Source organism: Toxorhynchites rutilus, chromosome 3 (genome assembly GCF_029784135.1).
Source record: "Toxorhynchites rutilus septentrionalis strain SRP chromosome 3, ASM2978413v1, whole genome shotgun sequence".
NCBI classification, from domain to species: Eukaryota; Metazoa; Arthropoda; class Insecta; order Diptera; family Culicidae; genus Toxorhynchites; species Toxorhynchites rutilus.
In genome coordinates, this window is record NC_073746.1 from 107,407,854 (window position 1) to 107,464,077 (window position 56,224).

A 56,224-nucleotide genomic window follows, 5' to 3' on the forward strand; every position below is an offset into this window, starting at 1 on the left:
AAGTGTTAATAATCCTGCCCCGGACCAACGATGATTCTAATCGTCGGGTTTGGAGAGTGGGTACTATTTGCGCTGGGTATTTCCGAGGAGGAATCGATTCTCTCTTTGAGCATTAATAATTCTTTTCCGGCTAAACTGAGTGGTATGATCATCACTTTATTCGAAAGATGAAATTTCTAAGATTTATATGGTTGTTCCTTATTTATTGGTAAGTCAACGTTAGTCCTACGTTCACCTTGCGGTTATATCAATGATATAACCCACTTTTAGTTTTTTTCTATTTTCTCTAATAACCGATATAGCGCTTTTTTCTAGGTTGCGTTGGAGTCACCATGAAAAACGACTTTTTGTCTAGATTCTATTTTTCAAATTATCCGTTTGAGTTGCAAAAAATGTTTTTCCTTATTTTATTTCGATTAGTATATTTCTCTACAATAATACCATTCAATCTTTTTTCAATTTTTTTTTACTCTATTGACACATTCACACTATTTACTTTATTTTGTTAATTCTTTTTTTCGTAATGTTTTCATGATGTACTGTATTCTAATAAGTTGAATGATTTCATTTGATACCGATAATAAGGGGATTGCAAAAAATACATAGTCGACCATTTTATGGCTGGATTTATGTGTTTCAAATTTTAGACCAATTAGCCAACAGGAACGGGGTCAAATTTCTATACATGTGGGACAATCCTACGGACATACAAACATACAAACAAACAGGTCAAGCTGAATTAAACTGTTTAAACAAGTTATTGGCTACTTTGTGACCGCGGCCATCTTTGATTTGGATAATTCATGATCTAATGAGTTCTATTAGTCGAGTCATTTGATACCCATATTGATGGGTTTTGAAAAAATACACGTATCGCCATTTTGTGGTAGTGGCCATTCTGGATTTGCATTTTTCATAAATAACTGTGTTCCCCTTATCAAGCCCTTCCATTTGATACCCATATTGATGGGATTTTGAGAAAATATGTCATCCACCTTTTTGTAGCTGCCACAATCTTGGATTTCAAGTTCATACGCAGTTTTATAATAACTGTGAAAATAAAGGGGTGTTCCAAATTTCAGATCAATAGGTCAACAGGAAGGGGGTCACATTTATATTAATGTGGGACAGCGCTACATGCAAACACGTTACAAACAGGGCAAGCTAAAAAAAAATTAGCAAAAAAAAATTAAAAATATCTCTCCTGAAGGTTACTAGAACGTAAAATCGCGTCAAAATCAATGAAAAATCGCTTCTTCAACCTCTTTCCACTTTTTAGAAACGTGTTTTTTCAAAGATGCTTTCTTAAACACTTTTCACACATTGTTGTGCCTTTCTAGAAATTAATCGACTAATCGAAACGAACGCGTGATATGTTTCGGCCAAATTAATTTTTTTTTTCAAGATTTGGAAACATTTTCGATAGTATCACATGAATAAAGGGCAAAGTAGCTGAGAATGGAAGACGGGTATTCTGCATAGAAATCATATTTGATGGCATTTATATACCCATTGCTTGCGAGTGTAGAAGTACACATCAGTGTTGTAGCTAATAATGTTGAAAAATCTTTTCAGGAGAACTGAACAAAATTAAAGTTAACAGTATACATTGAGCAATTCCACGCCAGTTCTGCCAAGAAACAGTAAATTTTGACCCGACCCTCTCGGTTTTTCTTTTTTAAACTTGGTACTCATGATGGAAGCTAGCTAAAATCACAATTTTCATTATCATATATCAATTTAAATTAAGACTGATTTTTAAAAAGGGCGTATTCAAAATCATTGATCATGCTTTCAAAAAATTGTACCTCAAAAGATGCCAGATTGAAATATTGAATTCGCTTATTCGGCTCTCGAAATGGGGTCCAAGCAAGGGAAGCAACGAATGAAAATTTTGTACAACGGCCTCATCGACTTTGTACGCCACAGAAATCCAATTTCTTTTGAACTGGAATACGTAAATAAATGAATACTCTCCACACAGAATCGGGCTTGATGGAGAAAATTGGAAAATAATTCCCTAAAAAATGAGAATGCTTCAAATACTTGGTAACCAAGTGTCCAAGCTGCTCAAGAGCATAGAAAGGTATGTTCACAGGTCTAAGAAAGCTTATAGCTGATCAGGAGTTTGTCAATACTGAGGCGGATCCTCGGAAAGGAGAATGTATTTTTTAAGCAACAAAAGCTACAAAAAGGAACAACTACTGCTCACTAAAGGCCCATTAGTATCGAAGAATATATAGGAAATCAGTAAACGTGGCTGAGCCTAGGGGCACGGACGGAAGCTTGACGTAGGGCTGTGATTGTTCAACAACAACTGTTCTTTTTTTTAAATATAATTTTTTCATTGTTCAGAAATCTGTTAGTTTACCTCTTTTGAAACTCCAAATAGTGGCCCTGAAAAGGGCCGTTATATGTACTCATAACCGTCAAATGGTTTTAAAAGAAGAAAATAAGCTTCTGGCAGGAAGTTCCACTTTCTAACTTAAAATGATAATTGAATATCAGGTTGGAATGGTAGATGAAGTATATGTGGATCGATAAACAAAAAACAATTATATCGCCATTGATTACATTGAATATGAAGTTTATGGTGGAGAAACAAAAAAACAAGTTGAAAATACTGACAATTTCGTGATATTTTGATTTAAAATACGAATGAAATCATTAAGTTGCTTTATTTTTAATGGATAGCTATGGTTTTGTGATTTCTATCTATTGTCTTATTCTTATAAAAACTCTTATTCTAAGGCATCGGGAGCAGTAGATTTTTCAGTGAAATAATGTTTGCAGACTATCACAATCTAATCGTATTGGTTCTACTGCCCAATCTATCATAAAATGAATTGAGTCATTGAGAATTATGAATATGAATCATAAAGATTTTTAATATTTCACTCGCTTAAGATGTTCGTCACCCCGTCATATGCAGAAGTTATTCGCTAACTGGACTATCTTCAACTGGACTTATATATAACAGAGTGCACGTTAACTGGGCTGCAAAGCAGTTATGTATCAATAATATACGTCATCTTCAATTTGAAGTATTGCTTTTGCTGCTTTGCAGTCCAATTAGCGAGTAAAATTCGATAATTATATTGATTTTCTGGCCCAATTAACGAACGATCACTGTATGGGTGACACTTTCCTCTTTGCTTTCATTAAATCTTGCATGAAATTGGAGTGATGCATTAAATCTTGCATCTGATTACTTCAACATGTTTACATTCGAAAAAGGTCATGCTAATTTGTTTGAAAGAACGAATTATTGCACACAATTTTGTGTTGCATACAACATTTATGGGAACAAAGTTGAAAGAGAGAATGCATAATACATTATTTACCTTCGCATCCGCTCGCAAAACATACGACTTTTATTTGTTAAATTTCTCGCTTGTTTCATTATTTCCATTGTTGATGTCTCAAGTTTTAAAAAATGCTGGATAAATTTGCCGGCTAATGATATACAGGGTTTTCCATTTCGGGCTTCCGAAAGTATACAGCCATGCGCTGACAACCGTTTGACATAGCTGTCAACCAAAGTGTCATATCGTTAGTTGAATGTCTGCCATTTTACAATATGGATCGTTTTAGCATCGCACAACGTGTTAATTTTGTTTAATTATACTATAAAAATGATGAAAAACCGGCAAATGTTTTTCGAGCATTACGGACGGATTTTGGTCGTCATGGACGGCCTACAGAGCTCAAAATCGCTAATGTAGTGCGTAAATTCGAACAAACTGGATCCGTAGCGGATATTGTGAAACCTGTGCATCATCGTAATGTGCGTTCGGCCGAAAATATTACTGCTGTTGCTGCCAGTGTGGAGGATGACCCGAATGTTTCGATTCCACGGCGTGCTCAGCAATTGGGCTTGTCAAACACATCATTGTGGCGAATTTTGCATTTGGACTTGCACCTACATCCATATAAAGTCCAACTGGTACAAAAATTAGAGCGTGGTGACCATGGAATGCGTCGGGCATACGTCGATTGGGTGAACGAACAACAGCAGCAAAATGCTGAATTCTCGCATCAAATTTTCTTCAGCGATGAGGCACATTTCGAGCTCGGTGGCTATGTGAACACCCAAAATTTCCGTATATGGGGCTCAGAAAATCCACACGTGATTGTTGAGAGGCCATTGCATCCGCCAAAATTCACTGTTTGGTGCGTATTATGGTTTGATGGAGTCATCGGGCCGTATTTCTTTGAAAATGAGGACGGCGAGACGGTAACTGTGAATGGTGAGCGCTATGGCCGCATGTTAACCGATTTTTTTTTGCAGCGAATTGAAGATATGGATACGGATGACATGTGGTTTCAGCAGGACGGCGCCACGTGCCACACAACACGACCGAACATGGCCATATTGCGAACGAAATTTGAGGGACGCATAATTTCGCGTTTTGGTGATGCCAATTGGCCGTCCAGATCATGCGATTTGAACCCGCTAGACTTTTTTTTGTGGGGTTATGCGAAAGACCGTGTCTATGCTAACTCTCCGCAAACTCTTGAACATTTGAAAGACAACATTCGTGAAGTTATGACCGAGATACCGCCCCATATGTGCCGAAAAGTCATCGAAAATTACCTGTTCCGGATCAAGGTGTGCGAGGAAGCCCTAGGTGAACATTTGAATGATGTTGTATTTCACACATAATGGCATAAACCAAACTTTAATTTGAAATAAAAATTCGAATTCTAAGTGTGTTTTATTTCAATTTACTTTCGGAATTTAAAGTTGGAAAACCCTGTATATTATAACATACATCGTGTTACATAAACGTTACATTTTTCGTAGAGTGACCCCCCTATATAGAGATCCAAGACGTATTCCTACGTCAAAATTATAATTCATAAGTCTATTTTCATTTATTTATCACTAGCTGACCCGGAAAACTTAGTCCCGCCCAAAGTTTATTTTTCGTTATCAATGCTCCCAAACATTCACGTTTTTTTACTTACGATCATGGGTTCAATCGCAGAACTGGTCATTGATTCATCTTTTAATTGACCCTTTACAATTTTTTTTAATATAAATTTCCTAGGACTTCTACCAAAGCTAGTCATTGTAATATCAGACTATTTTCAGGCACAATTCTCGTTCAAGATTTTTAAATCACTTGCAAATAACATGTTTCTCAGTTACATCGAATGAATGTTTGATATAGAAAATATGATAGCATGAAGATAGCCCTAAATCGGATAATTCCTTCTACGAGTTTTGCTCTTATGAACACATTCGGCGATCCATTTTTGTTTATATAGATAGAAGAGAATATAAGAGTGCGTTCTATCACATTAAAATCCATTTCCACTTTCGAATAAAAATCCATTTTATTGGCACAAACATCAGATGGACTAATAACGCTTGTCACTATGTAATTAAAGAACATATGGGAATTGGATTTTCCGATTTTTTCATTACCCTTCAGAATTTCCCGAAAATTTTCAATTGTCACGTTCATGTCGGTGGACATGAAGACAACAGGCAGTTGCAGCGAGTGGCGAGTGGCAAACGCAATCGCAAAACGGCAGCAGGTAGCAGAAGAAAAAAGGTTTTCTTTTTACTTTGGTGGCAAATCCAGAACAAGACGGCATCGAGGGCGTTCGAAATGGTTTTTTTCAAAACCACGAGTACAAAGTTTTCTAAATTGGAACCATTTTTTTCTCGTACCCAAAAACCCTCACATCCCAAATTTGGCTCCATTTGCTTGATTAGAACTCGGGTTATGCAGAAGTTTGTGTTTCATTTCGATGGCAGCCCCCTTCCCCTTAGAGAGGGGAGAGAAATGTCGAACCACCATAGAAACATTTCGGGCCCTTTAAAACCTCCACATGCCAAATTTGGTTCCGTTTGCTTGATTGATTCTTGCGTTATGCGAGTGTCAAACTACTAAAGAAATATTTATTGCCCTTTATATTATAATTATTCATTGATTCTCGAGTCCTGCAGCATCCCCCCTGAGGGAGGGGGAGGAAACCATTAAACGTTTATCGATCCCTAAAAACTTTTTATGCCAAGTTTGATTCCATTTGTTTGATTAGTTCTCTAGTTATTCAGCCCCTCTCCCCTTCAGAGAGAGGGGAGGATTGTAAAATTACCATAGAAACAATTACTGCACCCTAAATCCTCCACATGTCAAATTTGGTTCCGTTTGCTAGATTAGTTTTTGAGTTATTCAGAAATTTATGCTTTATTTGTATGGCAGTTTCTCCACCCCTTAGAGAGGGATGAGGAGTGTCTATACACCATAGAAACGATTCGAGCCCTCTAAAACCTTCACATGTCAAATTTAGCACCATTTGTTTGATTAGTTTTCGAGTTATGCAGAAATTTGTGTTTCATTTGCATGTCAGCCCTCCCCTTAGAGAATTAGGAGGAGTGTTCAACCACCTTAGAAACATTTATTGCACCCCAAATCCTTCGCATGCGAATTTGGGTTTATTTGCTTGATTAATTCTCGAGTTAGAAAGGAATTTGTGTTTCATTTGTATGGCAGCTCCCCCTTAGAGAGGGGGTGGAGGGTCTATTTATTATAGAAACATTTATTGCACCCTAAAACCTCCACATGCTAAATTTGGGCTCGCTTGCTTCATTAATTCTCGAGTTATACTGAAATATGTGTTTCATTTGTATGGCAGCTCCTCCTTAGAGAGGGGGAGGGGGATATCTTTGCGAAAAACCAAGACTAAGATTCAAATGAACTTCACAGCTTCTCCAGCAAACAATTAAGGAACATTGGCCGGAGCAGACTACATTGAACCACAACAATGTAGCCAAAGCAGAACCATCTCTTGGCTCAGATTGTTCATGCTTGAGCTAGAACTTGAGCTTTGGTAGACTGTACAATTCGCAGTTGCTCTCCGTGATTGACCTGAACCAACCGAATTGCACAGAGAACACACAGAATGACGCTTGGGACTAGCTAATCATTCTCGTTGTGCAATTTTCGGTGATTCGAGCTTTAAATGGTCAATAACGACGCCGGCCACGTCCTTACAGTCACCAGGGGAAGGGAAGGAATGTTAGTATGATAATCGCCGCCCGAAAGCCAGAAGGGTCGTCTCTATAGCGTGGTTCCTTAGCGATTATCATGGAAGGGATAGTTGTTAGTGAAGCGAGGTAAGAATCAGGATTCACTGTGGTAAGTGTCAGAACACATTCGGTGGACATGAAGACAACAGGCAGTTGCAGCGAGTGGCGAGTGGCAAACGCAATCGCAAAACGGCAGCAGGTAGCAGAAGAAAAAAGGTTTTCTTTTTACTTTGGTGGCAAATCCAGAACAAGACGGCATCGAGGGCGTTCGAAATGGTTTTTTTCAAAACCACGAGTACAAAGTTTTCTAAATTGGAACCATTCCATAAAACAAGGCGCTTATCAGGGCCATTAAACCTTTCAAAAAAGAGTTTACGAAATACAGTGCTTTCTAAAATAATATCCAAAATAATAATAAAACACAAATTGATTTTTTCATAATTTGTTTGCCAGGATCTGATGAGTATGTGAATTTGGCAGTTGTTCTGAGCTTATTGATAGTTGGGGACTTTCCTGATTATTCAATTTTCACCAATTCTTAAATTGTTTCCAGATTGAAAGTACAGTAATTTACAATTAGTTCGACATTGGACGGCCATGTAATGCGACATATTTAGTTGAACATTTTTGTAAACATAGAGTTCGGGGTCCAAATTATGACCCCACATTGAAAGTCGACACTGTATCACTGTCATCGCAAATGTTCAGCTGACGAGAAATTCCTTAGATACCATGCGCACAGAACTACGGCCGAATGGCTATCGAGAGAGTAATTTCTGTTTTTATTTATAATTCAACATGTGACAGCCCTACTGAAGTACAGGGTGTTTCAAAATTCATTAAATTCTTCAAACATAAGGGGCCTATCAATACGGTGTCAATAGTCAATAGTAATACTACGAAACAAGCAGGTGACCACTTTGCCCCCCATGAAAAATTTGCCCCCACTACCCCTACATCATGTCTGGGGAGATTGGGGTAAGAAGGACATGTTAAGGAAAACTTCAATTGTATCTTTGAAAACTTATGTTTTCCAAAACTTAAAAGCACTTTCTTAAAGTTTAACTCGGTTCAATTCTAGTTTTCGAAATAATTGGCTTAATGTCTTATAAAAATATGTGTTTTCATATTTTGTACTAAAATTAAAACAAGCCGAAAAGAACATTTTTATCGGGGCGAGCATAATGGACATGTAGTGGGGGGAATATGGACAGGTCAATAATATACGAAGCGTAGAAGTTTATCGCTCGCGAGAGGAATAATTTCGCTCTCTCTCAGTGCTCGTCCAGTAACTAATATCGCCTCTCTGTCAACTCACAAATAGGAGTACAACCATCAGCGAATTCAATTCTGCAACTAAATCACTCAAAATACCCAATATCGAAGCCGCAAAAACCACATCCACACGCGGAAACATGTTTGATTTTCGGTTTTTGTTTCCCTACTCCACCCTTGATCAGTATTCATTGTCATAGAACGGCTTAAATATTCCAGAATAGCATGTAGAAGGGGTTCCCATCAACAGAAATTTTAAATTCACAATGTAACTATACAAAAAAATACTATATGATTCAAAAAATGAAACTGTGGTAGTGTATTGTTTTCATTTTTCTACTATCATAACAGTTCATATAGTACTTGCAATCATATCGAAACGGAAATGTTCGTATACTTCTAATCGATTTATTGCTAAATAGCTTAGAAGCACCAATATCACCGTGTTCCATGTTGTAAACATCTCCAAGAAGCATCTAACAACCAAAAGAAAGATAGGGAGTCACCGTGAAAGTGTTATTTGTAATGTGGTCCGAACCCCAAGATGGTCAAAATTATTTTGGCAGAACTCGAGCGCCACTCAAATATATCATTCCGAGTTGTGGCTAAAAAATGCAAAGTCTGGACACAAACTTTGAAACGCTCTGGTCTCCATGTTAAAAAAGTGTAGAAGTCATTACAACAAAAATATGAAGCGAAATACCACCGCAATTACGTGCCTAGAAACTCTACACGCAATTGTTTTTCAAATCATGTTGCAGCGTGATGCATGACGACACCTGCGTCAATGTCGACTTCCATAAAATCCCTGAACAGAAAACTTACGACTCCATATGAAAATTTGACGTTCCTGAGCATGAAGACAATGTTGAAATTTGCGAGGAAATTTATAATCTGGTATGCGATTTGTGGATGAGGAGCAGTTGGAGCGTTCCTACATCTCTTCTGAAAATATAAACGGTGAGATGTTAATGAAAAAGAGTCTCTAGAAGTTTCTCTTGCCATTTCTTAAGGAGTACAAATCACTAATTACTAATTAGACGTCCTTCATTGCCTTAAGTTTTCAATCCGACAGAAGTCATAATTTTGAAGAACAATTTATTTGTGTAATTTTTTATCGAATACATTTGAAGATATTCAAGATTTCGTGCTGAAAGTTACTGCAAAGACGTGAACTTAACAATTTCGATGGATGCAAACTAAAACTAAACGGCACTATCTGCCAATCAACATAGCCAACGTACAGAAGACTAAAACACTCGCAACTAAAATCTGAACAAGAGCAATTATAAAAATATGTCCACTCATCGGTCCGGATAACGACCACTTCAGCACACTCCATTTAAAACATGGTCAGCAATTACCCTCCGCTATGAAAACCACTTTTTAATGGTTCCAATCATCTGTCCCTCGTTGAACATTACCACTCAGCAGCTAACTGTCCATCTCCCGTTGGATAGGCAAAATACTCCAGATTGCATTATCTACTATTTCCGCTCGCACTCACACCCGACAATGACCAACGAGCAAGCACCCTTTTTGCCAGTGAATCCCAAACATAAGCCCCCCTGGCAAGTGAGCAGCAGCACTTATTTATGGTCTCGAGCTGGTCCTCATCTTCACCACCAAAAAACTCGGCTGACACACCCTCAACACTTGTCCCGCAATGGAACACTCGGGGCACAGAAGCACTTCCCGCACGACGAGAGCGGTCGGATACCACTTGGCGAAAGGGGAAAAAACAACCAATTTTACAAAATGGCACAATTTATGGTGAAACTTTTCCATTTCGATAGTTTTAGTTTTAATTTCTAACCTATCCCATATCCTCCACTCTCAAAGCGTGGAAATCCCCGGTCTGCCTGAAATCCCCGGCTAATCTGCTCGGCAATTCTCGGTTCTCTGTGACTCTTCTCTTGCTGCAGCAGGGGATCACATCCGAAAGGCACTCGATTCGCGCCGGTTGGGAAAAGTTCAAAATCACATTCGTACCAGCGTTACGTTTTTGGAAGGATTAGGTGGAATAGTATTTTTAGGATAGCTGCATTTTGCTGGAACATTCGCAGATTACGGTGGAATTTATTTACTAAACGTCGCATTCGACAGAACTGCACTGGACCGGAAGATGTGGGAACCTAAATTGTGGAAGTTTAGTGCGCGAACAATTATTGAACCCAATATCAGCCAGTCAGATTTTCCCAATTCAGTAACCAGCGCTAAATCTTCCCTAGGTCAGAGTGATAGTCACTGTCCTGTCCATGCTCATATGGTCTTCCACATGCCGAAAATCACACTGGGACATTAATCGGAACTGTCAGCCCCGGGGGGAAACATGGCAATCACGAGAAGTAAGTAGCAAACCGCAGGCCACAAGCAATCATTGTTTGAGGTCGGATCTATATCATGATTGACGATCCCATCTCGAAATCTGATGAAAACTTCGTCATCGGATTATTTTTGCCAAAAAGGGGTACAGAGAATGTCATGTAAAACACCACCGTCGTGATGCCGAATATAGTCTGTAAAACTTATTAGTGGGAGATTTTTTTTCAATTTTTTTATTTATTATTAAATTATTTCGATATTTTTTTGTTTCCATGGAATTAACAATTTTTTCAATTGATTTTTTTATCTACAACAATATATTTTTTTAAATAAGAAAAAAAATTATAACGTTTTTCGTACAAAAACGAGGACTCGAAATTTATGTTAGAGTATTCTGGATAATCTCAACCACTACATGTTGATGGATGACGAAAGTATGACCTGTCTCCTCCATTCTGGCCGGATTTGGAAAAAGCTCATTACTCCAAATCTACTCTCCACTTGTTTGCAGATAACAACATCATGTACAGGCAAACCTTTTTTTGTGCGGGGGACAGGGACCGCACAGAAAAAAAATCGTGCAAAGCTTCACCAGTAGCTTTAAAAAATCGTACATATTTTGAAAAAAAAAACTTTTCTTGTGCGGTAGATAGGGACCTCATAAAAAAAGTTTCCCCCAAGAAAATAACTCAAATCCACGCCGTTCATCGTTCAATTTCCTTTTGTTTACCTGCTTTTCGATGGGACACTCATTTTCGGTTGCGCGTTGTTGTGTGGTGCTGTTAGGAATCATGTCATGCAAACATTTAGAAAAATCCAATCCCTATTCCCTATTCCCTATTCCCTATTCCCTATTCCCTATTCCCTATTCCCTATTCCCTATTCCCTATTCCCTATTCCCTATTCCCTATTCCCTATTCCCTATTCCCTATTCCCTATTCCCTATTCCCTATTCCCTATTCCCTATTCCCTATTCCCTATTCCCTATTCCCTATTCCCTATTCCCTATTCCCTATTCCCTATTCCCTATTCCCTATTCCCTATTCCCTATTCCCTATTCCCTATTCCCTATTCCCTATTCCCTATTCCCTATTCCCTATTCCCTATTCCCTATTCCCTATTCTCTATTTCTATATCTATTTCCTATTGCTATTGTTTTTCCATTCCTATTCTTATTCATATTAAATAAAAGGGGCATCGATATTTTTCAGTAATTAGCGGCGACTATAACATCGTTATAAATACACACATTGCGATGATATATCATTTAAAAATTATTCCATTTCTACAGAACTTGGTGTTGAGTTTTTGAATCTCAAATACATTTTTGTATTTATGGTTCTATGTTATTTTTTTGGATTTTTGGTTTTTTTTTGTATTTTTAATGAGCAGGAAGGAAAAACAAACGATTCGTTTCTGTTTTATTTTCAAAAAAACCAATACCAAATCTATTTAGATAATTCAGCTTTAATTTGTCTCATAAAACATTCTAGTAAGACATTTTACTGTTGCAGCCTGAGCTTCTGTTGTCTGACTAAAATGTTATGTTCGCCAAAATTATAAGGAAGTCGATCGACCTTCTAGAAAAAAATATTTTTATCAAACTTTCTTATCGTAAAACGGTTATTCATATTTTTTGTTTTTTTCTCAACATTGAATTGATGTCATAAAATTTGATTTTTTATGATTATACATTTTTTGTATTGAAAAATTGAAAAGTTTGAAAAGATTAATTCAAAACAATGAAATAATCGTGAATTTCCGGAGGAAAATAAAAATTAGTTAGAACAAGCCTAAATAAAGAATCTAACAGAAATATATTGAGGGTAAATCGAAGAACTAAAGATTGCATATATAGGAAAAATGAAAGATTTCGAATGCTCATAAAACTAGCATTTTTAATCGATCGTAAAGACAATAGCATCCATTGAAAGGATTATTCATTTCTCTTGAAATAAAATATCGAAAAATTGTGAAATGCGAAGAATTATGTAAACGTGCTAAACCCCACTTTTAATTGGCCCGATTTATGCTCCTCAAATTGTGCCGACCAAAACGAGCAACCAGAGTAACAGCGGAATGCAATTTGAATACAAGCAAAACATTGCGTCGTAACCCCCACATGCATATATGCAGACCGGAATGTACGTCCCCAATACGAACTTCAAAAACAAAGAAGCCTGAGAAAATCGGCATTGCAAATGCATGCAAGGGATCTTGTGTATTGTATTTAGACAAAATACAAAATATGTTTTATAAAAATATTTCTATATATTTGTTTTTCAACAGCGTAACTATTGTTTGTCTATGTTTTGTTTTTATTTGTCATGCGTCTTCCTTTAGTCGAAGAGCTGTGAAAGCTGAAACTAATGAAGTGTTTACATGTTTCTGGGCATTGGGTGTACAAATAAGTCGCAGTCGTTTGGCTCAATAGGTTTGCCATTCCAAACATACACATCGAACAACACTAAACACAACTTTATTATAAAGATAAGGGTTGAGGCTTCAAGTATAAGTGCGTATTGAATCCTCAAAGTCAAAACAACATTTTTTCCATCACTCCAAAAATTAAAAATTTCGGTCCAACAAAGCTGTTTTTGCGGGAAATTCTTTTGCATTACTGCAAACAAAAGAAGACAGCAGTGGAGACAAATCGGATTCTTGTGGAAAGTTACGGCAAGCATGCTCCGTCGGAACCAACATGCAGAGCTTGATTTCACCGATTCAAAAGTGGTAATTTTAACCTTGACGATGAGGAACGCCCCGGTACACCCAAAAAAATTCGAACATGAGGAATTGTAGAAGCTACTCGATGAAGATCTTCAAGAAGAACTTTCAGAAATCCTGGCAGTAACACAACAAGCAATTACTCATAGCTTAAAACAACTCGGAATGATTCAAAAACAGGGCAATTGGATCTCATATGAGTTGAAGCCGAGAGACATTGAAAGGTGCTTTTTCACCTGCGAACAACTGCTTCAGCGACAGAAAAGAAAAGGTTTCCTGCATCGAATCGTCACTGGTGACGAAAAGTGGATACGGTACGACAATCCTAAGCCTAAAAAAGCCAGCCATCAACATCAACCGCAAAACCGAAGCTTATGCAAAACCAAGCTTATGCTGTGCATGTGGTGGGATCTGCTCGGAGTCATTTATTATGAGCCACTCAAACCAAATGAAACTATCACAGGAGAGCGTTACCGACAACAATTGGTGCGTTTGAGCCGACCCCTGAAGGACAAGAGGTCGCAATACGCCGATAGACACGACAAGGCAAGATTCTGCAACATGACAACGCTCGGCCCCATGTTGCATTTGGTGTCAAAATCAACCTGGAGAGCATCAAATGGGAAATCTTACCCCACCCGCCGTATTCACCAGACATCGCTCCCTCCGATTACCATTTGTTCCGGTCGATAACACATGGCCTGGCTGAGCAGCGATTTTCCTCCTATGATGATACCAAAAAATGGGTCGATGACTGGATTGCCTCAAAAGACCAATCCTTCTTTCGGCGTGGAATCCGTATGCTACCAGAAAGATGGGAGAAGGTTGTAGCTAGCGATGGACAGTACTTTGAGTAATCTGTAATTCTCTTTATTTTTTCATAATACGAGGGTCGTTCAAAAAATAAGTTTCAGTGCCTCGGAAATCGTGGAAAAATAAAGTTATGACAAAAAACAAGGTGATTTTCGTATTTTTTCGTTTTTTTCGTATTTCGTTTTATTTTGTATTTTTCTACATAATCGTCGTAACGTTCCAGGAATTTTCCATAGCGTAGCACGAATTTTTCTATTCCGAGCGCGAAGTGCGTAGCAAGTATGGAAAAGTTCATTCGCTCATTTTTCCACACCTGATTATAAATCACTCTTGTACCTGCTTGGAATAATCATGGCGAAAAGAATGCAGCAAACAATCGTGAGATTGCACGATTAATCATTTTACACTCCCCGACCATCTTCATTCGGGACTGATAGAAAACATAACAAAACAAAGAGTGGAAAATAACATTCAATGAATGAATATTCCTTTGGAAGGATCGCACGAAACAAAATAACAATTGAGTCAAAATAGATTGAATCTGCGTGTATGTATGATTTTATCTTCCCTTGTACTCTTTCCCTTGTCAGCATTCAAGTGCACATGAAATCCACCTTCCCGCTCATCAATAACTTGCGTTAATATGGTCTTTTGCGTTGGCTTAGGTCGTTTCATACTAGAAAGAAGAAAAAAATCATTGCAATAGTGCACAGGAAACAACTCGATTTCAACTATCTACCTATATTTTACTGCCGCGATCGAGGCTCAATGATTGTTATTTGAGTGAGAAAACGACTGATTTTACAGAGACACTCGCTGGCTCAAGCAAAAGTTTTCAGTTTGATTCTATCACCATCATTCCGAGAGGCAAATGAGGAAATGCAAAAATTTCTGAGAGTAGAAGAGCGGAATCGAGACAGTACTTTTCCGTTCTAATCGAGAATGAACTTTGCGAAGAGGATGGGTGAATGTTTTCTGTCTCAAATAAAGTGAGGCATAAACGGAGAATAGAAGGGTGAGTTTTATCTGTGAATGAGTGTTATTGAACGAATTTCGATGCTATTTTCCCCATACCTGGTGCGTAGCGTCCAACTTCTTGAAGTACAGTAGAACCTCGATTTTCCGCGGAATAGTCTGGCTAGCTCACCGCGAATAACGAAAATCGCGGATAACGCAATAAAGGGCTAAAACTGAGTTCCAAATTCGAAAAAAAGATATTTCAGCATGAAAACAATGTTTACAGAAATCATTAATTATCTTTCAAGAAGGTCGTGCAAGCCAGGAGTCAAATAATGTGAAAGCCATGATCAAAACTAAAGTGCATGAGCCTATCACTCACTGACATATTCCGGGAAGGCCTATGGATTTACATGGAACTCGCTGTCGCGCATAATCCGCACCGCGGATCATCCGCTCGCGGATAATCGGGGTTCCACTGTACGATGTAACTGCGTCACGAATTTCTTCAGTGTTATCGAATCGTTGACCGCCGAACGCCGGTTTCATCACCGGGAATAAGTGATAGTCGCTAGGGGCTACGTCTGGATGAGGATGCTCGAACACAGTCCATTTGACTTTTTTCAATTGCTCTTGACTTACGCGAGCAGAATGGGGCCGTGCATTATCGTGGATAAGGAACACTCCTTTCATCAATAAACCTGGCATTTTGTTATTAATCGCGGTTCTTAATCGGTCAAAAACTTCACAACAGTACGGTGATGAAACAGGCGTTCGGCGGTCAACGATTCGATAACACTGAAGAAATTCGTGACGCAGTTACATCGTACACCCAGGTTTTTTTTTACGCGGGGGATACGTACCTCGTAAAAAAAACCGCGTAAAAAAAACCGCGTTAATTGGAAAATCCGCGTAAAAAAAACCGCGTTAATTGGAAAATCCGCGTTAATTCGAAAATCCCCGTAAAAAAAACCGTGTTAATTGGAAAATCCGCGTTAATTGGAAACTCCCCGTAAAGAAAAAAAGGTCACATAAAAATCCTCTTGAGAATCGTGATGGGGTGCGGCATACGCTCTGAGGGAGCTTGAAAGGGAGAGATATGAACTGAGAGAGAGAAGTGATGTTGCTCAGGTTTACGCACAAAAATCGGAAAATCCGAGAAAAAAACCGGAAAATCCCTTTTTGCTCTATGTGGTTCGTATGTGCGTAATGTGGTTCGTGTGTGGCTCGTGTGTGTAAAGTTATTTCGGGTTCGGTTGTTTTTAGCAAGGCGCCTAGAAGTAGATCCTAAGGTGGGCTAATGTGCAAAAACCACTCTGCAGCCATCTTGGAAATCTACTGTGTTTTGTTTGTAAACAAAACACAATACGCTTGTGCAAAAGCTCGCTCGTGATCAGTCTGTCTCTTTCACGCTTCAAGCAAATAATTCCCCTTCTGCTTTCTTCCGTACTGTTTTCATATACCGCTCCCCTAACCAACTTAGTGACGAAACGGCCTCACCTAGTACCATAGACCCGTCTTGGTTTTTAGTTCCTCGGAGGTTGAATGAAAAGGAAACGTCCCGCGCGCTTATTTCATTCCTAAATGGGATTGATGCTATGCATGAATTTCATTGTGTGTGGCTCTCGACGAGCGGACTTAAATACATGTACATGAATCTTTCTTCCCCCAGCCGTTATGTGGGGTTGGATGAAACTTCGTTGCACACGAAGGTCGTACGGAGGATTTCTGTTTCGCAGTGGTGTGCTCATCAACCCATTCTTGCACAAGCTTTATGCTATCTCGAGATACTTCTTCTTGCACTTGCAGATTCATCAGCTAGCGACCCAGCTTGTATTTCTCCTGGAAATGCTTTCTCTGCAGCGCTAATTGCCTCTGTTCCAACTCTAACTGCTTCTGGTCTAATTCTTTCTGTTCTATGAGGCATTTGCGTTGCAAAATCTGTCCTCCGACTTGACGTGGTCGTTCCCATCGAAACTGGCATAGGCGGTGGTGAACAACGCGGGCAAATTGAATCTGTGTTCGCTACAGATGCATCGAACCTGGCACATAGGTGCGGCACTAATATCCGTCAATAGCACTAAGTTCCGTCATATGGTCTCAGGAAGCATGAGGGACAGATTTGATATTGCTCAGTTTTTGACGTAGGATTACGTCTTTCGGGAACATATTGGGGTACAAATTGAAAATTGAAAATCGAGCATATCGTCAAAATTGTCCAATTTCAAACGCTTATTGCTCAGTCATTTCATGATGGATTGATGAAATTTTTGCGTCAATCGATTCCAGCACACCATAACAATTTTTTACATTGAATAAAATAATATATGTCATGAAACTAACATCGAACAATTGAAAAATCTCAACCCTCATCCTAACGGAAATATCCACTTCTGATTGGTCGAAATTGACGACACATGCGGCGATTCCCTAACAGAGACATCAAAACCTAGCTGCCTGGGGGAAATCGGCATTGAAAATACATGAAAGTAGGGGGAACTTTTGTTCCTATCGAAATGTGTCCCCTAACAGAGGTATCAAAACCAAGGTTCCCTGGGGAAATCGGCATTCCAAATATATGCAAGTCGGGGGCATTTTTATATTGCATGTAAGGTGAGTGATACGATGATTCTAGCAAATAAAATTCAAATTTGGAACTTCGTGAAAGTTCATATCAATGACCGATAGTGTATTGTGAAAAGTTTAGCACAAGTGTAAGTGTAAAATTGTATATAGTAGCAGTTGTGTTAAAAATAACTCGAAATTAGAAACGAGTCATTGAAATGTTCATAAATTAAAATCAAGGTGTGATCCCAGTCGAGAACGGGTGGTTCGGTTTCAGCTGTCTGTTTTTTGTGTTCATTTCCACCCAAGGAATGTTCATACGGTAAGAAAAATTGGAAAAGTGAGGAAATATACGAAAAAGTGATTTCCCATATGCTCTACATATAATATAAGGTGTTGTTAGTCCAATTAAAATTCGCATTGGGATGAATAAAAGATTAAATAAACACCCAGAAAATAAAAATTATAAAAGAAAATTACCTTTTCCATTTCGAATATATTTTCTCTATGCAGTAGAACCCCGATTATCCGCGGAATAGTCGGGCTAGCTCACCGCGGATTACGAAAATCGCGGATAACGCAATAAAGGGCTTAAAATTAGGAGCAGACACAAAAAAAGAGATATTTAAGCATGAAAACTATGTTTCCTCAATACAGAAATCATTAAACTATCCATCTGTAAGGTCGTTTACACCAGTGATAAGATAATGTGAAGGACATGAACAAAACAAAAGAACAAGACCCTACCGCTCACTGGCAAATTCCGATAAATTCTATAGAATTACAAGTGAACTCACTTTCGCGGATAATCGAGTAACATGTTTTTACTGATGACAAAAATTGATAATTGTGTTCGGTATTGATAATTATCTTATATTACATTGGCGAGTTTTTTTTTCTTTATTTCATCCATACATAACACAGGAGACATCTCGTCCAGGGTTACAGAGGGCGGTTATCATCATGTCTCATTCGGCATCTTTTTCAGGGTCACCAAATCATTATCAAAGAGTTTAACGATGTAATTCTTCAAGCATATCCAAAATCAACAGATAGCCTAACGGAATCCTACGTCAACTATGCGGTCGTGTCTCGGACACAACATTCCTGTGACTTTTTTTACGCGGTGACCGCGTTAAAAAAACCGCGTTAATTGGAAAATCCGCGTAAAAAAAATCCGCGTTAATTGGAAAATCCGCGTAAAAAAAAACCAAACCGCGTTAATTCGAAAATCTGCGTAAAAAAAACCTCGTAAAAAAACCTGGGTGTACTTCAAACAGTTGGACGCTACGCACTTCGCGCTCGGAATAGAAAAACTCGTACCATGCTATGAAGAATATCTCGAACGTTACGGCGATTATGTAGAAAAATAGAAAATAAAACGTAGATTTCGAAAATCACTTTATTTTTGTCCTAACTTTATTTTTCCTCGATTTCTTAGGCACTGAAAACGACTCTCGTAAAACGTTGAACAAAAAACGCTGGAAACTTATTTGTACTCCCAATAATTATAATTTTGGGTAAATCGTAAAGTCTCGGAAAAGTAGGAAAAGATTCAGATCAGAATCGACTGTTTTTCTCTTAATTTGACATTGAATTGTTCAGGCACAAAAATATCAATAATTCAATTACTGATTTCGAATCGAATTCCTGCTCATTGACACTCAATGTAAACATGGGTGTATAGAAATGAAACACATTTATCTGTCACATACCAACTTTAGCTTAACACCCGCATTCACACCGTTCGAAGTGGATTGAAAAGTAGATAAGAAGCGAAATTACTGAGCACCTACCCGGACAGCAATCCAAACAAACATTGCCCACATTCCAATCCGTCCTAAATCTGGAAACAGAATCACGCAGCGAAGGACCACCTAGCTCTAGTATCAGAATGAGATTTATTATTTCGGCGCCACCGAAGGAAGCAGAATAATTGAAATTGCAATAGAAGTGAAAAAATTGCACTTTGCCAGAATCCTTTCTGTCCCTCCGTCTTTGCTGAGCCGAAAGCGGGCGGCGGAACAAGTGGGGCGGAAAAATAAACAGAAAACAAAGGAAATGTGAGATTTTTCCAGGGTGATTATCTCGGAGGAGGGCGTGTGCGGGTGGTTCAATCTTCAAAAGAAGCGATACTTCTTTGGATGGTGGTGAAATGGACTGTCTTTTCTGCTGCCGTCTCATTCCCCCCGCCCTGTTTTTTACAACAATGAGTCGATGAGTTTGGAATCCAATCAGTCCCTCTAAACTACTGCCGCCGCTACTGGTTCCTCCGACGGCAGGATGATAAAGCGGATTCTTATATTGCCAATGCGGTGTGGTGAATCGAAAGTTCTCCACGGAGATAAAAGCCGGGACTTACATAAATTGTCATCTTATTGCCATTTCTCCCGCAAACCTTTGCCCGTTTTCCCACGGGGGAAGCCTGGTTCGAGGGGTGCAGATTGTAAACAAAGCCATATTCTTCCACTTTGGGGGTTTTCCCCGATTGTGAACTGTCGGTTTTCCTGGGAAGCAACGGAAGAGTTTTTGTTCGAATGGCAACCGAACTATAATGCACAATTTGGTACAGCTGTTGCAGTTGAGACCCATTGTGGGATTTTCGAGAGTTATAATAAAGATAGTGCAGCTCGTGGTGGCATTTTGTGTCGCAAAGCTACGTGAATTGATGTACTTTTGTCGATGGCTGCATCAGTGCATGCTAGACCCACGGAACACGAATTGCTGGTTCCAGTGGTTAACAAAATATAAAATCATCTGTTGGGAAAATATATTTCAACCGGTTTTAAATTGTCTGGAATTTATTGCTCTCCCGCATCGGAAGCCAAGATACTCCACACGCACAGCCCGTTGCCAAGCTGATGAATTAAAACTCATAAATCAGCCAAAAGATTTGTGTCCCTTTTTTGAACTCTTAACCATCCCGTTCCTGCCATCCATGTGGCCACGGCCACGACTCCAGAACCTGGCGCTGGGGAATACAGCTGATAGTGAGAGAGATTCCTTTTTGCCACTCGCACTGTTCCGTTGCTTTATCATAACCATTGTCTAACAAATCTGACAGGGACAAATGTGCTGTGGTCGTATCAAAACCATGGACTACCGGCTCCATACACGTCGGCTCCGACTTCAGCTCCTGTCTGCTCCTCATTCAAAGCGGAGCGGAGCAGTAGTAAAACTGTCACGGGATTCCGTCGGAAACGCTGCTGGCTGGTAGTCATGGCTACTGGCCGACTGACGTTGACATACTTGCGGCTGGTGGGAAGTAAGGCAATTCGTTCCATTCAGAACGATTTTCTCCAGCCAGCAGGACCTGCCGCGAATTCAGGTGAGCTCACTAAAAGTGGGTATTATTCGGAGGCGACACGTGTGTGCGCTTTTGTGCGGGCGGAGAATGATGAATGCACAACGCATCTATTCATGTTACGTTTTTATTACAAATATTATGATTTCATGGGGTAGTTCTTCCAATTTTTCCAACGTTCGTAAATCTAAGAATTTTCGTTTACCAAGATACATTTCAGCTCAAGGGTAGTCGTTCAGAACTGGCTAATGGAGTTGAACTATAATCTATTTCTCAGTTTATACAACGAGTTTTCCAGGAAGCATGAGTTCAACGATGAAGAATGACAGAGATATGTGGAGTTCGTGGAGAATTCGTTTCGATGACATCACCCTGATAAATTATTGACCGACAAGTAGTTAGTTATTTTCTCTTTCTTGAGCTTTATCTTGGATAGACTGTACACTTTTATCTTGGATAGACTGTACACTTCGGAGTTGCACAAATTCTCTTTACTGCCCGTGTTTGCATAGGAAACGTAATCACCAGCACCATTAGTGTTGGGAAAACGCATTTTTGTTGTTTTTTTAAGCGTAACCATGCAAATTTCCAAAAAGGGCAATCTGTCCAGTTGAAGGATATTATCGGCAAAAAGAGGGCCTAGTAGATTTTTCGGATTAAAACTTATTTTTTCCATTTGGAAAACGCTTGCGTCTAGTTATGCGGACAATCAATCGTTTCAATGAACATTTGTCCGCATAGCTAGACGTAATCACCAGGTTGCTCTGTCCGTTGCGTTGGTATTTACATTTTCGATAATAGTCAAAACGTCTCCGTCAGTGGTTATCGGATAAAATCAAGAAGGTTTGGAAGATATTTAGTGAAATTGCTGAAAAATGTACTCTGGATTTGTTGCGAGTCTATGATAGTACTTTTTCACTGAATACTCTAGGATATGATAAGAACAGCAGGTTCGTGTTTTTTTTTTCAATTAATTGAATTTGTAAAGGCAATCTGCAATGTGGGTAATTTTAGCAGCATGATTTACCGATATCACAATCAATCGAATAAAGATAGTGGAATGACTTACACCAACGATAAGAGTAATTGCTGGGTATGTGGAATATTTCGAAGTCGAATCTGAGGAGTTATAATACTAAGAATATTTAAATTTTACTACTGATTTGATTGTTTCATTATCTACTTGAAGATTCAAGTGCATAAATTTAGGTAATTTTTACATTAAAAACACAATTTGATTTCTTTGTTCATAGCAGTGCAGTGTACAGAAAATAGTAATTATATGAGCAGTGTATCAATGGTTTGTTACATTCATCTGTTATGAAACACTAAGTAATAAGACACTATCGTGAAAGGCATGTTTGGACTCTACAAACAATGTGATTCTAATGTAGATTCAGCTTATAGCACATAATACTGATAATTGTTGATTTTCGAACGATGTATGAAAGCTGTATGGAACTACGTCTGTTATGCGGACAAACATTGGTTTTTCGGAAACGTTTTTTTCAAAATTGCTCAAATGTTTTCGAACAAAAAATGTTTGTTTGCATGTTGAGCAAACGTATCACATTGCGTGGAATGCAAAACGGCGAAAAAGTCGATTTTGTTCATTTTGTCGCTTACGTCTCCTATACAAACATAGGCAGTTTAGGTTCCCTGAACTCATGTTTATTCAAACAAATTGGATCGGCTATATATGATTTCATTTATCACAAGTAGGGTAAGTTGGGGTGATTTGGTCATATGAGTTGATTTGAACCACCCCTTTATCTCAAAAAGTAAGGCAACTTGTATTTTTTATAATGTCATCTCCTTCTATTGTTGAACCGTATGTACCTAACGTAAAGAAAACTTTGGTAAAATTTAACAGGTACACTCTGTCCAACTTCTATAAGACCAGGTGATGACCTTGCTGCTTTGTGTCATAGTAAACAAACAACGTTTCAATTTATATTCTATTGTGTATTTGTATTGGTAACTATCATACACTGCATGATTTTCATATGTATGTGTGCAAGCGTTGAGCACAAACAAATGTTTTCGTATTTTTCAACTGTCAAGCTTTTATGAGACCAGTCACGTTCTTCGTTATTTTTAGTTAGTTTGATTAATAAATCTGGAAAATGCCGAAAGGAAAAGTGCTCACGGATAGAGAAAAAAGACTAATCAATGCATTTTACCAAGAAAATGTTGGAATTAGATAAATAGCTCATCGGATTGGACGATCCCATGAAGTAGTTCTTAATCATTTGACGAATCCTCAAAGATACGGTTGAAAAGAAGAGAGCTCCACGTGAATCGAAGCTATCTGACCGGGATAACCAGGAAATAATAAGAAACGTTTCGAATACTTCAAAATCGCTTATGCAAATAAAGCAATCTTTGAACTTAAATGTTTCACGGAAGACAATTCGTCAGATTTTGGCAAAAAGTCCTTACATAAAGAGGGCTAAAGTGGTTAAAGCTCCTCATCTTACACCATCTCACATCGAAAGACGTTTGAGTTTTGCCAAAGCTCACATGATTCAACAGTTGGACATGGTATGTCAAGACAAGGAACGTTTTCAAAAGAATAAATTTTGCTATATACCATAACAAAAAGTTCTTCATTTTTTTTCACTTTCAGCTTTGCTAGGTTATCTTCAGTGACGAAAATAAGTTCAATTGGGATGGTTCTGATGGTTTCAACGGTTACTGGCGTGATTTACGGAAGGAGGAATAGTATTCTTCAACCAGGAATTTTGGTGGAGGTTCGTGCATGGTTAGGGCGAGATTATGTGCAACTGGAAAGCTCAAGATAGGTTTCACATCATTCAAGGATTACGTACATGTTCTGAAATCTTCTCTCCTACCGTTTTTGCGTGAATAACGTCACAAAAAAATCACATTCCAGTAAAACAATGCTACTATCATACCAGCAAGAAAATTAAGCAATGGATTAAGGACCAAAAACTAATTTTTTGGACTGACTGGTTCGCTCTCCAGACTTGAATCATGTTGAAAATCTTAGGGGGATCCTTGTACGTAGAATCTATACTAAAAGAAAACGGTACACCACGATTGAAGACCACAAGGTCGCAATTTTAGAAAAAAAGCAAAAATATCGCGAAATCCGTTCAGAAAAATATGGTAAATAGTATGTCAACACGAATTTTCCAAGGTTATTAGCCCAAAATGGCAAGGTTGCCAATTTTTGACATGTAAATCACGCAATAGTTTGGAATTTTTCATTGATAATACATATGAATTTTGAAATGATCTTATGGAAACTTGACAGCTAAAATTATCATATTTAAGCACAATAAATAAACAAACCATTCTTTTGAACGAAAATGAGGTTAAATAAAGGGTGTGTCACATCAAATTGCATCACGGAAAAAACGCTGTAGAAATTCGCCCAGTAGACCGATCATTTTGAAAATTTTAGACAGTAAAATAAAAACTATTAAACAACTTTTGGCATTTTCTCTTTATTCATACTTCGAGCCCAAGCCCGTATGCTCGCACCTTCCTCTTTACCCCGTCCATAAGGTTCTGTACAACGTCAGGTTGTAGTTTTTTTTGAACAGAAATCCATTTTCTCTTGAAGTCCGCCTCCGATTTGACAACTTTTGGGTTCTTCCGGAGGGCCTGCTTCATAATCGCCCAATATTTCTCTATTGGGCGAAGCTCCGGCGAAGGTGACCCCGTTGGATTCGTACCACTCCAACACGTCCTTTGAATAGTGGCACGAAGCGAGATCCGGCCAGAAGATGGTCGGGCCCTCGTGCTGCTTCAATAGTGGTAGTAAGCGCTTCTGTAGGCACTCCTTAAGGTAAACCTGCCCGTTTACCGTGCCGGTCATCACGAAGGGGGCGCTCCGCTTTCCGCAAGAGCAGATCGCTTGCCACACCATGTACTTTTTGGCAAACTTGGATAGTTTCTGCTTGCGAATCTCCTCCGGAACGCTGAATTTGTCCTCTGCGGAGAAGAACAACAGGCCCGGCAGCTGACGAAAGTCCGCTTTGACGTAGGTTTCATCGTCCATTACCAGGCAATGCGGCTTCGTCACCATTTCGGTGTACAGCTTCCGGGCTCGCGTCTTCCCCACCATGTTTTGCCTTACGTCGCGGTTAGGAGCTTTCTGAACCTTGTATGTACGCAGGCCCTCCTTGGTCCGCTGGACGAATGAACTTGACAAATTCAGTTTATTGGCGACTAACGGAGCATCCATTTTTGCCGTTCTTCACCTTCCGGCCGATGGTTAGGTTCTCGAAGTATCGTTTTAGTACTCTGCTGACCGTGGATTGGACGATTCCCAGCATCTTACCGATGTCCCGATGTGACAACTCCGGATTCTCGAAATGAGTGCACAGGATTAATTCACGACGCTCTTTTTCGTTCGACGACATTTTTCCAAATTTACGAAAAATTGACAGTGAAGCATGGCCAACGTGATCTATACACTCTTATCTGATTATAAGCGAAAGCTGAAGATATAATTCCTAAAAATTAAATTTCTACAGCGATTTTTCCGTGATGCAATTTGATGTGACACACCCTTTATACTTTATTCTAAGCATTCTACAATGCATGAATGTATCTTGTTGAAATTTCAACTATTTGTGTTGCAACGAAATATAGGGTAAATGATCTTGGTTTGTCCGATTTGGGTTGTTTTCACGCAACTAGTAAATGCAAATCGATTTTTCTTCATGTAAATCACATATATTCGATATGAATTTGGGTTTGTTGAAAAGCCCCAAGTCTCTAGTTGCTAATACTACCATAAGGCGTTGAAATTATTCAAATTTTTATGTTTTTAACGATTTTCCTCAATGAGGAATTATGATCATGGTTTGCCCAAAAAATGATCATGGTTTGTCCGGCTTTAGAAATCACTATTTTTGAATGAAAACATTCGAATTCTCAAGTAGATGTTGTCATTGCTTGAGTTTACTGTCATCATATTGAGCCATTCATTATTTAGGCTTTCTTCAGAATATTGCCCTTTCTTGGGCATTTTAGAAGTGTTCACTTCCACACACTCAACACAGAGAAACTTTATGTCTGCTGTGCGCGAAGGACACAATGAACAAACTGCAGCGCGCCAAGCGGTTGCCATAGAAATCATGTGGACAAAACAACATAATCCAATTGGACAAATCATGATCAGAATTGAGTTCATCAAAATGTGTTAATTTAATGGTTTAGCAATGTAAATCTGATACAAAAGATGTGCAAGCATGATGTTTACAATATTTGTAAGTGTTATAATCCAGAAAAGGTCTGAATACGTGCGAAATAATCATCTAGTGATCGATTAAAAGTTAGCTAGAATGAGGGGCGCATTGACACCATTAGATCGTATATTTTATAATCCTTTAAAACATGCGATTCCGTAAAAATATACTATAAAACTACAGTAAATCATGAAAAAGACAATTTTATTTATATGTTTTGAAACATTCGAGTACTTGATTTGATAAAAGTGTGCTGAATTAGAGCATTCAAAAAAGTGGACAAACCATGATCATATTTTCGACTGGACAAACCAAAATCATTTACCTTAATCAGGGTGGTCTTATAGAAGTTGGACAGAGTGTAGCATGAACATAGCAAGCATTTTGATTGTCAGAAAATGTAAGTTTTTTTTATTTTTTTTGGTTCTAAGGTTTTTTCCGCTGATTAAACAAACTTTTCGTGTATTGTGCAGTAAAGTTCGGTTCGCCTACAGAAGCAATTTGATGCAGCGAAACAGTAAGTTTGATAACAATAAATGAATTAATTGCATTTTAATTTTTGCTTGTGTTGTGGGGTGAATTGGTCCTACAGGTTTGAAGCTTTTCTTTGGTCTAATTGATTCCAGATGCCGCTGAATTACAAAAAAAAAATGATGGACAGACAACGTTGGAAGAAGGAGAAGCTTGAAAGAGCAACGCAGGTCATCAAGAACGGATTCTCTTTGACCAAGCATCGAAATTGTTTGAAAATGCTCGAACAACTGTGAATAGATTCATGCAGAATTCGTAATGGTCTCAATGCAACTTCTCTGGTCTGGAATTTGTCTTGGCAAAACTCTGGTATCGATTCCACTGTAACTGATTGTAATATTATCCTAAAATACTTTACATAAACAAAAGTATTTTTTTTTTATGAAACACACACTGGACCAAATCACCCCGCATCAAATTTTAATGTCCGAAAATCATCTCTTTTATATTATGATATATTTGGTAATTTGAAGCTTGATATAATCATTAAACATTATTGATTGAGAGAAAATAAGTGTAGCTCAGTGTACATGTGACATTTTTTATTCAGACCGTATTGGTTTAGGGATATTGCGCGATTTGCTTAGGGGGCCCAAATTCCCCCCATTCTCCCTGTAGGTTCGACATGTAATGAGCAGTGTTGCCATATTTAAATCTGTACCAGAGGGGTTAAAATTCTTTCCTATATGTACTTTTTCTTCCAAAAATCTGTACTAAAAATATGTACCATCGAAAATATTCGTTGTAGAGAAAAATCCATTTTATTAGCATAAAAAATACTAATTTATTTACTATAAATACCACATTTACATTTCATTCGTCATTCGTGTGTTTGATGATACTTATACATAGTTTTTCAGAACTTCGATTGCATAATATCACTTAATAAAAGTTTCGAGCTGCCGCACCAAGCGATACTGCGGCGTAAAAGTCATCATGTTCCTTAATGTAGCTTTGTTCAAATGTAAGAAATTTCACCCGCGGAAAAAATCTGTACAAATCTGTACTTTTTGACGAAAATCTGTACTCAGAATCTGTACCAAAAATAACGAAAAAATCTGTACCTACCCAGATAAATCTATACGTGTGGCAACACTGGTAATGAGTTAGAGGAAAAGAAGAATAAAAACTTTCTGCACCGAAACCGTTCATGACGGGTTTGGTTTGCTTGTTCGTGTATTATGAAGTGCAAACCGAAGCAGAGTTGTCTCGTTCTGTTTTGTGTCATGATTTGTAACATGTAAAAGCAAAAGAATGCCACCGTGGAAAATGATTTCTGTAAGATCATATTTGAACAAACGAAAGCGAATTATTCAGTGGAACGGTCAATCAGCAAACACTGATCCCGACCAAATCTGTTCACTTGTTCTACACGTAAATATGAAAATAGTTATGAACTTTCCCAACGACGCTTTAAATATCGATTGCGAGTCACTCGCATGTTGAAGATGTTCATTCAAAAACAGTTTATTCAAAGTAATGAAAAGAAATAAATATGTTTTTCTTCATACTGAAAATACGATAGAAATTGAAAAAAAATTATAGGAGGTTGTGGTCAAGACATGACCGCATTGTTGACGTAGAACTACGCTGTAGTTTGATTGAAGTTGATTGTTTATAACTTCGGATATTATTTTATAATGCTACGAAAATTTTGAAATAACCATTCTACCAGGTCGCCCTGAAATGTTTTTTTTTTTATTGTAGAATCATTTCACGATAATTGTTTGATGAATCATTCTTGTGCTCGCAGAACAATACATGCTCGAGATAAGCGCAGCTGTCTTCCTTAGTGAAAAAAGTTTTACTACAAGCGAAACCAAATCAAAAACAAAATTCAAGAACAACATTTACTTTTTTTTGGTGACACTTATTTGGTGACTCAATAAGCGAATTAAATTCTATCTGCACGCGAACCCAAATAAATCAATGACTTATTATAACTTATTGAATAACTTGGTATTCCCCAAATAATTTTTTGGTGCACAACCTTAACACCTGCTTCGCGATAGCGTCAGTTCAATGCATGGATACAATGTCAATGGCAACAACGAAGCCTTTATGATGATAGAAAACAAACAATGTTAACTGTTTGGAACAAGGCTGAATATTTGCCTCAGCAGAGATTTATTAGTAATACCCTAGCGTAAATAATTCCCTCCCGCTATCTCCCCTTCTTGTTTATATTTATCATTATAAATGAGGTTTCAGCGTAGCGAATATGCACTATTTTTACGTACGGGTTATGAAACACGCACGTACGCACGTATATCCATAAATCGATGACTTGAAGCAACTAAATATACACACAATTATCTCTGTTTTGCGCTCTTCTCAACAGAATCCATTTCTGTTTGTATTGCCAGTCTAGATTAGCGTAGCTGTCATCCTTTGTGAAGAGGGTTTTCCTTCCGTCATGCGAAACCAAATCACTGATAAAATTCCAGAACATTTATTTTCTTGGTGAGCTGACGATAGCCTAGCTTGATGATTCCCCACGCAATTGTGTATCTCAAAACATTAATGCAATGGCGTCAGTTTGATGCAATGATTGCAATGCCAGAGATATCAGCGAGTGAGTAATTTGGTCGCGTCCACAGCTCGGTCCGAAACGAAGACATATGATGGCGCATAACAAGGAAGAACAAGCGATGTTATTCTTTTGGTATCTAGAACGATACTGAAAGTTTGCCTTTCCTTCCTTTCCTTGTTGAATTTAAGAGACTTTAAACTTCTTCAGTTCATTCGCCTCTAGCCTTCAAAAAGGCCCTTGGGAAAGTCTACTCTTTACTCATATTACTCCTCCACCCCCATTGCCTTGAGCAAACCATTCGATCCCTCGCTGTCCAGCTCGCCCAGCAACGGTGTTGTCCAGTCGGTGTCCTCACAAAGAATGAAGTTTGTCTCAGCAAGATCCACTGTTTATACTCTAGGCAAATATTCCCCTTCGTTCTTCTTCTTTTCCTTTGTTCACGGAGACTTTACATCTTACGATTTTCCCTTCGTTGTTCGTTATTGACAGCTCTGTTCGGGAAACCACACAAATGGACAGAACAAATGTATGAAGAAATGGAATGCTTCCAATTTTCATCAATTTAAACCATATACAGACTATGGGATTGCAATGTATAGCATATCAAAATCGTAGTGAATTTCCGATTCGTTTGGTATGTAAATTGCCAGAATCCGTTCACGGCAAAAATAGTTATTAACATTAACTTTATTTCATAAAAACGTGATCTATTTTCTGATTTGACACCCTTAATGAAAGACGTAATTCTACGTCAAAATACGAGACAATCAAAAATGGTCGAAAACGGTACTGTCCCGTTCAATACGGTACCTTTGGTCAGCATACGAAGACCTGAAGCTACCGCGCATTCTCTGCTGATACGCCCCATGTCCCATAAAAGTAAAGTAGCACAGATTTTACGTTGGAATTAAAGTTCCGGATTCTGGTGTGGTGACTGATGTGATTTGACCTCCATGTCTTACTCAGACTCGCAAAAGCATCCCTTGTTGATCCGCACGCATATATTGATGTTGGTCCCGCCATCTGACACAATCTGGCTACCGAAATATAGGAAACGCTCGACCCTCTCCGCTGCTTGCCCAAATACTGTAAATCTGGAAGACGTGACCGTGTTAACATCCAAAGCTTTCGTCTTGCTGACATTAATTTTCAGGCCAGCCGCGGCAGAGCATGCGCCCAGGTAGTCAAGTTTACTCTGCATATCAGAGCGCCGCGTCGATATTAGTGCAATGTCATCAAATGTCATCAAAATCGTTGAGGTGCTCCATCCTTAATAAGCTTCCAAAGGAGTCCACGGTTCGATTCACGGTCGATTGTGCCCACCATGATTTCATCAATGACGATAAGGAATAGGAGTGGTGAAAGTAAATAACCTTGCCTAACACCAGCCGCTACCCGGGTTGGGTCAGACAAGACCTCATTGTGTAAGACGCAAAGGCCTCATGCTGCGCTGATACTAGGTTGACTAGTTCATCGGGAGCTCCCTTGCATCTCACTGCGCTCCAGAGGTTATGGTTCAGGCGGTCGAAAGCTTTATCATAACCGATGAACACCAGGTAAAGGAACTCCTGGAATTCATTGATCTGCTCAATAATGATGCGCAGCGTAGAAATGGGGTCGTTACAGGTTCTTTCAGCTCGCCTGTTGCCTTCGGAGCATCGCATCGGTCTTCTCCTCGACCCGGTTGAGGATTACCTTGCAAAGGACTTTAAGAATTACGTACAGCAGCATGATGCTATCTTTCGCAATGACTGTGTGTTGACGCAGGCAATGACTCTCTGTTGACGCGGGAAATGCGTCTCGCTGGAGACGACTCACGCTGGGGTGTTGGTAACTGGTTGTTCGCGAGCACATGGAGCAACTGCTCGAAGTGTTCGACCCAACGTTTCAGCTGATCAATGGGGTCGATTATCAACTGACCAGATATTTGCTCCGTTTAGGAATCATGATACATCGTAGAGGAGCCGGAGGTTACCGGTTGCTGCGACTGTCTCCCCTTCGTTAGCAAAAGAGTCCCGGCGACACGAGTGCTTTACTTCAAAGTCGAGGGCATGATACCGACGAAGGGCTTTATCTTTTCCTCTCCAGGTTCCACGATTTTTCAAAAAGAAAAAGTCATTGCCAGTGATATACGATAGCAATACCAAGGCATGGATGGCCTTAATGCTTTTTGAGAAATGAATTATGCAACTTGACGAAAAAAAATCCAAATAAAATAAAAAGATAGTAATTCTAGAATTATGTGTAATGGTAATGTATCATACTATTATCTGACGAATTTCATGCCAACTCGTCTCAGGAGTTGGCAGCACCATTTCAGATAGTAGTGAAACGTTGTGGGTGTAAAAACATGGGCTCTTTAAGCAACTTTGCATACTTGAAATATTCGAAAAACAATTAGACTACTTTTTGGAAAAAGCTAAATTTTTTTTTCTTAATTTTTTACAAAAAAAATATAACTTCAAAACTATGATACCTACCAATTTCTTGTCAAAGAATGAAATGTAGAAAATTGTTTCAATTTGCACCAAAAATAACCAAAAAAATTTTGGAAAAAAATTTCACTGACAAAAAAGTTATTTTAAAAATTAAAATTCATTTTTTTCAAAAACGTATTTTTTTAAAAATTTTCGAAAAAAGTTGAAAAACCCCAAAATTAAAAAAAAACTTCAGACCTGCAAAATGTTAGTCACAGAATGGAATGTAGGAAATTACTTAGATTTTCATTAAAAATTATCAAAGAATTTTTTAGAAAAATAAAATATTTTGAAAATTAAAATTCATTTTTCTCGAAAACATATGCTTTTAAAATTGAACTGAAGCAAAATAGTTGAGAGTCTGTCCGTTTACACTGCTGAAAAGCACGATATCACTTCTAGGTGGAGTAATTCAATTTTTTCATCATTTAACGAACATTTGTGATGAGATCAGACCTTGGTTGAATGATATTATTCCTCTCGCGATCGATAAACCTCTACGCTTCATGTATTACAAACCTGTCCATATTACTAAAAAAATGTTGTATTTTTCGGTCTGTTTTATTTTCAGATTTCCATGAAAAACACTTTTTTTTGTGAAATACTAGGCCAATTAGGTACTGGTCAATTGATGCAAGAAACTGCATCAAAGTTTTGGGAAACATGAATTTCCAAAGATATAATTGAAGTTCTTCTTAACATGTCAGTTTTACCCCCACCTCCCATACACGATATCACAAGTTCTACTGAACCAATTATTGTCGGATTTATATGGATACAATTTGCAGGCATCTATCTATCTCATATCCTCTAAAAACGATAGTTTTTGACTTGTCCGAAGTTCATGCGATAACCAGAAGGGCTGGAATCGTATACGCCATGCCACAACTTTTTTTTTGAACCCTCTCACTTCATCAGCTCTTAACTATTCTAGTTATGAATATTGACGTGGGACTACGTCTAACCGGAATATATGGAGGGTAAAATGAAAACCTAAACACAGAACATGCAGGAAAAAATGAAAGATTTCGAATGCTTATAGCTCGAACATTTCGTACTCGACAGGAGAGATGTTTGCATCACTTGATAGGGAATATTTCTACGCATCTATCGCAACTAACAAAATGTTGTTTTTCATTAGATAAACAATTGAATAACTGTAAAATATTAGGCGTTATCTCAACGCCCTAACTGCATCGTTTTGATTGGCCCGATTTACGGTTTCCCTAACACAACCATCAAAACCAAGCAGCCTTGGGGAAATCGGCATTGCAAATACATGAAAGTAGGGGGACTTTTGTTCTCATCGAAAAATGTTCCCTAACACAGACTTTAAAACCAAGCAGCGAAATCGGCATTGCAAGCACACGAAAGAGCCTAGAGGCGAGTGAACTGAAAAGTTTAAACCCTCTTAAAGCCAAAAAGAAGAAAAAGAACACACGAAAGTAGGGGGAGCTTTTGTTCCCACCGAAATGTGTTCCCTAATAGAGATTTCTAAACCAAGGTGCCTGGAGAAATCGGTATTTCAAATTCATGCAAGTCGGGGGTATTTTTGTTCCGACTGGAATGTGTTTCCCTAACACAGACTTCAAATCCATGAAGCGTGGGGAAAACGGCATTGCGAATTCATACAAATCGGGGGTATTTTTGTTCCGATTGAAATGTGTTTCCCTAACACAGACTTTTCTGGGGTTTCTGGGGAAATCGGCTCTGCAAATAAATGCAAACTGCGAGTACTTTTGTCCTCGCTTGCCTTTGTGCAGAATGGAATATGTCTGTCCTAACATGATCTTCTAAACTTAGGAACCTGGGAAAATCGTGCAGCCACTAGAAGCGAATGAACTTCCCAGTTTCAAGCAAATTCGAGATTCGAGAAGTATGTACACTTTTGGGATGTAAACTTCAGAGGGAAATGTAAAATAAAATAATCGTTTGATAATTTTTTTTTTGTCTTTATTGGAAAGATTTTCAGCCTTAGGCTGGTTCATCAAACGTTTGATAATTCTTCCGTACATATATTTTGTTCTAGTCATCATACCAAACGTAAAAGGTCCGTCATTAAATTTACTTGTAACGAAGAACAATCAATCACAATAAATGAATTGACTTTACACGGCATTTGTTCATTCTTTTCACTCACAGAGCAAATATATTGAACTCAATTGAATTTGGAAACTGTTTCATTCAATCAAGAATTTAATCAATACAAACGAATGATTGCTAAGCTAATGTAGTTCCACGTGAACCTTGCGGTTATATCATAGATATAACCCACTCATTTTTTTTTTCTCTGTAACGTTTTTGTTTTATTGTTAAAAGATAGATGAACAAATAATTATATAATGGATAGTAAAAATATTCTTCGTTTTATTTTTACGGAGCACGAAAAAACTTCCGAGATTTGTGTATCTACACTAGAATACCTCCTTAATAAAAAAAACTTTTGTACCAAACGTGTTATTCTATCTAGTCCCGCTACTTATGACGCACCCGTTAATAAGTTCTACATTAATTATTAAATAATTTCTCTCAAAAAAAAAATGCGAGAAAAAACACGTGTCCGGAATTAAAAGCAAAAGTGTCCGGATTTCAAATCATGATTAAAAAAGTGTCCGAATTTAAAATCACGACACGATGAAACAAATTTTAAATTTTGAACAAATATAACATGATTTTGTGGAATTCTGTGATTCATAACTTAGATGAAGGCCTTCTAATGATAAAGGAACGCTAATTTTTCATACTATGATATGTAAATATTAGGCTGTCAAAAAAGTCCTGCGGTATTTTTTTTGAATTTTCATTTGTTCATAAAATTAGTTACAATCATCTGTTTTAAGTCAAATATGCGCCGTTTTGTTCGATGACTTGTTCCCAACGAGATGCCAACTTCATAATACCCCTGTTCTAGAAGCTCGCTTCCTTATTGGCAAAAAACTCGGATAGCCAATTTTCACAGGCCTCTTTTGTGGCTAACTTCTGACTACCTAGCTCGTTCGCCATGGACAAAAACAGGTGGTAGTCACTTGGTGCAAGGTCCGGACTATACGGCGGATGCAAATGAACCTCCCATCCGAACTCCCGGAGCTTCTGGCGCGTCACCAAAGAAGTGTGTGGCCTGGCGTTGTCCTGATGGAAGACAATGCGGCCTCTGTTTATCAAAGATGGCCTCTTCTTCATGAGTGCTACCTTCAAGCGGTCCAGTTGTTGGCAGTACAGGTCCGAATTGAGCGTTTGGCCATAGGAAAGCAGCTCATAATAGATTATTCCTTGACAATCCCACCAAACACACAGCACAACCTTCCTGGCCGTTAATGAGGGCTTGGCCACCGTCTGAGCCGCTTCAGCGGGCTTCGACCACGACCGTTTGCGCTTCACGTTGTCGTAAGTGACCCACTTTTCATCGCCAGTCATCATTCGCTCCAGAAACGGGTCGATTTTGTTGCGATTCAGCAGCGATTCACATGCGTCGATACGGTCAAAGATGTTTTTTTTGCGTCAACGTGTGTACATCGAGATTCTTTGTGAATCCAAGCTTCTTCAAATGGTTCATAACGGTTTGATGACTTATCCCCAGCTCTTGGCCGATGCTACGGCTGCTACTATGCCGGTCTTTCTCGGTTAATTCAGCGATTTTGTCGCAATTTTCGACGACAGGCCTTCCGGAGCGTGGCGCATCTTCGACGACCTCTACACCAGAACGAAAACGTTGAAACCATCGTTTTGCGGTGAAATGGAAACTGTATCGGGTCCATAAACTGCACACATTTTATTGGCAGCTTGAGATGCATTTTTGCCTTTGTCATAGTAGCACTGTAAAATATGTCGGATTTTCTTTTTATTTTGCTCCATATTTGCGACACTATAACTCACGAACGACTCAACCAAACAAAACACTGTCAAAGACTATATTATAGCGCGCAAAAATACCTTTCCAACAAGCTATAGTATGACTCGATACAATGAATACAACTAGAACTACGCGCTTACAACGACACCTCGCGGAAATACCGCAGGACTTTTTTGACAGTCTAATATTTTTTAATAGTTGAAGTTATTATCGTAAGCGCTGAGGCGTCCGGATTTCGATACATTACTATATACTAGGGTGCCAATGAATGTGTGGGAAAAAATCGACCCTAAAATTTCAAAATGCTACCCTATACAAAACTTTCACCACCTCGAAAAAACATCCTATCAAGCTTTAAAAGAGGTTTGATCTCAGCTACGTTCATTATTATCGACAAATCCAAATGAGCTTCAGCTAGCTTCATTTGGCAATCCTTCAATCAATAATTACGAGAACAAAATCCAATTTTTTGCAAGTGAAATTTTTTTTTTCATAACAACTAGTGATTTTAGAAGGAAGGGGAAAAATGGTTCTTCGGACCACTCTAAAATGGAAATGTGCACCCTAATGAAAAAATAAAAAAAATACGCGTCTAATATTTTTTCGATAAAGTATCAATGTACCACTTTTCACGAAAATCTTAGAACCACTATATCGGTTTGACTTGGAATGGCTGTATATTGAGATGCTCTCTTACGGACGTTTCTTCGTATATTTTCAACTTTGCATATTGCTTTCTGACCAAACTTTGGGATGATCTAGACTTCTTTGCAGAAACATTTTTTGCTGTATTAATTTCATGAATCAAATCCAGCATATCGCCTCAATTAAGTGAAATGAAAAAAAAACGCTGAAAGCTAACGACTAGAAGACCTAACTCCTTTCATAGTTTCATGTAACGAACGGAATTAAATATAAGAGTTTACAATAGTAATGTCAGTTATGCACCAATTATTGCGACCACCTACAAGCTAGACTGGGAAGCTTCCTTAACTTCCATGACAATTGTAGCGACAAGAACAGACACGGAAGTCATCGACCTATTACCTTTTCGTTGAAAATTCATTAAATCACGCTCCCACACTTCACAGTTACATCAACCGCTACCGTGACGAATCACCAATTCATTATTCTGAATTAAAGTAACGATCAACTACTTCCTCGAACGACCAGAACCAAAGTTAAGAATGGGTTAAAATTTATCAACCATCAGATATTTTGCGTAGAGCTCGGAAGATAGAAATGAGCATCAAAAGCTCAGATTTCCGTTTGCCATTCGTGAAGAGGAGAAACTTTGTTCATCTGCTGCCGGGCCTGGCATTTCATGGAAGCGACATCCGAGAATTGTGACTGCTAAGTTCCAGCTAGCGGTGGCGCTGCCGGTGCCAGTTGATTTAGTGGAAAACTGTTTGAAACCACCAAATCGCGAAGCGAGCATCAGAAAACACAAATGGAAAGTATTTCTTCTACACTCCTGCGGATTTCATTTTGCGAGTTGGAACGACTTTTTTTCCGCGAAATATGATCGAAACGGGTGTAAAAAACGTGACCCGCAGCTTCTCTCTACATTCGTGAATCAAGCGCAAATTTGCGTCACTTTCGAGACCGGGACCATCCCTGTGAGGAATTAAAGTTTCCCTATCTGGACTGGGAAAAAGTTTCCATTTTCGTTCTTAATAGGTGGAAAAATATTTTCACAACTATTAAAACATTTACACTGGACTATTCCTAATCCACACCTGAGATCGGCTGCGGCTCGCCGAAACTGGTCAGAACAAAACTTTCGCTCTGTCATTTCTGCCTCTGTATCTCTGTTTGCATTTATAATTCCGTTATATCAAAGCCCTTCCAAGAACTATCTTGCATACAGTGCGCTTCCCAGTGGGATCACGAAATTGTGAAATACCTTCCGGAAAGTTTACCTTGAATTCACAAAATCGCACGTAGTATAAATGAAGCCACAATTTGCACCCGAAAATGAATTCCACCCAACCAAATCAGTCCCCTCCCCCTCCCCATGCATGTGCTCCAGCATTTACACAGGCAGGGCAGATCGTCTTGTGGAGTATCCTCTGTCGGAACTATCCGGGCAAAAAGCCACCTCAAAGGGGACACGACCGAATGTCTTTAGGGAGCGCGAAGAAGCACTTCGCTAAATTAATTAGAATCAAACCCAAATGGGAACCGATCGAAACAAATCAAACAAACACACAGCTGCTAATTTTGTTTTCTATTGTAGCTATTAACACATTCGCCTTCGGAGCAGTTTTCCTAGGTTCCTAGGAACGGCAACTCCCACTCAATTTTAGTGATATAACGGTTGTAATAAACCAGGTTCACATCTGGCGGAACTTCGCGTTTGTGCCTAGCGCGTGGAAGGGAGGGGGGTGGCTCGGAACGAGAAAGGAGGGTATATGTTTTCCGGTGGCGTTGTCTGGTTGTTTGCCATCATTGATAATTGAGAACGTAAACTTTCCTAATTAACCAAGGAAGCCATCCCGAAGACCTGCCTGCCGCTGGAGACGTGAGCAAATAGACACACACACAGAGCGAGAATGACTCCAACGATCTTACAACGCCCATTGAAAGGGCGGAGACTTTCTACGAACGGCGTTGAAATGAGTTGGATATGATTGGAGTTAAGAAGTAGAGTTATTTCGAGCCCATATCCAAGGGAAGAAATGTGCTTCATTAACCAGATACGAGCATTTCTGCTTTTTTCCAGTTTTGTTCAACAGAACAAATAAAACAACATGAATTGCTACCTAATCTTGTTTTATTTATAACTAGCTGACCCGGCAAACTTCGTCTCGCCCAAAATTTGTTTTTTGTTATCAATACCTTCAAACATTCACGTTTTCTTACTACGAGCAAGTTCATGGGTCCAAGTGCAGAACTGTTCATTGATTGATCTTCTGATCGACTCCGTTTAATTTTGTATGACAACTCCCCCTTAGAATGTGGGGGCGGGGGGTGGAGTGCCTAACCACCGTAAAAACATTTATTGCACCCTAAAACCTCCGCATGCCAAATTTGGTTTCATTTGCTTGATTTATTCTCTAGTTATGAGGGAATTTGTGTTTCATTTGTATGGCAGTCCCACCTAAGAGAGGGGGAGGAGTATCCAACCACCATAGAATCATTTATTGCACTCAAAAACCTTCACATACAAAATTTGGTTCCATTTGCTTGATTAATTCTCGAGTAATGTAGAAATTTGAGTTTCATTCATTCACATTTATTGCATCCTAAAATCTTCATATGCCAAATTTGGTTTCATTTGTTTGATTAATTCTCGAGTAATGCAGAAATTTGTGTTTCATTTGTATGGCAGCCCCCCCCCCCCCTTAGAGAAGGGGGAGAGGTCTCAAACTATCACGAAAACCTTCCCCGGCCCTAAAACCCCTACATACCTATTTTCATGTTGATCGGTTCAGTAGTTTCCGAGTCCATAAGAATCAGACAGAAAGACAGACAGACAGACAGACAGACAGACAGACAGACAGACAAACAGACAGACAGACAGACAGAAATCCATTTTTATATATATAGATGTTCTGAAATATTTTTACTTTAATTTGTTTTTCCTTCGAACGATTATTCTTTCCCAATTTTATTAGAACGTGTTCGAGCTCTCTATAAACGCAATACAAGATTCCGCTTGAGATTCTTAAATATTCATAAACCTTCCAATAAATCCTGGATTCCAAAAACATATAATTTGAGAAATTCGAATACTAAAATTAATTAATTGAAAGATAGAATATGTGTTTATAATGTTTTTTTTTGTTTTTTTATATATTTTCTTACATTCTTCACTAAATAATAATATAATTAAATCCAGTGAATCGAAGTCTTCAGTTGGTGAAAACAAAAATGTACGCGAATGGTACAATTAATGCCCACTGACGACCTTATAACTACTTCTAATACGGAGCAAAGAACGTCGCTCTCCCGCGGTACCCACCACGAGCAGGTCTACGTGTTGCACCACGATATCCACCGTGACTGCACCCTCTTGCGATTCCAAACGACCGTCGTCCTCGTGATCCCCGAGGGAACCGATTCGTTGTACTCATTCCCGGTCGATTGGTACGTTTAGCATTCACTTTAATCTGCCGTCCACGAAAGAGGCTATCATTCATGGCAAGCGCCGTTTCAACCGAGTCCTTCTCACCAAACTCAATGTAGGCATAACCCTTCGGCTGACCGCCAACTTTATGACACATGATGTTCACACGATAGATAGGGCCACATCCGGTAAAGTGTTTTTCAAGTTCTTCCGCCGTGGCGCCGTAGTCTACATTCCCAACGTAGATCGAGCGACCATCGATCTCTGCCTTCTCTTCCGCTGTCAGAATGGGTGGTACCCATTTGTCAGAACTCGGTACACCATTAGAGGTATCTCCTTCGCTCATTTGTACAGCGAGTTCTGATTGCAGCTGTTTCAGTTTCTCTACCTCGTCTTCCATCTCCTTGACATGTGCTTTCAATGCAGGATCCGCCAGCTCGTCGGAGTCAGTGAGCAGATCATCATCCGATAGTAAATTCAAGTTGTCAGGACTCACGACATCGCTTCCTAAAGATGAATCGAATTGTGGACTTTTATCTGCCATTCTTGAATATCTTTAACCAAGCAATCGAGTCCTCTTAAGTAATTTATTTGAACGGGTTCCTTCAGCTCTTTCGAAGTTTTTGAAATGGATGATGTATTACAACTGGCACATTCTGCTATTTGAACACAATTTTATATTGATGTATGTTTTCCTAAACCTACCGAAGAGATTGTATACCTGTTGAATCGGTATCAGTCAGCATGTACCGTAGCATAAGGGTAGCAAAACTATGAATTAGTTTAGTTTGATGGCAAATATACAGGGTTTTCCAACTTTAAATTCCGAAAGTAAATTAAAATAAAACACACTTAGAATTCGAATTTCGATGAAACCTTTATTTCAAATTAAAGTTTGGTTTATACCATTATGTGTGAAATACAACATCATTCAAGTGTCCACCTAGGGCTTCCTCGCACACCTTGATCCGGAACAGGTAATTTTCGATGACTTTTCGGTACATATGGGGCGGTATCTCGGTCATAACTTCACGAATGTTGTCTTTCAAATGTTCAAGAGTTTGCGGAGAGTTGGCATAGACACGGTCTTCCGCATAACCCCACAAAAAAAAGTCTAGCGGGTTCAAATCGCATGATCTGGACGGCCAATTGGCATCACCAAAACGCGAAATTATGCGTCCCTCAAATTTCGTTCGCAATATGGCCATGTTCGATCGTGTTGTGTGGCACGTGGCGCCGTCCTGCTGAAACCACATGTCATCTGTATCCATATCTTCATTTTGTGGCAAAAAAAAATTGGTTAACATGCGGCCATAGCGCTCACCATTCACAGTAACCGTCTCGCCGTCCTCATTTTCAAACAAATACGGCCCGATGACTCCACCAGACCATAATGCGCACCAAACAGTGACTTTTGGCGGATGCAATGGCCTCTCAACAATCACGTGTGGATTTTTCCCATATACGGAAATTTTGGGTGTTCACATAGCCACCGCGCTCGAAATGTGCCTCATCGCTGAAGAAAAATTGATGCGAAAATTCAGCATTTTGCTGCTGTTGTTCGTTCACCCAATCGACGTATGCCCGACGCATTCCATGGTCACCACGCTCTAACTTTTGTACCAGTTGGACTTTATATGGATGTAGGTACAAGTCCAAATGCAAAATTCGCCACAATGATGTGTTTGACAAGCCCCATTGCTGAGCACGCCGTGGAATCGAAACATTCGGGTCATCCTCCACACTGGCAGCAACAGCAGCAATATTTTCGACCGAACGCACATTACGATGATGCACAGGTTTCACAATATCCGCTACGCATCCAGTTTGTTCGAATGTACGCACTACATTAGCGATTGTGTGCTCTGTAGGCCGTCCATGACGACCAAAATCCGTCCGTAATGCTCGAAAAACATTTGCCGGTTTTTCACCATTTTTATAGTATAATTTAACAAAATTAACACGTTGTGCGATGCTAAAACGATCCATATTGTAAAATGGCAGTCATTCAACTAACGATATGACGCTTTGGTTGACAGCTATGTCAAACGGTTGTCAGCGCAGGGCTGTATACTTTCGGGAGCCCGAAATGGAAAACCCTGTATATCCTGACTACATACTTTTGGCTGTAACTTTCCGAAGAACTCAGATATCGAAAACGCCATTAGGCACAACCTTTCTGAGGGCATAAAGCTTCCCTAAAATGCAAAAAAAACAAAAATTCGATTTTTTCGACCTTCCAGACCGGGTTCCCAGTTAAGTGAACATAGTCAGAAATTGAGCACTGACTAACGTATATATGCGTTTGAGCAGCAATTCGGGTGTGTTCAATGACCTAAAACAACATAACACAGTATAAATTTTTTATAACATGGACAGAAGATTTCTTCTTTATATACCTTCTGTATTGTTTCGTGATTCGATGAATGTCAGTAACAGTTTTTAAACGAAGTATTTGACTTCATTGACTGATTTTAAGAAAACTCAAACAACTCCAGCTTACGTCAGTTTTTAATAAAAATACGCGAGAGTAAATTCACATTTTTATATGGATTTGTAGATAATGTGAATGGAATTCGGAAGAAATCAATACGTTTCCCGGACAATGTTGAAGAAAGTCTGAGAGTTATAAACAAATGGGTACAATTTTTTTATCAATGAAAAACGCAAAATTTTACGTAAACGTAAAAAGATAAACAAACTTGAAATGAAGTTTAAGGGACAAAATTTAATTTTCTTGTTTTTTTTTTCAAACACTGAAGGAATGTCCACGTGGACAACAAGGGGAGGGGTATAGGGAATGTCCACGCTTGTCCACAAAGGGGGAGGGGGTGTCTGAAATCATGCTTTTTTTGTCCACGTGGTATGTGGACAACCCCTCAGTAGGAATAAGAAATGTTACAACGCTGTTCGTCATAAATTTGCATGACATACAAAACACCGAAAAAAAGCTTATATTTGTTTTGAAAACCATTTAGTCAGAAGAAAGCTGCATTGTGTTTGCTTGTCTTTAATCGGTTTTTTAAATGCTCGAAAAGTCTTATTATCAGCGGCCAAAGTTGCATTGAATTTTTATTTGTTGTATTTTCATAAAGCAGAACGAGGATTTTGGCGCTAAAATAGTTAAATGGCAATAAAATTTTGAAAACTTCAGTAGGTAGTAGGTATGATTTCGTAATTACGAATTCACTTGAACTTTGAATGGTTTTTTTTAAACTATATTATCCAAGTTTGATGCATCTATAACTCGAAAACAAATCAACCAATTGATTTTTTTTTTTATAAATTGATTGCATGTCTTGCGAATGTCTCACTGAAATTGAAATGTTGGAGTCATGTATAGTCATTTATAAAACAAACATATTTTCAAAACTTCAAAATAGTGCATGTATCAGTTTTCTTTTGAAAATCTTATAAATCCTTGTCGGAATCAAATACAACCAGTTGAGTTACTCTAACTTTAGTTGTTTATTCGGCACTTGTGTATGTCACTCTGATTTGTTTCGAAAAATCTAATTATGTTGAAAATGTATCACAAGCCACATTCTTCAAATCAATACGATTCACTTCAAATCTGAAATCTAAAATCGGTAAATAGTGTTTAACGTTATAGCTACCCTCAAACCAAAGGAAGATTGATTAATCTTATTGCTACCCGAAGGCACAGGTCAACTGATTCTATTTTGAACAACGTAGGTTAATAAATTCAGGGGTAAGTTTAGCCGTATATATAATTGTGTTCGAATAGTTACGTACATCAGTTGTACCTCATCATATATCCTATCGATTTCGAAAGTATACAAGAAATTCTCTAGCGTGCATTAGGTCGAGCTCACCAATTTGGTTAAACGAATTTACAGAATGGCAGATGAAATCCTACAACACGACTCTTCTATTGGCAGCAACCTTTCGAACAGCGAAGAAACACGAATGCTAGGAGAAGATGATTTTCTCACTGAAGCTGACGAGCAGCTCGATCCTGCGTTGAAAGCACGTGTCAAGGAGATGGAAGACGAGGTAGAAAAGCTGAAACAGCTGCAATCAGAGCTCGCTGTACAAATGAACGATGTAGATGATGCACCGAGTACCTCTAAATGGGTACCACCCATTCTGACAGCGGAAGAGAAGGCAGAGATCGATGGTCGCTCGATCTACGTTGGGAATGTAGACTACGGGGCCACAGCGGAAGAACTTCAAAAACACTTTACCGGATGTGGCCCTATCTATCGCGTGAACATCATGTGTCATAAAGCGGGTGGTCAGCCGAAAGGTTATGCCTACATTGAGTTCGGTGAGAAGGATTCGGTTGAAACTGCGCTTGCCATGAATGATAGCCTTTTCCGTGGACGGCAGATAAAAGTGAATGCCAAGCGTACCAATCGACCTGGAATGAGTACAACCAATCGGTTCCCTCGGGGATCACGGGGACGACGATCCTTTGGAATCACACGGGGTTGCAGATATGGAGGATATCGAGGGGCAACACGCAGACCCGCTCGTGGTGGGTACCGTGGGAGAGCGTCATTCTTTGCTCCGTATTAGGAGTATTTAATTGTATGTTCACCACCAATAGCAACAACGAATTCGACTTACGAGTACATTTTTTGACAATTCGTTCCACCTACTGAAACCTATCGATTCTCAGGATTTGAAATTAGTATTTTGTTTATGAAAAGAAAACAATTTTTTTAAAATACAAAAAATATGAAACATCATATAAGTAGTTTGACTTAATGAAACAATGCATTTTACTTTCCTCCTTTCTGGACAATGTTAAATATAAAGGTATAAAAAAATCAGTAAGCGAAACAACAACAAAAAAAGTATTTGTGTACGACTAGTTTTATAGATAAAAGTATAACTGAATGCAATTGTATTCTAATTTAAATTAAGACTATCCCGATCCTTATACTATTGACAATATATTAGGCTGTCAAAAAAGTCCTGCGGTATTTTTTTGAATTTTTATTTGTTCATAAAATTAGTTACAATCATCTGTTTTAAGTCAAATATGCGCCGTTTTGTTCGATGACTTGTTCCCAACGAGATGCCAACTTCATAATACCCCTGTTATAGAAGCTCGCTTCCTTATTGGCAAAAAACTCGGATAGCCAATTTTCACAGGCCTCTTTTGTGGCTAACTTCTGACTACCTAGCTCGTTCGCCATGGACAAAAACAGGTGGTAGTCACTTGGTGCAAGGTCCGGACTATACGGAGGATGCAAAAGAACCTCCCATCCGAGCTCCCGGAGCTTCTGGCGCGTCACCAAAGAAGTGTGTGGCCTGGCGTTGTCCTGATGGAAGACAATGCGGCCTCTGTTTATCAAAGATGGCCTCTTCTTCATGAGTGCTACCTTCAAGCGGTCCAGTTGTTGGCAGTACATGTCCGAATTGAGCGTTTGGCCATAGGGAAGCAGCTCATAATAGATTATTCCTTGACAATCCCACCAAAAACACAGCAGAACCTTCCTGGCCGTTAATGAGGGCTTGGCCACCGTCTGAGCCGCTTCAGCGGGCTTCGACCACGACCGTTTGCGCTTCACGTTGTCGTAAGTGACCAACTTTTTATCGCCAGTCACCATCCGCTTCAGAAACGGGTCGATTTTGTTGCGATTCAGCAGCGATTCACATGCGTCGATACGGTCAAAGATGTTTTTTTGCGTCAACGTGTGTGGCACCCATACATCGAGCTTCTTTGTGAATCCAAGCTTCTTCAAATGGTTAATAACGGTTTGATGACTTATCCCCAGCTCTTGGCCGATGCTACGGCTGCTACTATGCCGGTCTTTCTCGGCTAATTCAGCGATTTTGTCGCAATTTTCGACGACAGGCCTTCCGGAGCGTGGCGCATCTTCGACGACCTCTACACCAGAACGAAAACGTTGAAACCATCGTTGTGCGGTGGAAATGGAAACTGTATCGGGTCCATAAACTGCACAAATTTTATTGGCAGCTTGAGATGCATTTTTGCCTTTGTCATAGTAGCACTGTAAAATATGTCGGATTTTCTCTTTATTTTGCTCCATATTTGCGACACTATAACTCACGAACGACTTAACCAAACGAAACACTGTCAAGGACTATATTATAGCGCGCAAAAATACCTTTCCAACAAGCTATAGTATGACTCGATACAATGAATACAACTAGAACTACGCGCTTACAACGACACCTCGCGGAAATACTGCAGCCAATATCAAAATTGTTTGGCATAGATATTTATATCTTGAGACCGTCTCCTTCAAGAAAATATTGGAACGAATAGTCATCAGTCAGCTATTTTTATCATACAAGTATGTTTTGCTAAAATAATATGTTAAGTACATTCAACTGAACAAATCACCAATGGGTCGTGTGCGTGATGATTTTACACACACCTTCTATCCCAAAATATACTGAGCTGTATATAAAAAATCACGCCCCGGCCAAGAGAATATGATCCGCGAGTCGAGATGTGCTGCAAATTTAGCTGTCATTGCCAAACCTCTCAAACTACTCGGTGAGGTCAAGGCCGGTCTATGGAACAAGGTGCGCTCATTTGCTAACTTAGAAAAGAATCCATGTTTAATATTATTTCATAACTTGCGAGAAAACCTATTACTCTATTACATAGAATACATATTCGATACAGTAAAAGTAAAAAAAGTAAAAAAGTAAAATGTTTGAATTTCATCCTGAAAATGCATTATTTTTTTTATTAGGGTGCCCATTTCCATTTTGGGGTGGTCCGACAAATCAATTTTTTCCACTTTTCCCAAAAATGACTTTTTTCAAAAATTCATAACTTTTGAACTACTGAACTGATTTAGATTATCGACATATCAAATTGAAGCCAATGAGCTAGCCTTCTATTATATGATATTTAACTTGCAATTTATTCTCGTGATTATTGATTGTAGTTGTTTATCATTGTTTTGATGGTTTTGGACTAGGGGGTGCTATATTTTCTTATATTTTTTCTTGAAGGCTGAGGATATTTCACATAACATATCCAAAAATCAGAGACATGATTTTGTTCGTTTTTAAGTTAGGATTTTTCAAATTTAATCGGAAAAATGAAAAAAATAAAAATACGGGTCTTATAATTTCCAATCAGGTTCTCCACCAGATTTAGAACAACCTCACTACAATACTGGGGAATTAACCCCATCACAACCACTACAATCAGACTTATTGAAACACTCATCAGCAGCCTCATCATCAGTCATTAAAGCAAACAGAAGAAAGCAAGTCCGATGAGCAACATCATTGTCTGAAGTGAACCAGAGAAACATCAACGGAATAGTCTGCAAAACGTTCTGATCGAAATCGAAAAATTCCAAGTCGATATGTACAAAATGTTTCTGATTCCAGGTTATATTCGTAGTAAGGGATAGATGTAGAGTTGAGCAGTAATAGAATGAGTGGAGTGAAGCTGTAAGTGAAATATTAGTAAGACAATCCTTTGCCCTTTCGTGAGAGTTACATTTTTTTTTCTTCTCTTATTAGTGAATTTCAACACATTTTGGCTGGTTCGTCACTTTTACTTCCATTTTTGGAAGAATGTCGGTAGTGAGAATGGAACTCGTGACCTTGAGCGTGAGAGGTATGGATGTTACCACTACGCCAGATCGCCTCCACAAGTGAGAGTTACAGCTCAATATGTACTGTGAACGTGAACAAGAATGCATTGCCCGGCTCTAACAAATCAGAGATAAATGCACGCTCGCGAACACGACCGTCAGATGAACCTTTACATATTCTCTCTTTCTATCGAACGTACACAGAAGAACGATGAAAATATGCTATTTTCATTCTTATGATTAGTTATGATTGCGAATGCATAACTATCATTTAATTCCGACTAATTTGATAAATGATCAATTAATGTCATTTCCCTGCCAATGATATGAATGCTTTTTCTCTCTTTATTCTGCTTTCGAGCGTAGCTGTACACATACATCCACATCCTTACACATCCATAGACGATGGATGGTACTTACACGGATTGCTCATACCAAAGCAACCGTGAAACTCTCCCCTATCAATTACGAATGTGTTGAATGAACGTTTTAAACGGTGAGCATTCTCCGTGAACACTGTTTTTTAATTAAAAATGTCGAGATGTCATATGACATTTTTAGTTCGACGATCGATTGAATGTTCATTTTATGATGTACATTAATGACACAGCACATACGTCTCCATAAATAGTCATACGATGGTAACTTCTAATAAGACTGGAAAGAACTTTTGGATGAGTGATAACGCTTTTGCAGTTTTTTCTTCTGGTGATTTTTACCATTCATATTCCCCAGACTGAAGAAGGAGCTAAAAAGAGATGAAACTGCTTGCAAAACCAGCACTTGCTTACCGAATTTTTTACAAAAATTTGCGATGTGGACTTCTATTCATTGCTTCACAACGTGAAATTGTGCCTAAGGCCACGATGATACTGCCTGCAGCTTCTTACGAAAATATGACAGCACGCATCGTATGCGATAGTGAGAAGTAAACAACCACCTTGAATTGTATTGTTGTGGTTACATTGCTTCCCCCTTGCTTCGTTCGAATTCGCCTGCTTCTATCGAACAAAATTGTTTGTTTCTCTTCGTTAGCTATCGTGCAAGGGGCTGTCCACATACCACGTGGACAGAAAAAGCACGATTTTGGACTCCCCCCTCCCCCTCCGTGGACAAGCGTGGACATTTTCATACCCCATACCCCTGTTGTCCACGTGGACATTTTTCTTTATTTTATTAGAATAATTCAGGAAATAACTGAATTGCGCATAAATTAAATTTGAATTCCATTTAAGTTTATTTTGTTTCGAATTTTACTTGCTGAACCCTGTGGATCATTGATGTTTTATGACAGAGAAATGAGTAATAAAATAAAGCAAATATTCCATATGAGTCTTATTTTAAAATACTTGTAATATTATACTTTGTTTTTCTATTATCTTCGAAGATATAAAGGCTATCTGGTTTGTCAACACGGAAACGCGCAATATCCAGTTGAACAATCCGCATCCGAATAAAAATAACAAAATTCCAAGGATTGATCTTGAGCAAAGCTAATCGAATAAAAATAAATGGAGTTAAAATCATTATCAGATACAATTTAAGCTCACGGTCTTTAAACACATGCAAAGAATGTTGTTGCTATCACATAGTATACATATTCAATACTAGAAAGTTAATTCACTTTCACAGCTTTATTTCGGAAGTGTGTTTATTTCATCTGGAAATCTTAAAGCTTCTTGAGGCGTTGGCAGGAGCAAATGGCTCGTATGTTTTGTTATAATAGGAGCTCCATCAGAGCTCGAGTTTTTGAAGCGCACAAAAACGAACAGAACAATTTTATATGCATAGATTATTTTTCTATGAATTAAAAGGAATTTCAAAAAAAGAAAAGATAAAATAGGAAGCCTGCACTGATATCTATAGATCTTCTCTTGACAAAGGATTGAGGAGTAAAGGACCGAATTTTTCAGCGATTTCGGAACGCCTGTATCTTTGTAATAAATGATGACATTAAGATAAAAAAAAATACAGCATTTTCAATCTACAAATTTGTAGTGTGTAGTGTGTGATGTGTATATGTGTTGTAGACAAAATACACTGCAAGGAAAAATAAAGCGTTTATGGTTTGTTTTCAAAGTTTCTCTAGATTTTGAAAATACATTCTTAAAAGCAATCCAATCAACATGATTATTTCGCTTCCATTTGATTCTTAGAGAGTTTCAGTAGAACTATTTACTACAGAGGTATTTTATATCGAATGAAAAATTATCCTTTGATTTCGAATTAAGAACATTTCATGAAATAATGAACGCACAGCAAATCGATGGTCAAATCTTCGCATCCCAATCTTGGAAATATTTAATGCATGGTCCAGTTGTTGCTCTGGCGAATGCATTATTTTATATCAGAGTTACAGCGTTTCAAAGGTCACTCAAAACTTTCGTTGTCGCATTTTGCTCCTCTTTTTTTGTCGAGTGTAGTTCTTTGCCTACTTCGGAATACGATCGCCACAGGGAAAGTCGGTTCATTTACACAATCAATTCACTTTTAGTCATCAGCGCAATATAAACCTTTTCCGCAATAGTTCGGGGAATTTTCAAAGGGTACTAATACCTACTAATAATTATTTTCAATATCTATTTATTTTTATTATTTTTCAACTGCCTATTGACCTTTCTGCATTGAGTGTCTAGATAGCTTCCAAAATGATCGTGGGGAAACTACATCAGAAAATTCACGACGATAATTGTTTACTAACCTTGCACGAGAAATTATTTGTATTGCTTTTTAGTTTTCCTCCGCTTAAATCCTTATCAAAACATCACTAACGTCACATTTTACCAGAGAGCAATTCAACGCCAAATTAACCCTCCGCTGCCACAATCCTCCCCATTTTATGAAAACTTTGTTAATTTTTTTCAAAAAATAGCCAGAAACCTGTTGTCAGATTGAAACATTTCTCTTGAGAAATCTATTAACCTTCTATTATTTTTTTATAAATGTTTAAACTATTGAGAAAACTTTCTCATAAATTGAATAAAATAATGAAAACTATTATATCTGTTTAAAATATTATTATGTATATAGGTTGTTAGGTAGCTGATCCGGAATATTCTAGGAGATAAGGGATCATAAAAAATCTTTCACGCTTATGATCAAATCTTAACTACGAAAGAATTATTGAACTCTTCCTTGAGGCCGTTTTTTTTCCTTAAACTGACTTTAATTCGAAAAATGCGCTATTTTGCACGATTGAATTACTTTGATTTGAGGAAATTTTGCATATAATTCTGTTGTGAACACATTTAAATTAGTGGAAAATAGCAAGAAGTGGTTGGAGAGCTTCAATTTGGCTGATAGAAACAATCCAGTTTATCATGCATTTTTGGAAAATTAATTAAAAACACAAATTTCTTTACATTTAAAAGTTGATTCTGGGTTCCATTAATTTGAAAGTTTTACAACTGCATTCTATGCGAAATTTTCTTATCTTTCAAATGAACAGTATAATTATTCTAAGGAGCGTACTTTCTAAATAGTGATGCATAGACAATCTCATGCAAATATAAATATTGATTCCTAGAAAGCAACGGAATGAACATACTTTGGAAAAATGATTTTACAAGCATTTCTGTATGAAAAACTATACAGACATTATTATCATATACTGTTCTCGAGATATAACAAAATGTATAGAAAATTATACTTGATTGAAAATCATTTACGCATATCATGAAATCTCAACTATTATGAAATCGTTTAATTTTTATAGTTTTGGCTATGAGGGCTATGCATACCCCGTAACTATAAAAGTTCGATCATAGGAAATAGTTGGTCATTCACAATTTACGTGAGATATTTTTATAATACAGATTTCACTGAAGAAGATCCATGATATGAGAAAAAATATATGAACGTCACTCTCAGGTGGCTCAATCCGTTTATTGATAAATACAGAGAGGTAATCCTTCCTGTCCACTTGGACTCAGTCTACATCCCCTCCCCCCTATCCGTGGATAAGAGTGGACATTTTCTTAATACCTACCCCCCCCCCCCCTAAAGTTGTCCACGTGGTATGTGGACAGCCCCCCCTCAAATTTTCGTGCGTACTCCGAGCCAATGTCACCTTAGCCTAAGGAAGAATTTCGTAGTCCAGCTTAACGTAGCTTTCATCATCCATGATGATGCATGATGGCTCACTGCCATCGGAGGTTGCAACTTTTCTCATCCCCAAAACATCAACCAAAATATGCCGAACGGTCTCGTGAGAGATATTTAATACACGGCCTGGCTCCTAAATGACGATTTCCGAGCACTATTGACCCATTCCATGAGGTTATGCACCAATGAACCAAATTTCAAATTTAGTTTTAGGAAAAAATTGAAAACGTAATTTGAATAAGCACTAGTTATATTATAAATTCCTTGAAACGCATTTGATTTTGAATGCGCCAACCTTTGAGAGAGGCGAGTTTAAAGATTATATTTAACATATTTTAGGTTTTCAGTATTTCTAGGTTTCTTGAGATATCTTTGCACTTGCTTAACCAAAATTCAATATCTCTATACTATTGAATGGATGATTAAATACTTGTTTGAAGGGCCGTGGGTAGATTTCGGTTTCATTTTGTAATTTATGAGAAACAAGCATTTGAAAAACAGGTATTTTGAAGCGTTGTCACGTCACAAAAATAGAGCATTTTTTTAATTTATCAGCTGAACCCAATGAGGTACATATAGAGGTGGAGCAGTAGGCGAAGTGTATCTGTATTGGCAAGCCAAATATCGTGTCGTAATCATTTGCATTCAATATGGAATGTATAAGGAAGAAACAAAACAATGTTGAAAGTACTTACGGTTGCATGATAATTTGAGCCAAAATTCTCATGAAATCATTCAACTGGTTGTTTTTTAACAGATGACAATTATATCGTGGCTTATTTCGATTATTCATGTGGTAAAAAGGTCCAGAGAGCAGTCGTATGCTTAGTTCTCGAAAGCAGTAATATTTTCGGTGAAAATTTGAGTAATTGGCGATTATTATCTCACAACATACACACCGACACTGAGAGCCTTCGAAACATCAACTTCATAACGGTAAAATAATGAAACTTCGTTTGTTTCTATGAACGTGGAGGAGTGAAAATGACACATGGAAATATCACTTTTATCCATCTTTTTCGACGTCATTTCACAAATATTCACTTCACGTTATCACATTAGCCTCATATTCAGCGGGAGCTCTACAAAAATGTACGTTTTTAATTGATGAATGACTTCCTGAAAATAGCATTTTTACATGGATGCGGTGGGTAATCAAAGATAAACACAACTGACGTCACTATTTGCGAAATAGTTATGGCAGCGCATGCTATGTCGCTCGAAACTCGACCATCTTCATTACCTTTTTTCCAGGACATTGAGCTGAACCTAAGTTCAAACCTTTTTATACTTGGGTTTCTCTGAGCAAACAATGAGAGTCAACAACCCACAAAATTCGGTTAAGATCGGTCCACAAATATAGGAGTATCAACTGTCTCAAGAAGTCGTTGTCACGTCACGCAAAGTATACGATCCATTCCAGCGTGACGTGGAAATATCAATACAAACCTATTTTGTCATTTTTATGTGTAAAACACACGAAATTAAACGATAGTTTAGTGAAATTGTGGAAATTTACCACAAGAATCATCAGTTGGAGAATATTTTACATACAGATTGGATTTTTGTCTGTCAAATACTTTTGTGACGCACCAACACCTGGTCTTGTTTCGGACTGTTGAACATTAATGTTTGAAACGAAACTGAAACCGTTCCAAAACATACAAATGAACTTTCTTCTATGTTTTGTCAACAATAGATGCACTTAGATTCCACAATGTAAAATTGATTCTTGTTTCGACTTCCGGTTTGCTGGTAATAGTATTGAACGACAAAAAATATGAAAAACGCCATGCGATTTAGGTATTTCGTTGCAGGTGTCTTACCAGCGGAAGTAGAGTATCGTATTTCGACGTCATTTTAAAATCGAAGATGGGGACTTTCGGTTCGTTAAAAACGGATCTAAAAAACTGAAAATGGCATGAAATTTCACAATACGATCATGAATGGTGGCATTGGTATATATCCATGGGTACGCAAAGAAGAAGGAAAAAAGAGAATAAAGTTTAACAGTGAGCAGATAGGATTCAAGCAAGAGGGCGATAATATTTTTTTTTATTATTATTTAAATCGTTTATTTTTACAGGCTCAGTTACATAGGTTTAAAGGAGCCGAACTCCTTACTGTATTGTTACTAGTATATATACATTTTTCCTTAATTCTAATGTTAATAATATAGGAAACCGATTACTTGCGGTCAACTCGAGTTTAGAAGGGTGACATATTTTCTTCAGGAAAAGGATATGAGGATATGTTGACAATGATCACAATGATCATCTAATATGTATTTCCGATCTCTCCCAAAGGAAAAGGAAAAGGAAAAACTAAGGGTATAAGGACAATCACACACGAAGATCGATAGCTTTAAGGAATACATATATTTGGGACATGTAATCAAGGTCTAACCGAGCCAACACGTCTCTCACCGGCATCATGGGCTGCCTTCCTCGGGCCCGAAGGGTGACTACTAAATTCGATCTGGCGACAAGATACAGCTCGCACGACCAAACAACGTGCTCGATGTCGTGGTAACCTTGGCCACAAACACAAAGATTGTTGTCGGCAAGATTAATACGAAAGAGTAGCGCATCTAACGAACAGTGATTGGACATGAGTCGGGAGAAGGTGCGAATAAAGTCCCGACTCAAGTCCAGACTTTTGAACCATGGTTTGAGGCTAACCTTAGGGATAATCGAGTGGAGCCACCGGCCCAATTCATCTTCGTTCCATTTGCGTTGCCAGTTAACTATGGTATTTTTGCGGACTAAAGAATAAAATTCATTGAAGGCGATTTGACGCTGATAAATATCGCCTTCAATTGCACCTACCTTTGCTAATGAGTCAGCCCTCTCATTACCCAGAATTGAGCAATGTGAAGGGACCCAGACAAAGGTAATGACATAACAGCGTCTGGATAAAGCACTCAAAATTTCTCGTATTCTCTCAAGGAAGTACGGCGAGTGCTTTTCCGGCCTCACTGAACGGATAGCTTCGACAGAGCTAAGACTATCCGTTACAATGTAATAGTGTTCAACAGGTCGTGAGGCGACGCTGTCCAGCGCCCAATGTATCGCTGCCAATTCAGCAATATACACTGAGCAAGGATTCTGAAGACTGTGTGAGGTGCTAAAAAATTCTTTGAACACTCCAAATCCTGTGGACTCATTCATAGAGGACCCATCAGTAAAGTACATATTATCACAATTGATATCCCCATACTTTGCATCGAAGATCGTTGGAACGATCCTCGATCGAAGATAGTCTGATGTTCCATGGATATCCTGCTTCATGGACAGATCAAAATGCACAGAGGAATTGATGTAGTCAGGAAAACAAATACGGTTGGGAATATACGAAGAAGGATTAACCTGCATGGAGATGAATTCATGATATGAGCTCATGAATCCAGAATGAAAATTTAGCTCGATCAGCTGCTCAAAATTTCCGATCACCAATGGGTTCATAACCTTACACCGGATGAGGAACCGAAGAGATAATAAATTGAAGCGATCTTTTAGTGGGAGTAGGCCTGCCAAAACCTCGAGACTCATGGTATGCGTTGAGGGCATCCCAACGGTATGCGTTGAGAACATCCCAACGCGATACGGAAACGAAGATACTGAATTCGCTCGAGTTTAATGAGGTGTGTTTTGGCAGCTGATTAAAAACAGAAACTGCCATACTCCATCACTGGGAGAATAGTTGTTCGATACAACATTATAAGATCTTCGGGATGGGCTCCCCACCAGGTGCCGGTAATTGTACGGAGAAAGTTTATTCTTTGTTGACATTTTTTACTCAGATACCTAATATGGGCCCCCCAAGTACATTTAGAGTCGAACCAGACCCCAAGATATTTGAATGACATAGCATGAGTGATCGGTTTACCCAAAAGTTGAAGCTTTGGTTTTGCTGGTTTATGCTTCCTAGAACAAACCACCATCTCTGTTTTCTCCGTGGAGAATTCGATCCCTAGCCCAATGGCCCAGGTTGAAAAATTGTTCAAAGTATCTTGTAAGGATTCTTGCAGGTCGGATTCGTTTGATCCTACGACAGACACCACTCCATCATCTGTAAGTTGTCTTAGGCTGCAATTTTGTGTAAGGCAATTGTCGATGTCGCTTACATAGAAGTTGTACAAAAGGGGGCTTAAACTTGAGCCCTGGGGGACTCCCATGTAAGAGACCCGACTTACTGCCGAATCTCAGTGAGAAAAGTCCAAATGTTTCTCACAAAGCAAGTTATATAACATATTATTCAACAGAGGCGGCAGACCCCGAGAGTGTAATTTGTCTGACAAAACCTCTATTGAAACAGAATCAAAGGCCCCCTTTATGTCCAAGAATACTGAAGCCATTTGTTTTTTTTCGGCGTAAGCCATTTGAATTTCTGAAGAAAGCAACGCAAGACAATCATTCGTCCCCTTGCCCCTGCGGAACCCATATTGTGTATCTGAGAGTAGGCCATTCATTTCAACCCATCGATCAAGGCGAAACAAGATCATTTTCTCCAACAATTTCCGTATACAAGACAGCATTGCTATTGGGCGGTACGAATTGAAGTCGGACGCGGGCTTTCCAGGTTTTTGAATAGCTATAACTCGTACTTGTCTCCAATCATCTGGAACAATATTATGCTCCAGAAACCGATTGAATAAGTTCAACAAGCGATGTTTCGCCACATCAGGGAGATTTTTCAGCAAGTTGAACTTAATTCTATCCGATCCCGGAGCAGAATTGTTACATGAAAGGAGAGCAAGAGAGAATTCTACCATCGAAAACTCGGAATCGAGATCGCACCTATCTTGTGGTATATCTCGAATAATTCTTTGCACTGGAGCGGAATCGGGACAAACCTTT

General features: G+C 38.6%; 2 protein-coding genes across 2 annotated transcripts; one reads left to right on the forward strand and one right to left on the reverse strand.

The window, feature by feature from the left end:
- Positions 1-39,553: 39,553 nt before the first annotated feature.
- LOC129773398 (polyadenylate-binding protein 2-like) lies at positions 39,554-40,243 on the reverse strand. Its single transcript, XM_055776995.1, has one exon. The coding sequence runs from the start codon at positions 40,241-40,243 to the stop codon at positions 39,554-39,556; it is 690 nt and encodes a 229-aa protein (XP_055632970.1).
- A 3,317-nt stretch (positions 40,244-43,560) lies between these two features.
- LOC129779879 (polyadenylate-binding protein 2-like) lies at positions 43,561-44,241 on the forward strand. The gene has a single exon (XM_055787623.1). The coding sequence runs from the start codon at positions 43,561-43,563 to the stop codon at positions 44,239-44,241; it is 681 nt and encodes a 226-aa protein (XP_055643598.1).
- The last annotated feature ends 11,983 nt before the right edge of the window (positions 44,242-56,224 follow it).

Bases quoted from the DNA above. Each gene is read 5' to 3' on its own strand.
- LOC129773398 (XM_055776995.1), bottom strand. From the start codon at position 40,243: ATGGCAGATAAAAGTCCACAATTCGATTCATCTTTAGGAAGCGATGTC.
- LOC129779879 (XM_055787623.1), top strand. From the start codon at position 43,561: ATGGCAGATGAAATCCTACAACACGACTCTTCTATTGGCAGCAACCTT.